The sequence below is a fragment of the Calliphora vicina genome, chromosome 2 (genome assembly GCF_958450345.1).
Source record: "Calliphora vicina chromosome 2, idCalVici1.1, whole genome shotgun sequence".
Taxonomy (NCBI): Eukaryota; Metazoa; Arthropoda; class Insecta; order Diptera; family Calliphoridae; genus Calliphora; species Calliphora vicina.
The window spans coordinates 7,210,097-7,282,185 of record NC_088781.1 but is presented as its reverse complement, the minus strand read 5'-3'; the positions used below and the strand labels follow the sequence as shown (position 1 = coordinate 7,282,185).

The window sequence follows — 72,089 nt, the reverse complement described above, 5'->3', positions numbered from 1 at the left end:
AAACCACCTGTTTGTCCAAAAAGTTGAGTCAAAACTAAAATGAATGAAATGCAAAACAATGCAATGAGATGATGAGTGATGCAGTTATGTTAAATGAGTGGAGAAGGGGGGGACATTGTTTGTGAAGAGTAAAAAAAGTGCGTAATTATTGTAATGCTAATAGAGAAGAGTGTTACATATAAAAAGAGTTTATACAAATTCAAGGTTATACAAAATCAAAGGTTATCTATCATACTCTTGCATTTGGTTTGTTCTTCTGTTATTTAGGAGCTGCATTGTTGTTGTTAATTTGGTTATATGAGAGTAATAATCTTGTTTGTTTACAAATGCATATGTATTTTGTTTTTATTTTTAATAAGCAAGTTTAAACATGCACTGTTTAGCTAAATAAAGTTATTTGTTTATTTTATTTTGAAACAGTGGAAAAGGCAGTCACAATTTGGTAATAAAAAAAACCAAACAATTTATTCATCTTTAAAATCTTTATCCAGTTTTATCATGACTAACCATTTTACACAGTTCACAGGATATTGTCAATATAAAATCAAAAAACACTTAATAAAAAAAATATATTTATTTAAGGCCATAAGTGCGTAAACGCCGATATTAACAATAAATTAGTATTAACTAATAAAGACAGGTAATTTTGTTGAGATTATTGTTTAATATTTTCCGTTGAAAAGAAAACACACACTCACGCTGGAAATGCAATTTATTTTATTATTTTTGTACAAGTCTTCTCGGTGGTCTTTTAATCTTTTAAATTATGAATATGTTTAAATTAGTTGTTAAATTTAATTCTGCCTAAATAATTATCGTTATAATTATAGAGATTTAAATTTAATTAAATTGTTAAACCATTCACAATCTATAATTTTATGCTTTTAAATAAATTAAAGCCGGAAATTATTGTAGAGTTGAATGGAAAAATAGCAGTTTAAGTATGAATGTAAATGTTATTGAAATGTTATAAAAGTTGAATGGAATTGTAAGAAGTTGTAAGAGATGAAGTTACTGATTTTAGCAACAGATTGAGAATAAATGAATGACAATATGATGGGGCCACAGATTTAGCAAATTAACTGGCAATTACGGTATAACTGTTTAAGTGATCTATACAAACTTTGAGACAACGATTCAAGCTATAATACAATAAAGTCAAGCGAATGTTGTAGAATATCGGATACCACATTCATAACCTGAGGTTGGCCACTGCTTTGAATCCTCGTTATCAATACTCTGCTGAGAAAACTTAATGACTGGGATTTACGGTGTAACGATATCGAAAATGATACAGCAGGTTTTGCATCCAATTTTAAAATGTTGCGAGAAAAAGAGTTGGTAAGAATATCGTTGTATCAGGCAGACCTCTGAGAGTTTTCAGACAATTGAAAATGAGACTCGACAATTGAGTTGTCTTTATTCTGGACCGTAATCTACATAAGCTATTGTTTGCCTGAAAACTGATCAGCAAGGAAAGATTTGAAATATAAAACGCCCAAACGCCGAATTTAACCTATTATTGAAATTTGTTCGTATATTTGCTTCCACTTTACATATTATATCCACTATAGCCACAGCTATTGTGTAAATCTATTCAGAGAATATTCTAAAAGTTAATTTTATTGGGTGCATGACATAAAAATGTAGGATTTACATTAGATGGCGTATTTTTTGAACGCAGTTTTTGTTTTTAATAAGTTATATGTCATTATAGTGTAAACAAACAAGTTTTTTTGCTTCGAAAATGTCGAATTTTGTACCAACGAATCGTCATATGTGGGACGTCTGGCTTTAATTTGAAAAAAGTACCGCTAAAGCACGCCAATTGCTCACCGCAGCTTATGGTGAATGAGTTTCATCGGTTTTAACTTGCGACAGATGGTTTGTTCGGTTCAGAAGTGGTGATTTTGATACGGAAGACATAGATGGACCAGGCCAGCCAAAAAAGTTTGAAGACCACGAATTGGAGGCATTATTCCAAACTCAACAGGTTTTTGCAAAATCATTGAGAGTTACTCAAGCAGCAATTTCAAAACGTTTGCGAGCAGCAGGATTCATCCGAAAGCAGGGGAATTGGGTACCGTACGAATTGAAGCTGAGATACCTTGAAAGACGAGATACCTTTTCGAAAGGATGTTCAAGCTATAAAACAAAATCAGTTTTGCACCGGGATGAAATCCATTACAATTACCCGAAGTGTAAGAGATCGTATATGAAGCCCGACCAACCAGCCAAATCGACACCAAAGCCAAATATCCACACACAGAGAAAAAATATAGTTGAGCATGGTTACTGTAACCGTTTCAATATTGTTACAAGTTTTTAACTATATTATAGTCACAGTAACCATTTACATGATTGTGGTAACCATAATATGGTTAATTTATGATTCACATGATTGTAGCAACCATATATGTATATGGTTACAATAAACAAATATATGTTTGTGGCCAGTACAAGCAAGTGTGTACAAGCAAGTGTGTACCACTCTACTTTCTTCTTGCCTCTCTCTCCTATAAACTCTAGACTTGCGCAAGAAAACTTGCCCTGTGTAAAAGCAGACTTACTATGTAAAGTTTTATGGTTGCGAAATTATAAATTCAAAATTCCTTAATCAACTCAAAATTAATGTTCCAGTGTTAACAATTTTCATTTGCTCGTTTTTATTAATTGTTTATTAAAGCAAATTGAAATTATAATTAAGTAAAAATAAATTAAAATTTAAATTTTTATTGAAATATAAACAAAACGGAAAACAAAATTTAATTATGACATAAATAAATTAAATTATGAAAAACTATTTCAACAAAATCATAAAAAAGAAACCTCAAAACAAAACATTAAATTCCCAATAATAAATCTTTCAAATTGTTTTTTTTTTTGTTTCCAACATCTCAAAATGAAGAGGGGGAAAACTAGTGAATAGATTCTTTGAAGTCCAGCTGTCAACACTGACAAACAAAACTACTAAAAAAGCTTATAAATTGAAGTAGCTTTTTGTTGGCGTTTAATGTGCGTTTGCTGGTATACCAGAGACCAGAGACCAGGGGTTCATGTGTCAGTTATTGGAAAGGGTTGTAAATCAAGCGAATATTTATGTAGAGCACAGAGAAGAAAAAAAACATTCAAAAATAAAAATGAAATAAAAAACACGGCAGGTATTAGTTGTTTTAATTGTTTAATAAAACAATGGGAGGTCGCTTACGGTGAAGACAGACAGACAGACCAGCAACAGAGCTGATGAGTTAGTTGTTGGTGGAGTGGAGATGGATGGTGGCTAATATTAAGATAGGTCATGTGATTGCTGCTCGATTTGTTGTTAGGTCGGGTGGTCGCTCAAATGTGGGAAACTTTTCATACATTCACCTTAAATACTGCAATTGTATTGCTGCTGAAAGGTATTAAAAGTATTCAATAAAATATAAATCAATTTTATTAGAGAAATAATAAAAACCACAGCAACAACAAGGTTGTGAAATTAAATCATTAAAATTCAGATACAACCAACCAACAAAATAAAACAAAATTCAAAGCCACAAAATGCGTAGAAGAAGATCATTAAAATTGTTAAGAAGTCATATTTTTTGGTTGTTTGGTTTGGTTGCTTCTTTCCATTAAATATTTATTAACAAAAAAAAAACAAAAAAAGCATTCTCCGGTGTATTTGTGTAATATTTCTTTCTACTTCGAGTATTTAAAATTGTTTGCTGAAAATTTATTAATAAAAAAAAGTTTTTTATGTCTTCATTTTTCATGAGAATAAACATCATAAAATTATGATAGTGAATAAATTGCGATTGCTGCGCTGTAAAATCTTTATCGTTTTAATAATTTTTCAATAGCAGGCGGCCAGGCCAGGTGGGGCAGCTGAGGAAGCCTCTAATACTTAAGAGAAAATTATTGATTTTAATTACAATTAAATTGTTATTGCCAGGTTTTTCTTCATTTATATGGTTCTTTATTTTCAAAAGTGATATAAAAATTTCATGGGAAACACATTGTAAACATTGCGACACTGTGAAAAAAATTTTGTTTTAGAGTTAAATATAGAAAAGTTAAGTTATTTTAGAGAAACTTCTAAAAAATTTAATTTCCCTTTTTGCTATACATAAATTCATTCTTCGCAAAAATACAGTTTTAAAGCTTTTTTTTTAAAAAAAAATCATCTTTTTGAAAATGCTTTGTAGTAGTAAAAACTTTTTAGTTAAATATTATTTTTAGTAGAATTTTTTTTTTTTAAAAAAAAATGTTTGTGAAAATCTTTTAAGTTTGCTAAAAGATTATTTGGAGAAAAACATGTGAAAAGCTTTTTTGAGAATTATTTTTTGAAAAAGCTTTTTTAAGAAAAGCATTATAAAAACTTTTTAGCATTTTGAGAAATGTTTATTTGTTCAGAAAATTTAGTTTAGAAATCAGTTAGAGAAAAGCTTTTTTTAAAAATTTTAAAAGTAATTTTAAACAAAAAATCTAAAAGGCCATTTTCTAAAGAAAGATTTATTTTTATACTAACGTAAAAAGAAACATTTAATGAAAAGCTGTTTTCTAAAAAAAATATATAAAAGGTTTTCTGAGAAAATAATCTTTTAGAAAAACTATGATTGCATTTTTGTAAAGAAATGAGTTCTTTGTAAAAAAATTAGTTTTTTAACCAAAAAATGTATTTAAAGGAAACTTTTGAAGAAAGATTATTTGTAAAAAAATTTTGAACAACTTTTTGTGAAAACAATTTTATTAAGAAAACTTTTTATGAAAAGCTTTTTTGTAAAATAACATATTGAGAAAATTTATTTGTAAAAATATTTTTTTTTGAAAAGTATTTTCTAAAAGGACTTTTACTGAAAAGCATTTCTAAAAAAGCTTTTTCTAAAAAGGTTTTTTTATATAAAAAACTTTTTATTATTTTATTTACTTTTTTGTGCAAAGCTTTTTGGCAAAAATAAAACATTTTGCGAAAATGTTTTTGTAAAAATATCTTGGAAAATTTTTTTCAGAAACATCTTTGAAAAGCAGTTAAAAATAATTGTACTGAAAAGCTTTTATTTTTAAAATTGTGATTTTTTTGCAAAAAAAATTTTGGAAAAAAGCTTTGAATGACTTAAAAATGCCGAATTTTTAAAATTGTCAGCTTTTATTTTGAGCTGGTTGGGCGGACTTCACTTTTTTGTTTTGAAATTTTTGATTGATGCCCTCATTTTGTGAAAATATTTTTTCTAAACAATTTTAAAAGCTTTTTTCGGAAACGAAACTTTTACTGAAAACCTTTATTTATAAAATTGTACTGGAATGCTAAAATCACTTTTAATAAAGAGCTTTTTGTAAAAAAATTGCACTGAAAGGCTTTTTAAAAAAACTTTCATTGGTTTTTAAAAGCTCTGATTTACAAAACTTTTTAGCGTTTTATTGATGTATGTTAGAGATCTTTTTGTAGAAATTTTTTTTTCTAAAATAAAATATGAAAAGCTTTTTTAGCGTTTTTTTTTTAAATTTACTGAAGATTTTTTTAAAAGAAATTATACTAAAAAGCTTTTTTTAAATTTTACTCAAAAGCTTTTTTTAAAAAAGTTTCAATGTTTTTTTAACAGCTTTGTCCGAAAAGCTCTTTTCTAAATTCTAACTTTTGTAAAAAAAAAATAGTTTTGAAAAAAGCTTTTTAGCATTTTACGTTTCAATTAAAACGAGAAAGAAATTTTTGGAGAAAAATTGCTATTTCAGAAAAAAAAAATTTGAAGAAAAGGAGAATTTTGGTGAAAAAGAAGAACAATGTACAAAGATCACAATCACAAAGATTGATTCTGGCGACTAAAATTATTATTTTATTTAAGTCCATCAAAATAAAAAAAAATAGTCAACTTCGAGTACCACAAATAATCTGAAAGTTTAAGCTCTTTCTTAAAACAGTTCTTGACAGATCGGTGCAATTTAAATCGGGAAGTTTTATTTACAGTGTATTCCAAAAGCAATTTAGCAACATTATTGTAGTTGAATGTTTGTTTCTATATTCTTTAATTTCTAAAAGCCAAAAAATCGTACCAAAATATTGAAAAAAACGAATAACATTTTCACCTTTTGTATCTTTCTATTTAAACGCAACCACAAAATTTCATAAAAAAAGCAAAAGTTACAAACCATGAATTATTTATTTTCCACTCATCATTTCATGTTTTTCGATGTTTTCCATTTAGTTTTATTCGTTTTGTTTTGTGTGTTAAAGTTCATTAAAAATAAAAGAAACTGCAGATTTTCAGCCAAGTGGCAGAAGCTGAAATATCTCTACACATGGTCGGTCTCCTTCATACTGGACCAGACACGCTAAGAAGCAGCGGTTTGCATTTACAACTTGCTTGTGGTCGTGGGCCTCATAAAAACTTTTATGAGCAATTGATAGTGTGAACAAACGTTTTCCTTGCATAATTTTTCCAAAGATGAAAAGAAACAAAATTTTTTTTTGTTAGTATTTCAATTTAATACACTTATTAAGTGAAATAAATTCCTCCCTATTTATGGCTACTGTGTGGATTTATTACATGGAAACAAGACTAATGAAAATAATGGAATTTTGTTTGGGAAATCTAACCATACTAAACAGCATCTAGTTTTGAAAATGATGTTAGACAAGGTTAAACACAATTTAGGCGTCAACTACAGAGGAGACAACAAGTTACTCAAAAGTGCTGTAGATAAATTCTTAAAGTAATACTTACATTTTCATGAAGAGACAGAGATATTTTCTTACATTTTTCAGTTAATTTAAAAACAATGGTTAGAAGGACCTACTAATTAAGAATTAATCAAAATTAAAGCTAAAAATCAATATAATTGACTTGGTTTAGGGTTTAAAACCTACTGGAACTTAAAATTTCTTTAATACAGGATTTCGTAAAATCGTCTTCCCATCTTTAGTCTGTCGCCTTCAATGTGTTCGAGCATTTCGTCCAACAAATCATACGTGTGCTAGTACTAACAAAAGTATCAAAAAAAAAGTTCAATGTTTTCAAACAGCAAACCAAAATATTTAAATTTTCAAGATAAAATCCATCATCTCACCTTTTTTGTGTCTGTTTGAAATCTTGACAACTTGTGAAAATTATAACATTTTCTAAACCAACATCTTCATCATCATCATCACGAACATCATAATGATGATGATGATCAAACCAACAAACCCCTGATTATCATTGAATAAATATTTAAATTATATCACACAACAGAACAGAACAGAAGAAAAAAAAAACACACTATACACTGTAGTGTTTCTTTAATTTTAAGTGTATATTGTAAAATATTCCGTCATAAAATGAAGAGTTTGTTTATTTCACATTAAAAGTCAATTAAATGCGATGATGTATTACTACTACAAAATAAAAAAAATTAAGAAAAGAAAAAAAAAACGAAGAAAAACATCTTAAACAAATAAACATTGAAACAACCAACACGCTGAAAACTCATTTCAAATCAAATAGAAACCAACTAAAAAAAGAAGCATTTTCCACTCAAAATTATTACAGACTAGAACATCTTCTTTCTATTAAGATTTGAGTTGATTTCTATCTTGAATTCAATTTCATCATGAAACTTCAAGCTGAAAAAGAAAAATAAACCATTTTATGCATTGAGTTTTTTGAGTGTAATCATTCAAACACAAAAAAAGTTTCCTCTAGAAGTTTGAACATTTAGGGAGTATGAGTAGAATGTTTGTTTGTTTGTTTATCTTGGTCTATCTCTGTAAGTAAATCATCTTAATAATGTTTACAGAGATTTCCTCTGATTCAGTGGAAAGAAACAAGTGATTGAATTAGAAAGAGAAAATTAAGTGAGTTTGAATGACAAGTTGCATATTTAGAAAATTTTAGCACTCAATCTAAAAAAAATCGACAAAATTATTAAATTTTAGAAACATAAAGGTTCCATATTCGTAAGCCGATATTGCTTTATACGTAAGGTTCTCCGCGGCCATCTGGTCCGTATAAATATTTGCTGGGGAGTCCCAGAAAAATAAGGAAAACATTTGGCTTAAACACTGTATTCTAAATTATTTCTCAATTTTTATTTAAATCTTTGATTTATATCTGGAAAAATAATTTACTTTGAAATTCTATTACTGGATGTATGACTTAAAAATGCGGGATTTACAATAGACGGCGTATCTTTTGCAAGCGGTTTTGTGTTTTTAATAACTTATCTGTCATTTATTCTCAGTTATTCATGGAACATTATAGTGTAAACAACAAAGTTTTTTTTTTGCCAATAAAGCGTCATATGCTGGAAGTTTTGCTTTACTTTTTTAATTTGAAAAAAGTGCCACTGAAGCACAACTATTGTTCACCAAAGCTTATGGTAAATATGTTCCATCGGTTTCAATGTGCTAGAGATGGTTTGAGCGGTACAGAAGTGGTGATTTAGACACGAAAGACAAAAATCGCCCAAGCCAGGAAAAATAGTTTGAATGCCAAGAATTGGAGGCATTACTCCATGAAGATTGTAGTCAAACTCAATAAGATCTTGACAATGATTTTGGCAGCTACTCATTAAGCAATTTCAAAACGTTTCCGAGCAGCAGGATTCATCCAAAAGCAGGGAAATTGGGTAGCACACAAATTGAAGCCGAGAGACTTTGAAAGACGATTTTGGATGTCTAAAATGTTGCTTGGACGCTATAAAAGACAGGCATTTTTACAGCAAATCATTACTGGCGATAAAAAATGGATACAGTACAATAATACGAAGCGCAAGAGATTGTATATTAAGTCCGACCAACTAGCCGAATCAACATCAAAGCCAATTATCAATGGCGCTAAGGTAATGCTCTGTATTTGGTGGGATCAAAAGTGTCTTATCTATTATAAGCTGCTAAAAATCTAACCGGATCATCACATGGATCCTGTACTGAACACAACTGATGCGTTTGAGGCAAGCATTGATCGAAAAACGCCCGGAATATGCGGCCAGATATGAAACTGTAATATTTCATCATGACAACACTTGGCCGCATGTTGGAATACCTGTTAAAAACTATTTAGAATGAAGTGGTTAGGAAGTTTTGCTTCACCCGCTTTATAGTCCAGACTTTGAACTGTCCGATCGATGCAGAACGCTCTCCCTGAGATACGCTTCACATTGGAACAGAGAATCCGATATTGACTAGATTAATTTTTGGCCTTAAAAGATGGCTTGAAAGACATAGTTTGCCAGAAAGATGGGAAATGGTCATAACTAACAATAGCCAATACTGATGATATTTCAAAATAAGAGCTAAAAATTTGAAAAATCCCTCATTTTTAAGTCATACACCCAATAATTTACTTTGAAATTCTTTTATTTTCTGTTAAGGAAATAGCTGAGATATTCCAAAAAGAAATAATTTAAATGAAATGTAAGTTATGTACTAAATTTTATTTGAAATCGAAAACTTTAGTCATAGACAACAATCTGAAGCGTTGAAGCTATTAAATAAAGGCTCTACCAATTAGGACTTCCGAACTTTGTAGGTGATAGCGGCCATACTGTTGAAGCTACATCTGTCGAATTTGCTGTAATTTATTCAGTTTGTTTTGCCAAAACTACATGGATGGATCAAAAAATTTTGGTATCAAAATTGATGATCTGCTCTTTTCAAAAAATCAACTTTAGCGATGAATGGGTACGTCAACAAACAAAATATGGGACAATGACATCGAAGAGCGTCCAAGGCATCCCTAAAAGGTCACGGTTTGGTGTGGATTTTCATATTTCTTTGATAATGACGTTGCCAAACAACTCATGCCAAACTGGACATTCAGTAGGAGTGATTTAAGAGCAAGGTCATATTTTTTTTCAACCAAAAATTTGGTTTTTCCACACAAAAAAAAATTTGTTTAAGCTTTTTTTTTCACCAAAATTTTTTTCAAACAAAATAATTTTTTCGGAAAAAAATTGTTTCACCCATGATACAACAACATAAGGTACACCCAGTATAAAATAAATTCTCAATTATACAATTCTTGTAACGTCAAACAAAAAAAATATAAAAAAATATGAAAAAAATCAAAATCAAAGTTTGCCGTTATAGGGCTAAATATTGAAAACTCTTCCTAGTGATTCTACCTTCTACAATTATTGTATCATGGTTTCACCTAAAATAAGTTATTTATTGTTATAGCACTATCCAGTGATATGTCATAAAAAGTGTATTTTCAGCAACAATTGTTTTCATCTAAAAATAAGTTATTTATTGTCATGATATGTGATATGTCATATAATGTCAATGGATGGTGCAACTGCTCACATAGTTCGCGTTTCGGGGCAGTTCTAACGATTTGCAGTGGTCGCTCGGACTTCTTTATTTGGAAGCTCTTAAAGAGAATATTCAACAAGTAAGAGAGCTATATGTTTTTATACCCTTTATCATGTGTGGCAAGAGTGGTTTGTAATTTCTACATTATTCATTAACGAAATATATATATTCAGGATCGTTATAGATAGCTAAGTCGATTTAGCCATGTCCGTCTCTATATTGAAATCCGTAGCCGCCATATAACTTACTGATTCATACATCTGAACCTGATTTTTTTTTTTCACCCAAAAAATTGTTTTATAAAATTTTTCACAAATAAATTAAAATTTTTTGTTTTTTAAATTAAAAATAAAATTTTGAAAAATGAATTATTAACAAACATTTTTTTCGCTAAGCCAATAAGCATTTTTACTGGAATTCAAGTTGAAAGCAAGTGTAAATCAAAACTTGAGTTATAGTCAAACAATTGAATTACAGTTGTATTACACTTTATTTCAATAGCATTCTCCAGTAAAAAGAAAACATAAATTCAAGCCATATGTTTTTTGTTTGAATAATATTCAATTTTTCAAATATTTTTCAAGTTTAAAACATAATTACATTTGCATTCAAGTCAAATTCCAACAAAATGTTCAAGTGCTTGAATTTTTGGGTGTTTGGTGCTTACTGGGAATATATTAAAAAAAAAACATTTTTTAAATTATGTTTACCTAAAAATATTTAAAATGTTTATTTTCAAGTATAATTAGGTTCGGCACAGTCGAATACAGCTTTCTTACTTGTTTTGTTTATATCTTAGCCATTTGTAGACCAATATTCCCGATTTTAAATAGCAGCCGAACCAGGACCATACCCGATATATTGATATATCAGTCAAGCATGTAAGTTATTTGGGGCTTCATAAAGTTGATTTCAACAGAGACCGTCCGACCGTCTATATCGACTCGTTATATATAATGATGCAGAATATATTTACTCATTTTTCATTTGCGAACCTATACTAGGGTTTTTAATTTCCCGACATTTTTTGATTCCCGGGAATAGGTAAAATTTTTCTCTACATTCCCGGGTAGCCGGTTATTCCCGAAATATATAATAATACTGTAAACTATGAATATTATAACAAAATTTCATATAAAAACTTAGTGTTATAATCATGGTGCCTCGATAGAACAGTCGATAGTGTGCTGAACTATTACTCTGAGGGTTGCGGTTCGAGACTCTGGGTGTAACTGCAGACAAGCAAAACGATTCGGTTTGTGTTTGTTTTTTTTTAAAAAAAAAAAAATTATATATAAAGCTTCGTATTAACTAATTCAATTTGAGCTTAATTCACTAAAATCTTAATCCGTAATTAAAAAATGTCAGCCATTCATTTCATAAATCCATTCCCAATATCTAATTCTTTAGCTTCCTTCATAAGCTTCATTTAAATTGAATTAATTTTGAAGTTAAATTAATAACAGAATTTGTTCAAACTTTGAATGATTAAATGTTTGTTGATTCAAATCTACTACAAATTGTGTTAAAATATTTTTTCTTCATTCAGTTTTATTTAGCATTTAATTTCAAAATTAATTGAAAAAAATGTCTTAAGCCTTTTAGTAAAAAAATTCTATGCATTTAACTGATTAGTTAAGAGATAAAATTTATGTTGATCTCGAAAATTTCCAAATTATTGGATTTAAACACACTCATTATAAAGCTGTCATTGTTAACAAAATCTCCAAAATCAATTCTATACTTGAAAACATAAAAAGTTGGGGCCTTTGATCTACTAGTGTTTTCTGGAATAATTCGCACCGGTCAATCTTGGCATTGAAGATTATTCACCTTTATTTCTAGATCGTGCAGACCGCTTATTATTATAGTAATAATAATAACCGGTCTATTATTGCCGAAATATAAAAGAAAAACTGTAAAAACACCAACTTCTAACTTGTTTTCTTTGCAGTTTCGTCAGTTTTTAATTCCCGGGAATCCCGACTAAAAATCCCGGGAATCGGGTAGTGAAAAATTGGCAAAATTCCCGGGAAATTTGTACCGGGAATTCCCGGGATAAAAACCCTACCCTATACGCAAATGACCTATACTAGGGACCAGACAATTTGATTTGATATTCATTTTGATTACTGTGTGCATTTATACCCTTTCATCCCACTGTTCTCTAATAAAAACGCTAATCTTATACAGATTCACTTATTTTTTTTTTTATTTACAACTTTAGCAAATAAACTTTAAACTAAAAATAACAAGGAAACACCAGAATTCGGTAGAGAAAACTAAATACACTCGGTAAATAAAATCCATCATAAAAAACTAAAAATTTTGAAATGTTGATGACAAAACAACAACAACAAAAACATTTCAAGATAAAAAAGACAAAAAAAAAACAACAACTAAAGATAACTTAATGTTTAAGCGTTAAAATTTCACAGATTTACACACGGATTTAAATGGGCTCACGTGCATTTGAAACGAAACCAAAATGAAATAAATTCAAATTAAAAATAAAAATAAAAAAAAGTTAAATAAACATTTTCATTATTATGCCTTATCAGACAGAGATCGGGAGGCAAAGATTTTTAAGATGTGAGAATGATGATGATGATGAACAAGAAAGCACTCAATTTGTATTTTTCTTTTTTTGAAAACAAAAATTATGAGGAAGTTGTGCTGGGTAAAAGTTTTCTTTTCCCAACGCCAAAGAATTAGTGAGATTTTAAAACTTAACTAGACAACACATAGCCACAGTCAGTCATCATGACTGTTTTAAATTCTAACACATCGAGCCGCTGCTGCTGTTACAGTGTGGCTTTTTTACTAGTGCTTGCAATTGCAATTTTTCTTGCCTTCAAAGATTTCTAAGATAAACGAGTGTAAATTCAAATAAATTCAAATTAATAAAGAAAAATATAAAATAAAATCAACAGTGAAACGTTGAAAATTGTCCGCTACAAAAAAACGGCTCATTTGAGATTAATTAACAACAGAGACACAACGAGTGAGTGTGTGCTAAAACAGATTTTTAACAAAAAAAAAATTAAACAAATTCGCAAAACAACCAAATACATTCATCCATACGTACGTCCAATCTTAGTACAATACATTTAGTACAGTACAGATCATTAAAATGATTACAGAGTGATTACATGTGTATGTATGTACAAGTATGTAGCCACGAGTGTGTAGTGATCAATAGTGTGTATAGTGGTGGTATCTATTAGATAATTATACAAAGAGCGTAATGAGATTGAAATGAAATGTGAAAAGAACACTACACTATGATAAAAAAAAAACATAGTATGTATTTGTTTGATCTAAATCCATGTACAGAAAAAAACAAGACTCTTTCTTTAACCGAGGAGAGTCCACCAGTCAGCCAGCCAGCCAGCCATTCATGTCTAATACGATCGAAATAGTGCGAGTATTAGTGCAAAAGTAGTTTGAGAATCGTAATGGGAATGTGTGGATTTTCACAAAATTTGTTTATGTGTGAAAAGTGTGTCTGATGAAAACGCTAAAATTCTTCATTCTAATGAATGAGATTCAACAAACGAAACGTGTACGTACAATTGCGCTGTGAAGTGGATCAATGTGAGCGATCGGTCGGTTGGTTAAATTGTTGAATGGATGGATCGTTGGTCGGTCGATCGTTTGTTCTGTGTGTGTTTTTTGTTTGTGTATTTTTTATTTTTTTTTGGCGATGGGCGAGTGTAGTTTTATTTGTTTTCGGCACAACAACAACAACATCATGATCATCGACATCAACATGATCATCACCATTATCATTTGTACAAACAAAGTTGACGGTGACGTTAACGGCGGTAAATATACAGTCAGTATTTGTGGCGGCGTTTCAGTGTTAACTTACCTGTAAGATTCGTTGATAGCGATGATGAAAGTCTCTTCTTCTACATCATATTTTAGTTTGCTGTTGTTGTTGTGTTTTTCCTTTTCTACTCATCGTTTATTCTATGTGCAACAAACAGCGGCCACAAATACGACCAACAGCCAACAAAGTTCAGTTCATCGTGGTTGATGATTGTGGTCAAGTGCACACACAACTACTAAAAAATACTACTAAATTCAATTCAATTTTTGAAAAAATATTATATTCAGAAAAGTTGTTGATATTTTTATTTTTTTTTGCTTTAAATTTATTTTCTGTGATGTATTGTTGATTTTGTTGAAATTTTATGAAAAGAAAAAAAATTATTTAAAATATTAAAATAATAAAAAAATCTTAAAAAACAGGTGGATTTAAATGAAAACAAATAAAACAAAGTTGTAAGAAATAGTTTTAAAACTACATGGAAAGATGATGTAGAAAAAAATAAAAACCAAAAAATCGAAAAAGTGAAATTATAAAAAAAAATATTTTATTTTTGAATTAACAAGTGCAACTAAACCAAAATTATTTTGAAATCCTTCTATTAATCTTAGTGGCACATTTCGTTTTCATGTTGACCTGCCTATATTGACATTTTGTTAAATGTTTGCATGACAAACTTAATTATTCTAAATTTAGTTCTATTCCGAAGTGTTATCATTCAGTAGGTTTGTGAAATTTCCTCAATTATCAGTTGATACTTTTTTAAAGTTTTGATTCGGTATTATTGTTTTAGAACTTTTTCGTTATTTGAAGTTATAACTCCGGAAATTTTTGGTGAAAATGTTTTTTTTTATAAAATAATGATTTTAATAATGATTTAATTAGCTTAAGAAAATTTAAACCAAAATAAAAAGTTACAAACTAAAAAAACTCGGATGCCGTTTTCTATTTTTTTATGATCGTGTTGGCAGATCAGTTTCTCGTATTTGGTAAATTCATTGTTCCCCTTGGCCTTCTTCAATACAAGTTATAAGCTTTATTCAATTGCGGTTATAATAGGGCAAGTAGTAAGTAAATGAAATGAAACTTGAAATAAATAAGAGTCTGAGGAATTTTAAATAATACAATAATTTCACTGTACAACAACACTGTACCTAAAATGTTCTTTAAAATAAAAATCTTAATAAATGCGAAATTAACCCTAGGCTCTCTTATGTTAAGTCTTATTTCTGACTTTCTGGTTGAATTTTCCGTTCAGGTGTATTCAGGGACTTATAGTAAAATTTCACGGATAATATTTTTGCGGAAGATTTTAACCCCTTAAATCCCTGTTTTATTGGTATTTTTGGCTCTTTTTTTAAAATAAGGAAAAAAGACCCACGCCTTGAGGATTTATAGGGTTAACATATTCTACAAAAAAGTTCTCCGTAACATTTTACATAAATTTGCTAAACACATTTTATACTTAAAATGTAAGGATCGCATGATTTCTTATGTCGATTAACAATAAGAATGTGCCAGAGTTGGGAAACATTAACCCCCCCCCCACAAATACCGATACACGTGTCTTTTTTTTGTCTCCTCTATCAAAATTTATTGGTCGGACTTTGTAATTTTGGAAAAAAATTGATTTTGTTGTATAGTGTTTTCAAAACGATTTTTTACTTTCATCTATTTTCTGAAAGACAGTTGTATATTACAAAGCCCTCCTTATCTATTTATATATATATAGTATATATATATATAAAAGAGTAACGTTACTAAGTGACCGACTGAATCAACATTACCCAGCCCAAACGCCAAAAGGTAGATACATAAAATTTGGACTATACATTCCCATCTCTTATGAAGATCCACTAACAAAGGTAAATTCAGTAACCTTACTTCTTCCAATCTATTACAGTTAGTTACAAACAAAATTTAAAATGCATCTTGATCTACTTAAAAAAAGTAGTAGACAAGTCGCACACCAGTTCAAAAGTGGCACAACTCAAAATTAATTTTTCGGTTTTATATGCATAATAAATGCACAATACACTTGTTTAAAATATCAATGTATTTTGTTGTTGTTAAAAAACTGTAATGTCATTCATTTTTTGCGATTTCTGAAAAATTAAAATTTTGTGTTATGACACTTTTGAACTGGGAATGCGAAGTTTTTGGTACTTTTTTGAAATTCAAACCTTTTAGGGGAGAAATCAGGTAAAAACTGTATTTTAGTAGTATTTTGTTACCCTATGTTTCATTTAAGCCAATAGACATATAAACAAATTTCCAATCGTATTCATTATTTTCGAACGCTTAAGGAGTAAAAATTGTATTTACTTTTGGTACTTTTTTTATACCCTTCACCATGAATGGCAAGGGTATATATAAGTTTGTCATTCCGTTTGTAATTTCTACATTTTTCATTTCCGACCCTATAAAGATATATATTGTGGATCCTTATAGATAGCGGAGTCGATTAAGCCATGTCCGTCTGTCTGTCTGTCTGTCTGTCCGTCTGTCTGTTGAAATCAATTTTCTGAAGACCCCAGATATCTTCAGGATCCAAATCTTCAATAATTCTGTCAGACATGCTTTCGAGAATTTTGCTATTTAAAATCTGCAAAATCGGTCCACAAATGGCTGAGATATGAGGAAAAAACCAAGACAACCTCGATTTTTGACCTATATCTGGATTACTAAGACATTAATATAGACAATATGGATATCTTATGATAGATATTTCGAAGACATTTGCATAGACGTATATAAAACCATAGTAAGTTGGACCTACAATGGGTCAAAATCGGAAAAAAAAATTTAACCCGAATTTTTTTTCACAAAAAAAAATTTAAAAAAAAAAAAAAAAAATTTTTAAAAAAAAAAAATTTTAAATTTTTAAAAAAATAAAAATTTTAAATTTAAAAATTCTAAAAAATTTTAAATAGAAAATTTTTTTTTCCAAAAAATGAAAAAAATTAAATTTTGTTTACCTAAAAATATTTAAAATTTTGAAGTATAATTTGGTGAAGGTATATAAGATTCGGCACAGACGAACATAGCACTCTTACTTGTTTAAAATAATGTTTTCCCATAAATTGTCATAGACTTATAAATATGTTATTGTGAGCTTCCACTACGATACTGAAATTTATTTAACCTTTGTGTCAACGGCAACATACCTGGGTATGTTTTTCATTTTCAAAATGCTGTATATCTGAATTGAATATTCGGATCTTGATATCCTAGCCCAATAAAGCCCATTTCTTTTATTGGACTAACAACAAACCTATATGTCTAACTAAAAAAGAGTTATTTAAAAATCGTGACTGACTCCAAAGTTATACGTATTTGAATTTAAAAAAAATTAAAAACGCGATTTTTCGCTAGTTTTTGGGAAAAAAGTACTTTTATTATTTTTAAGTTATCTAAAAAATTTCAAAGAAGATGTATTAGGATTTTTTTCTTTTTAAGAGCTATCCTTACACTCAATATTTTGAATGAAAATAAATTTAAAAATTGTTGATACGGAGGGGACCAGGTCCATTCTAATAACGCCTATTTCTTATGTAAAATTCAACTTTAGGGCAAAAATTCTCAAATCGCGTAGTCGATTTCAAATATTGCCAAATATGTTCTTAACAATTTTTTAAATGGGTTCCGATAACCCTGCTCCTTTTATAGCAAAAAAACTAAAAAATCCCATTTTTGGGATTTTCCAAATTTTTTTGGTTATAAATTTCAAAATTTGTTTTAATTTTTCTATATTTAATAGAAAAGTGTATATAACTGTGAAATTTCATTAAAAACATTAATAACTAAAAAATTAATTTTAATTTAAAAAATTTATATCTTTGCAAAAACTCAATAAAAAGCAGTTTTTGACATACATACACAACCACTTTTTTGAAAAAACAATGACTAAATCTTAGGGTAAAACTGGTTGCAGTATAATTTTTGAACCTTTTGTCTATTTCTAAGAAAATAAAAAAAAATGATACAGATATTCCAACAAACGAGTTAGATATTAGCATTTTTATGCTAACGGCATGCAATTCACCATACAAAACGTATGAACATACCCAGGTATGTTGCTGTTGACGCGCGTAAAGCAGTTCTGCTGTTGACATAAAGGTTAAAACGGGGTTAAACACGGGAAAACGCATTTTATTCGTAATTATCAAGCCTATTTTTACTAACAGGATGCTATTTGTTACTCGATACTATTTGGAACTGAAGTTGTGATCACTCATAGTTATTTCATACCAAAAATCGATTTTTAGTATAACTCAAATATCATGTAGACAAATCTGAATAAACAGATTGGTACTTTTGGTATTAAAATATTTGGTACTTCCCCATCTATAAAATGGGGAATTTTGAAAATTCACTTCAAGAGTAAAAAGGGAAATTGTTACTTTTTCTCCTAATATTTTAAATTATTAAGCTTATAGACGTAAAAGTTAGCTGTTGTGTACCTATAAATAGAGGATATATGGTTCTGAGTGAATGAGAATACAAAGGCGGTAACTATTGGTACTTTTTCTTTATTTATTATACAATGGATGTTTCGATGTCAATAATAAATTTTAGAGCAAATATTGCATGGATTTACATTATCAGATTATACTAAAATTTTTAAGAGTTGATGTGTCACAGTTATCAGAAATGGGTAGTTAACCATCTAGTTCTCAACAAATGTTGTTCTTTCTCTTTTAAAATTGCATTTATCGCTCATTTGCTGCAACAACGTCATAACTCAAAATTCGGTTGTTTTGAACTGTGTAATACAAAATATTCGCCGTTCTTTAGCCTTTCATATAGTTTTATCAGTTTTAAAAAAATTAATTTAATTTTTGGATGAGAGTGTTTCATTTTGACGTTTACAACAAAAAACGTCAAAATGAAAATTCATGTTTTCTCGTATATTTGACAAGTAAAAATTTGGGTTAAATACAGATAAGAAAGATATTAGTATCTACTATTTAAATCAGGTTTTATTTCAGAAATCGCATGATTTAAGAAATAGTAAAATGTCATAAAACATTCAAAGTCGTTTTTCTAGAAACGACTTTGTTGCAGCAAATGAGCGATATGTATATTTAGTGGATTCACAAGGTTATCATGTCGTATTGTCATAATGTTCTAATATTTCACAATTCATGACTCGGCTTATCTGGCTCTCTGCTGGCTGGTTACGACAGTAAAATAACCATATCATATTATTGAAATATCATACCATTATGACATGATAGGATACCTTGTGAATCCACTAATTGTTTAACAATCTTTAGCAGGTCGAAGGCTTACTACATTGTTTTAAATGGATTAAATAAAACTATAAATAAATAAAATTATTAATTAATTTCTACAAAATCAGTGTTTTAAAGGCGTTTACGTATTCACACCATTTCTAAAATTGTAATTTTCTCAATATTCTCAATAAAAAAAAGATACAAAATAGATTAAGACAATTAAAAATTGGCTCTAAAAAAACGTGATAAAATTCTTTTAAAATATGTACACTATAGACTACGGGTGGATATTAAATTTTACCAGGAATAGTAGAATTTAACCAAAATGTAAAAAGCATTATGCTACTAAGCACCTACGATAAATAATATGCGAGATACATGAGAATATGAATGAAAAGAATTTGTGTAACCTTTGACCTTTAATATGTTGAAACTACTATTTTCCTTTTGCTGTGATCTACTAAACACCTGAAAGTTGTATTTATATTTAGATCAAACTTTTTATTTCCTAACATTGGAAATGGTGTAGTTTAATAAAAATCATATTATATTGCATTTTTCACGCTTTTAACAATTTTGTTACTTTCATAAGCAACAAAGTAGTATCCAGCCCACAGTGTAACCCCAGAAAAACACCAGCTTACAAAACCAAGAAATAAAAAATAAAAAAAACTCAAAACTTCATAAATTCGAAACAAAAATCCCTTGTAGTCTACTCTCATACAAATTAAGCCAAAATAAAGAAAAGAAGCCAACAGTTTCAATCCAAAAGAAAAAAAAACTCAAACAAAATTAACGAAAATGAAATCCTTTAAACTTAGACACAAGAGCACTTAAATACAAAAAGAAGAAAACAAAAAAAAAAACAGTTCCCATCATTTCAAAGCGGCTTTTAAAACTATTTTTTATAAGATTTTGTTGTTTCATTTTTTGCACTTTTTGATTTTTTTTGTTTTCATTTTTTGTCCAACTCCACACCGTGTGTTGTATCCCTTTTTCGTATGACCGGCCGGGGTAAAAAACAGTCCATGAAATCGCCAAAACACAACAGCAACAGATACAAAATAAAAACGCAAAAAATAATAATACAAAACCGACAAAAAATCAACTCCTTCCAATGTATTAAAACAAAAAAAAAAAAACAAAAAATAAAGGCAGGCACATTAAACGTAATCGTATTTAATTTAAAGTTTCCAAAGAACGAATCAGTACGCGTGAGACTTTACAACAAAATTGACGCGTTTTATTTGTGGCTAAAAAAAACAAACAAAATATTTAACAAAAATACTTAAAATAAACAAATAAATAAATAAAATTTCTAATTTTTCTTTATAGCTTAAGTCCTTAGATTAAAATAAAGAAACAAAATGTTTAATTTAATATACGAATACAAAACGTGGTGAGCAGCTGTAAATAAATAAATTGTCAACTATTATTAGTTAAAAAAACAAAACAAAAATCAATTATTTAAAAGTGTCAATGTTTAAAAGAAATTTAGTTTGTAACCAATTGCTGGACTATTGTATGAAAACTTATAATAAATAATTTGCAAACGTTAAGATTGTGGCACCGTTGAGATATGCGGTTATTTATGGTGATTGCAATTGTTATATTTGCAATGCCAATAACTGGACTGGGTTGGTAAGTGTTTTTAATCTATTTATACTTCATAAGTACATACTTTCTATTCTGTAAGATTTGTATATTAAATTAACCTTAGACTAAATATGCAGCTGCAAGTTCACCATAGCGGTTTTATCTAAAAGCTAATGTCCAAATCCAAATTTCAAAATGAACTTGTACTTGCCCGTGCAGCCACTCAATCAACGCAAGTAACTTGTAACAGAAAGGTCCACCGGGACGTATTAAATTTTTCGAAATTGTATAATATAATAAAATTTCAGCTAATCTTAGTTGTTGCCACGAGAAAATTGGCTTGGAAATTGAAAGTAAAACAAAAAGAACCCAAAAAAAATCGATCAACGATAAATTTTTCATTGGATTTGTCGCGTTCTTGTACCGAAGTCATAGTATGTTATCAGTTCTAATCGTTTTAATAAAGTCATAATCAAGAAATTTAGTGGCTTTAACTAAAAAGAGGTTACAACATATAATTATCACACTTAAGATTTATAAAAGTGTGTCGCGTTTGCTATCGTAATTAAGTTTTCTTTTTAAACAGATATTTTAATTATTTTAACATTCAATTATTATTTATATTATTAAAAATTAAATGATTTACTAAAGTGATAAAGCAGCTGAGAAGAAGCCGTGAAGATTTATTGAAATTGACAAAAGCCAAAAGCAATCTGCTAAATGAAATGATTGCGATAGAAAGAAAATGATACATTTCAGCCTCATATCCACAAGCACACATTAGGAGAAGCGGTAAAGAAGGCAGAAAATACATTAACAGTTGGCTTAGGCCTAGTTAAAGAGTTAAAGTTATTGAAGCACTATAGCAAATAATATATACAAAGCTATAGATAGTTAATACAATTTAGCGAATCCATATTACAAACGAGGCGGCAAATTAATGTCGCATGCTAAATCCTACTAAAGGTTATAAAAATGAATTAAATTACAAATACAACCACATTATTCCATTTATGTTAAGAAGATTAACGGTCAATTTTTCATTTGATTTTGTTCATGTTCCATTGTCACGTTCTTGTACCTAAATCATCGTTTGTTATAAGTACTATGTCAATTAAGTCAAATCATAAAGGTTGTTTCTTTAACTAAAACAAAGGTTACCACATACAATTATCACACTTAGGATTTATAAATGTGTGTCGCGTTTGCTATCGTAATTTAGTTTTATTTTTAAACATATGTTTTTATTATTTTAACATGATATTGTTGTGAATTGTGATAAATTTAAAGAGATTCACTAAATTATAATGAATATTATGATAAAGAAGCTGAGAAAAGTCGCGTAGAGTTATCGAAATTGACAACAAACAATAGCAATCTGCAGTAAGGAATGAGTGCGATAGAATGAAAATGATACATTTCAGCCTCATATCTACAAGCAAACATTAAAAAAACCAGTAAAGAAGTCAGAAAAGACATTAACAGTGGGTTTAGTTAAAGAGTTAAAGTTATTGAAGCACTATAGCAAATATTATTTAAGCGAATCCATATTACAAACGTGGCGGAAAATGAATGTCGTGTGGTAAATCCTACTAAAGGTTATAAAAATTAATTAAAATACAAATACAGCTACATTATTCCATTTATGTTAAAAAGACAACTCGATTAACGTTAAATTTTTCATTTGATTTTGTTCACATTCCAATGTCGCGTTCTTGTAGCTTTATCAAGTCAAATACAAATTTCGTGGCTGTAACTAAAACAAAGGTTACTACATACACAGTTATGATTTATCAACGTGTGTCGCGTCGCGTTTGCTATCGTAATTTAGTTTTCTTTTTAAACATATGTTTTTATTATTTTAACATGATATTGTTTTGAATTGTGACAAATTAAAAGTGATTCACTAAAATAAATAAAGAATATTGTGATAAAGTAGCTGAGAACCAATAGCAATCTGATATTCATAGATGGAAAGAAAAATTAGAAAAATTAGATGGAAAGCCTAATAACCTCAGGCAAACATTGGGAATAGCTGCAAAGAAGCTGTTGGTGGTTAATGCAATTTTGAGTTGAAATTATTTGATCGCAGTCGTATTGCAAACGTGACGGAAAATTAATGTCGCATGCTAAATCATAGGTTGTAAAAATTAATTAAAATACATAATATGTATATTATTTCAATATTGAAATATTATTTCAATATGACAACTTCCAACAGAAAGCCACATTATTCCATTTAAGTTAAAAAGAAGTAAGAGAGCTATATTTGGCTGTGCCGAATCTTATACTTCAAAATAAAAAATCAGGTTTTTCAGGTTTTTTAATTTTTTGGAAAAAAAAATTTCGTATTGTTTCTTTTAATTTTTTTTTTTAAATTTTAAATTTTTTTTTAAATTTAAAAAAAAAAAATTTTTTTGGTGAAAAAAAAATTCGGGTTAAAAAATATTTTTTCCGATTTTGACCCATTGTAGGTCCAACTTACTATGGTCTTATATACTTCGTTGCAAAGGTCTTTGAAATATATATGTATTATTAGAAATCCATATTGTCTATATTAATGAATCAGTAATCCAGATATACATAGGTCAAAAATCGAGGTTGTCCTGGTTTTTTCCTCATATATCAGCCATTTGTGGACCGATTTTGCTGATTTTAAATAGAAACTTCTGGAAAGCATGTCTGACAGAATTATTGAAGATTTGGATCCCGAAGATATCAGGGGTCTTCAGAAAATTGATTTCAACAGACGGACATGGCTTAATCGACTCCGCTATCTATAAGGATCCAGATTATATATACTTTATAGGGTCGGAAATGAAAAATGTAGGAATTATAAACGGAATGACAAACTTATACATATATACCCTTCTCACGAAGGTGAAGGGTATAAAAATCACTTTATAAAAATTATGTTCCAAATTTATCCGATTTCACAAGCTTTTTGCCTGTCTGCAGCTAACCCAGGGTCTCTGGCGGGAATCGAACCCACAACCCTCATCACTCTATCGTCTAGTCTATCTGGGCATTTTTCTAGATGCATGTCTCATGTTTATTGCTAATATATAGGAAACGGCAAAACTAAATGTAGTGTCACTAAAATGCTATCGTAAAATGGAAAAATCAAAGGCGTACGAATGTCGCGTTCTTGATGCTGTCAATGTTTACATGTATATATATTTTAGTTAAGAGGAAATCGCTTTAAAAATATTATGCTCCAATTCGCTGATCTTTGCTTTTTCGAGATTCAGTCTATAACGATTTCTATGTTTTGTCACGTTCTTGATCCCATGTTTATTGCTAATATATTGGAAACATTAAAACCTACCTTTTCAACATAAAATAAAATGCTAACAAAAAATGGAAACAGGAAAAACCACTAAGAAAGTATTGTCGGTCAAGACCGGCTACATAATACCCTACACTGAGTATATATACAAAACATTTTTTTTTAAAAAAAAATTTCAATAATTTATTTTATATACCCTTCTCTGATCCAGGTCAACTCAGATCCAGGTCAACTGTTTGGGGGAGGAAATAAATTAAAATTTATTTTACATCTTTCTTTATTAATTTTTATATGAAAACATTTCGGTTTTGTGAGGGGGAAATTTCCTTTTTTCGCTCCCATGGATCCGCGTCTGGATAGGTAAATAAAAAGTTTTAACAATAATTAGTTGCAATAAAGTTAAAACACTTTTATATTTATATAATATATAATTAGTGCCATTCACTTAATATAAAAATCTAAAAAGAGGAAATTTGTATTTAAAAACTCTTCAGGTGTTTTTTCTTATATTAATTTACACTGATTAATTATATATTTAATTTAATGTTTGTAGCCATATCCATAATGTAGCTTATTGTATGGCTCTTTATAAATTAAATTAAATAATTTGCTGCAACCAACAAAAGTGGGTGGCAGTGATCGTCATGCAGTCTATCCTCAGATCATAAAAATCTTGATGTTGGCAACTTGTGCAGCTACGATGCTTTTTTGTGTTTGAATTTATTTATTTTTTTTATAGGAAAATGAAAAAAAAAAATAATATTAAATTAAAAATCATTTGCGTAAGTCTTTTTTTTGCCTTTTGCCAATTGATCGTATGTTGACAAGTTCATTTTTCAAAAACAAAAATTGTGCAATTTTTATTTTATGAAAATTTCATATTTAATTTTTATTTTCTTTTGGGGGCAATTCTTAGCCCCAATTCATTCATTAATTTCCACTGTTTCATTTTGACACTTTTTTTGTGTAAAAATATCTTTAACTTTTGATGTTTTAATCAGTCATATTTTTGCTCATTTTAAGTGTATTTTTTCCCCCGTTTGTAATTTATGTTTGAGGTGTGTGCAGCGCTCGCTCGCTTTTATGTGAAATTTTTTGTGGCCAAATTTCACTTTATTTTTGATTTCAATCATATTTTTTTTTTATATTTTGTTGCATTTCAGTGACAATTTCCTGTGTTTTGTTGGATGCCATGAAATTTTCTATTAATTTTCTTCATTTTATTATGTCAAGTTTATTTTGTATGGCTGCTGTTGAAAATAAATTTTCACATTTTTCTTTTTGAAATTATGGCCGAAAGGTTGGTTTGATTTTTAAGTAAATCAAGCGTATGATTGGCCAAGGTCAATGTGTGGTGTGTGACGTCGTTTATTGAGAATACGATTTATTTTTGTTTAAATTTTTAATTTTAAATAATTATGTTGCATCTGTGAGTTGTATGAGTTTTGAAAGGAAATAGGAAATGAAATCATAATGATGGTTAATGGATGAAATATTGTTAATGGATAAATATATTTAAATAGTAATATGTGAGAATCATTTTGCTTTTGGAAAAGGAATAGCTTCTTTTAGTGAAAAATTGGAAAAACATATAATTTTTTTAAGTTTATTAAAAAAGCTTTTAATATAAAACATTATTTTTTATATAAAAACAAATGTTTTTTAATTTAAGCTTTTTAAAATAGTTTTTTTTCGATTTTTTTTATAAAAATATTTTTTACAAAAGCTTTTTTGTACAAAAAGATTAAAATTTTTTCAAAACATGTTTTTCAATAAAGTTTTTAATAAAAATGCATTAAAAAAGTTATTTTAATAAAAAAATATCAAAAGCTTTTTATAATATATTAAAAAGCTTATTTAAAACTTTTTATATAAAAAAGCTTTCTCAAAACATGTTTAATAAGCAAAATTTCAGTGAATATTTTTTTTAATAAAAAAGCTTTTATTTTTTTTAAAAAGCTTTTAATAAAAATAGTTTTTAAATATTCTTAACATAAAAGCTTTTGTTTTTTTTTAATTGAAATAACTTTTTTAAGTCATTTTGATTAAGAACTTCTTTGAAAATCAATATTTACTAAAAAGCTTTTAAAAAAATCAAAAGCTTTTTTATTAAAAAAAATATTCACTGAAATTATGCTTGTTAAACATGTTTTGAGAAAGCTTTTTAATATAAACTAGTTTTAAAGTTGCTTTTTAATATAAACAGTTTTGAAAAGCTTTTTAATTAAATAAGTTATTTCTTTCTAAATTGTTTACTTTTTTTTAATAAGTAAGCTTTAATAAAAAAGCTTTAAAAATAATTTTTGATAAAAAAATTATATAAAAGATTTTTAGTACAAATGCTTATGACCTCAAAGATTACGATAAGGAAAACCCAGTTTAATTCCATGAAAAATATTTCAACAAAATCAATAATTTCAAATTTAGAACATTCACAAATTTAGGTTAGTAGCATAAAGTCATTAATTTGTTCAAAGCTTTTTTTCGTCGCAAAACAATTAATAACCATTTCAACAAGTATTGAACTAGAAAATAAGTACTGTGACTTTATTGCTTTTTTTTCATTTCAAGTTCAACTCAATACAAACAATTTTCAATACATTAATTTTGTATTTATTTAGGTTTTTTTTGTTGTTCAATATTCTAAATATGTCATCACATTTTATTTGTAAGTCGCAGGCAGCATTGATGGTGGATGCAGCCAGCGGAGGCAACAGCAAACCATATGGAAATTTATGTTTACAGAGAAGAAACAAATCATGATTGTTGTTAGCAGGCAGTACTCGTACTGTACTCATGCCACTACTAGTTTACGCTTCGTTTCTTGGCAAAACCTTGAATGACAGCGTTAGTATTTCAAAAAGCTAAAATAGAAGGCGTGGCTGGCTCGATCGTTCTAAGGCTTTTGTATGGGTATTTTTCGCATTTATTTAATTTTTTTTTCTCATTTTGTGTTGTGCAAATAATGAACTAATTTAATTAGTTTTCAATTAAGTGTGGAAATACGTTTTTCTAATTAAGTTATTATATGTTATGTATGTACTTTTGTACACTGCAAAATACATATTTGAATAAATAAATACATCAGTGATGATTAATTTTTGTTATTTTTTATTTTTTTTTTTCGTTTTTCAGTTTTCATTTGGAAATTTTCAAATGACATCATTTATTTTATTGATAATTATAGGATTGTATATGTTTTCTTGAGAATTGCTACAAAGTATGACAGAAATAAATCACATATAAATCAATTTGTAATTATTATTAGTTGTTAGATTTATAAATAATTTATAGGGTGGAGAAAAATGTATTTTTAAATGTTATTACTAAGCATTTATTTAGTAGTGATACATTTAGTTTATTAATAAATAAGGTATTTGTTAATAAGTAATAGAACGAATATATTACAAGTTCCTGACCTAACAATGAAATGCAATTAGTTTTTTTTTTATTTGATTTGAAAACGTTAATTCCATACAATCCAATCGATGCACTTAAAAAAATAATTAAAAAGAGACTCGAATAAAATATTTAAAATATACTTTTTTAATATTTATCGATTTTGTCGATTTCGTCTCTTTATTATTTGCGCGATACTTCCATCCTCTTAATTCCCAACTCTTCCCATTCCTTAATCAAAATCCGTTTAAACCGGATAAATATTCTTCCATTGCTTGCTATTCTGGGCAATAGAAGAATACAAGCATGATCCTGGGGCAGATCAAAGTAATGGTTTTCTGGTATGATATATCAGTTCTTAAAGATTTTTGTATATTCTTCAGTTATTGTACTAGTTCTAAGCAAAGGTTTTGATTTTCTGTGTAAGAAAATCATGATTTCCCAGCCTTTTCGGATATTTGGACTTAAATTCTTTGAAGCACTTTTGTTAATTTTTCTTTCCAAAGAGCGACTGCATAATCGATTTTATTTTGCAAGGCGAAAGGGAACTAACTCCTGACGTGAGTTTGTTGAATTAAATTTTAAGTGTTCAAAAACTGGTTTTCCCAAAAAATCCAAAAAAATATTTTTCAATACAAAGAAATTTTGCAATAAAAAGATTTTCACCAAATTTACTATTGAGCGTATAATTAAAAATTCGGGATGTACATGTAATTTATTCTCACATGTTGTTGTTATTGAACATTATAGTGTAAACAACAACGTTTTAGTTTTGCGTCGAAAATGTCGAATTTTGTTCCAACAAAGCGTCATCTGCAAGAAGTTTTGCTTTACTTCTTTAATTTGAAAATAAAAGCAGCTGAAGCACATTCAGTGCTCACTGAAGTTTATGGTGAGTGTGTTTTTAATAGGTATCATCGTACGAGAGATGGCTTGTGAAGTTGTGATTTTGACAAGTAAGACGATGTTTTCCCAGGCCAGATAAAAATGTTTGAAGACCAAGTATTGGTAGCATTATCCATGAAGATTGTTGTAAAACTCAGCAAGAGCTTACAAAATCATTGGGAGTTACTCAAGCAGCAATTTCAAAACGTTTGCGAGCAGCAGGATTCATCCAAAAGCGGGGAAATTTAGTACAATACGAATTGAAGTCAAGAGGCCTTGAAGGATTTTGCATGTCCGCAATGATGCTTGGAAGCTATAAAAGAAAATAATTTTTGAACCGAATCATTACTTGCGATGATAAATGAATCTATTACGATAACCCGAAGCGAAAGAGATTGTTTGTAAACACGGCCAACTAATCGAATCAACACCAACTCCAAATATCCATGGCGCTAAGGTAATTATCTGTATTTGGTGGCAGCAAAAGAGTCGTATCTATTATATGCTGCTAAAATCTGACCATACCAAAATATACATGAAACCGTAGTAGTCTATCATGATAACGGTAGGCAATACCTGTTCAAAAAGTATTTAGAATAAAGTTTTTGGGAAGTTCTCCACATCCAGATCGTGGCCCATCCGACTACTTTTTGTTTCGATCGATGCAGAAAGCTCTCTTTGGGATACACTTCCCTTTAGAACAGAGTATCCGAAATTGGGTTGATTCGTTCATGGCCTCAAAAGATGAGCTGTTCCTTTGGCTGGGAATCCATATGCTGCCAGAAAGATGGGAAACGATCATAGCTAACAATGACCCAATCTTTGAATAAATTTTTATTGTACAAATGTTTCAAAATAAAAGATAAAAATTTGAAAAATTCTCGAATTTTTAAGCCATAAAATGTTAAATAAAATAAAATTTCATTTAACATTTTCAGAATTGAGAACCGCCAATTTATTTGCGAATATGTTTAGCTAAGACACAATATGCAAGTAAGCGAAGACACAATACAGTGATACAATTCGCCGTGATTTTCAGCAAATCAAATATTTTGGAGTGTTTTTCTCATGTGGAAAATGTATGGGCAAATCGTGAGTCGTGATTTTTTTTTTTTGGATTTGATCATCTTTATTTGGGAAAATTTACGAAATTGTTGTGAAAATTTACGAATATTTGACTAACTCATAATGAAATCCGGAAGCATGAAATTTATTTTAGAGCAATGGTTTCTCGGGCAAAGTTTCTTGCAATGACTCTAGAACAAAAATCGAGATAAGCTTTTGTACATTTTTTCTGTCCCCTACAATTTAACCCACCCTAATGGGTTATCGTGTAGCAACTCAGTATAACACCGTACGATACTCAATATTAGACACGAACCTTCTATCTTAACTACTTAAGTGTTAAAAAATATTTTAAATTTGAATTATTTGATTTTTTATATTTTATTTTAATATTTTATTCGAAAAAAATATAACAAAATCCGTTGTGAATAGCAACGAAGAAGACTTTTTAATAAACAAGTAAAATGGTATAGTCGGGCAAGCCCGACCTTATGATACCCTACACCGGGTATATTATTATAAACAGTTTTCTTTTGATATGGAACTTATTTGTGTTGAATCTTATTTGAATTATTCTTATTTGAATAATGAAATTTTCAAGAATGTTGCTTATATGGGAGCTATGGAATATTGTTGACCGGTCGTCGCGAAATTAGGTCGTGAGAGTTCGGCTTACATAAAACTTAATTGTGCTGAATTTGGTTTGAATATGTTTATAATTAAGATATTTATGAGAGCTTAACTATTTTCAAATAGGCTAATTGTATGGGGGCTAGGATAAATAATGGGCTGATTCTAACCAATTTCAATAAATAGCCTTTGTCCCTGGGGCAATATAAAAGTTTGTGCCAGATTTTGTCGAATTATCTTTAAACCTACGATCTGTAGTTTGATTACAAGGTTTACATGGATGGACGGACAGACGGACATCGCTTAGTCGACTCAGAAAGTGATCCTGAACAGATTGGTATACTTTAAGGTGGGTGTTGGGATTTTATTTTTGCATGTTGCAAACAACAGCCCTAACCCATTATGGTGGTGTAGTTTATAAACATGGACTTTTCTTAACAAAACTTTTTTGTATACTAATAAATTTTTTTTGATATTTTAATTTGACCTTTATATAAGGATGAAATTTTGACATTTAGTATAGAATATTTGGGTCTTTAACGCACTATTTTTTTAAAAAAATAAGATAAACAATTTTTTTTGGTTAAAAAATATTTTTACCGATTTTGACCCATTGAAAGTTCAACTTACTATATATACATCGTTGCAGTGGACTTTGAAATATCTGTCATTAGATATCCATATCGTCTATAAACAAATAGCAACCGAGCCGGGAGAATTCCGATATATTGATGTATCAATCATGTTTGTAAGTTATTTGGGGACTAAGGAAAGTTGATTTCAACATAAAGATGGACGAACATGGATCTATCGACTTCGCTATCTAGTCCAGAATATATATACTTTGTGAAGGGTATAATAAAGTCATTATTTGAAAAACATCAATTTTTTTTAAGTCAAATTCGAATATATCAGTTTTAAAACATTGCCTGAAATTGGAAGTAACTAGTGCTTCTAGTTTTAATTTCTAATGATTCTCAAATTTGCCAACATTTTACAACCTTAATTGTAAAACAATTCATTAAATTCAAACCTAAAATAAATTCTGATCATGTCACTAAAAGCTGGCTGACCTACATATTCGTTAAACATTGAATACATTTTTGTTTTTTTTTTGTTAAAGATTTGCTAAAATGTTCATTACAAATTTTAATTTTTATCAATGAACTACTTAAGTGATCAAAATACAGTTTTTATTGTTTTTGGCTTTACCACATGCCAAGATTAAACTCATTAAATAAATGTTCTTGCTGGTTTATAATAATTTTTTTTTTGAAATGATTTTTTTTTGTGTTGTTAATAGCAATAGTTTTTACTTAAAAAAAACCTTTAGAAAAAAAATTAAATTAAAATAAAAACAAATGTATCTATAGATATTTGTATAAGTACAATATTATTTATTATCAACAATTAGATTTCTGCTTTTTTCTTTTGATTTTTAATTAAATGCGCACATTTCCGCAGGCGATCATCACAGGCATCAACCTCCTCATCAACATAAAGCTCAACATCATCAATATTGAGTATCATTGAATGAACGAACGAACGATCGAGCGTCCGAATCGATTGGTTGGCTGGCTGGCTGGCTGTTTACTTGATGGATTTCTATATGAGTGGAAACCACGAACCTGAACAATATATTTTTGTTTTTTTTCTTCTTAAAGAAAGGCACTTTTAATTATTTTGGCCTCAACCAAATAATGGCAGCAAGCACACTTTGTGATCTTTGATTTTAAATGGGCAGCCAACCAGCCGGCCACTGCGGCCTTAATAATAATCATCTGGTACATTTGGTTTTGTCAGTCAGTCAGTCTGTTTGTCTGTCTAGGTATCTTATGATCTTCTTTAATTCACAATAATTTCATTGATGCTAAATTTTCATTCAGAAAGAAAATACAGAAGACTACATCTGAAATCGAATTGAAAACAACAAAAAAAAAAAATACGGAAAAATTTCTTTAACACTACTAATTTGCGGCAATTCTTTTCATTCCTTTTTTTAATTTGTAAGAAATTTTCTTAATTTTTTTTATTATAAGTTTTTGTTGATATTATTTGTATTTGAAGCATGATGTAATGTTAAGAAAAAGTCTGCCAAAATATATGTAAAAGGGGCCAGGGGTTCGTTCGTTCTTAGCTGCATTAATTGTATGTAATTTTGTGCTTGCTTTGTTTTGGTTGCAGTCTAATTCTTTTCAAAATTCAGCTCATTTTTACAACAACAACAATAAAATTTTTTAAATAAAATTAAAGCAAAATATTGAAAAAAGTGGCCATATCTGTGGTGATGACATAAATCAGCATGAAAAATGCAATTAAGATGTTTTGTGTGCAACACACAACACAAAACCAACACGACGACGGACGACTACGATCTAAGGCCTGTTGATACAGCTATCGCACTTTTCTTAACTCAATTTCAATTGAAAATTGGGCCTTTGCTCTACAAAAAAAAAAAAAACAAACTGACCAACCAAACTACCAACTAACAGACAGACAAACTAAGTGACTGACTGACTGAATGTGTAACATTAAATTGAAAGATCTAACAGAGTGATCAAGATAATGACAACAAATAACGTCATTTACTCGCCAACTTTGAGCGCTGTTGTTTTTTTTTTGTTTTTCTTTCACTGTTTAGAATTTAAATGGAATATTAATTTTATAGCATTTAAAACAAATTACAAATGCACACACACTCACTCTTATAAACAGATACACAATGAATTGGATTTTTATCAATCATAATAATGTGAATTTGAAAACGTTGGATGAATACAAAATTTCGAAGAAAAAAAAACACTAACTTTATTTATATAAAATTTATATGAGCTTAACTGATTTGTGGCATTAAAATTTAATTTGTAAATATGTACAACGTATGCGAATGTAATAGATACATGATTTAAATTGATTTGATTGACATGCTGTTTGATATTGGAAGTTTAAATCCGAAATATTGTAAAAAAAAACTTGCATACAAACTAAAGTTCACTGTTAATGAGTTTGTCATGTCAGTGGGAAATAACAAATAAAAAAAAAGCAAATTATTTGCTAATAGAAAACACAACTCAATGAAATACGAAGCTGGATAACAACTTTATTTAAAAACAAGTAAGAGAGCTATATTCGGTTGTTCCGAATCTTATATACCCTTCACCAAATTATACTTCAAAATACAAATTCTAAATATTTTTAGGTGAAATTTTTTTTTTCATTTTTTGTTAAAAATGTTATTTTCATTTAATTTTTTAAAATTTCAAAATTTTTTAAATTTAAAATTTAAAAAAAAAAATTTGTTTTTAAAATTTTTTTTGGTTGAAAAAAAATTCGGGTTAAAAATTTTTCCGATTTTGAGCCATTGTAGGTCCAATTTACTATGGTCTTATATACGTCGTTGCAAAGGTCTTTGAAATATCTATCATTAGATATCCATATTTTGTCTATATTAATGACTTAGTAATCCAGATATAGGTCAAAAATAGGTCAAACATCGAGGTTGTCCTGGTTTTTTCCTCATATCTCAGCCATTTGTGGACCGATTTTGCTGATTTGAAACTTCTCGAAAGCATGTCTGACAGAATTATTGAAGATTTAGATCCCGAAGATATCTGGGGTCTTCAGAAAATTGATTTCAACAGACACACAGGCGGACAGACAGACGGACATGGCTTAATCGACTCCGCTATCTATAAGGATCCAGAATATATATTTATAGGGTCGGAAATGAAAAATGTAGAAATTACAAACGGAATGACAAACTTATATATACCCTTCTCACCAAGGTGATGGTGAATAAACAACTTATACAATAAGACAAGGTATTTTTCGTAGTTTTTTGCATATAAAATATAAAAATTAATTTTTCTTCATGACATAACATTTCAATATTTTTCGATTTAGTTTTAAAATATTTTTTTTTTGTAAAATTTTTTAAACCTAAACAATGTTATTTTTTAATTTATCTCAACAAAATTAAAATGTTATTTTTAAAAGTACTTTTTTGGTTACGGTACTTTTTATGTAACAAGATACTTTTCGTACTTTTATGAGATTTTACATATAAAAATAAAATTTCCTTCATTACATAACAGAATTTCAATATTTTTCTATTTAGTTTTGAAATAAATTTTATTTTTTTGGTAAATTTTCCAAAAAAATGTATTTTTTATTTAAACATGTACCAACTAAGAATATATTTTTATCTAAACAAAAATAAAAATTTCAAATAATTACTTAATTTAAAAAGTATTTTTTGGTTTAGGTACTTTTGATGTGACAAATAAAATTTCATTCATATCATAAAAAGAATTGCAATATTTTTTAATTTAATTTAGAAATAATTTTTAATTTGTTTCTTATTTTCCTCATAAGAATCTTAATCAGATGTTTTTGAAATTAACCAAATCATTTTTATAATTTTCCTCACAATAATAATATCAAGGCGTATTAACAAGGTGAGTGCGTCCCGGCAACAAATACAACAGGCATTTTGTTTTTTGTTAAAATGTAGGGTAAATGTCAAAATCAAGGCGAATTAAAATATTACTATGTTATTTACAATAACAAATGTAAACATAAACATAGTTTGACACAAGATGTACATTAAAACACAGCGAATTAAGAAACAGCTGATTTTATACACTCACCTTGTTAATACGTCTTTAATAATAATAATAATATTTTACTGAAACAACAGAAGAATTTAAAAAATGTTATTTGAAATTTCAAAAATATTATAAATTTTCATAAAAGTACTTTTGTTGGTTTAATTAATCGATGAAAATTCAATAAGAGATTAAAGAAATTCGAGAAAGTTTAAACTTTATTAAAAGAAATATTTTGCAAATTTTTTTTTAAAAGTCCCCTAACAAATTTAAAAACTTTACTTTTTTTAAATAAATTTTCAAATTTTTTTTGAAAATTTTCAAAATTAATCTATTGAAATTTTTTAAAATAATTTTGAAATTTTTGTAAATTTAAAAATAAAAAAATTCTTAACAAAAGTTCCTAAATCTTAAAGTACTCTTGTGTATTTTTTAAATAAAGAAGTAGTCTATTGTAATGTTGGAAAATAATTTTGAATTTTTCAAAAAATAACTTTTTTTAAAAAAGTACTCTATTGTCTTTTTTCAAGTATCGAAATAAATATTTTATTGTAATACCTGAAAATATAAAAATGTACCTAAATCAAAAAGTACTCTTTTGTAGATTTTAATGTAAATCAAAAAAGTACTCTTAAGTAATATTCGCCAGAGAAGTAACGAAAAAGTACCACAATTAAAAAAGTACTCATCCTTAGTAGAGTTTAGTAGAATTTCATAATAATTTTGAAAAGTGTCATTTATTTAAAGGTACCATTTGTTTGAAAGACCTTTTTTGAATTAAAAAGTGTTTTTCTCATACTTATTAGTAATTTTGAAAAGTACATACCATTTATAAAATGTTCTCTTTAGTAATATTCGCTAAATGAGTAACAAAAAAGTACCAAAATCAATAAAGTACTTTTCTGATATTTAGTAGAATTTCAAAATAATTTTGTTTTGTTTATAAATCCGTTTTGAAAAAAGTACCTCAATCAAAAAAGTACTTTTCTTACCAACTGATAACGACTTCTGTAAGTCTTTACGATCAATGAGTATTTATAGTCCCTATATGTAACTAGGTTTTTTATGACATCAAAGTATTTACTTAGTCTTTTACTTAAGTCTATTTATTGGAGTCGGTGGATAAGTTAGGTAACTACCAAGACATCATCGGTTTAAAATAATGACTTATGCTCGTCATTTCGACAAATAGATATCTATCAGTGCTTAGTTACTTGTGGAGTAAATATATTTGGTCATTTTTACCTGTAGATATTGATTTGAAATTAATGTCAAGTTACCTTATAGATAAATTTATCTGCAGGGTATTTTACACCGTAGATATCTAGTTTTTGAAATTACGGGCATTAAAATGACGTCATATAGACGCGGAGAAAAAATATAGTTGTACATGTTTATCATAACTATTTCAAAAATTTTAACAAGTCTGTTAACAATATTATGGTCACTGTAATTATATAGACTAGAATCGACCGGTGGCCGAAACTCGATCACTTTTAAAACGCTTTTTACCACATTAATGGAAATAATTTTTAAAAAAAATTTTATATTGTGCATATCTAGAGAAAATAACTTTTTAAACAATTTCATCAATATTGGTGGACAATAACATACTTAAAAGTGTACCACAAAAAAGGGGTGGCCTATTTATATATGTATAAGATTATTTCGGTAACTATAATATGTTTTAGTTACCATTCACATACTTGTAGCAATCATATATGTATATGGTTGTAGTAATTAAGTATATGTTTGTGGCAACCATTTTTATGATGTAATACTTCATAATATTGTGTTCTCGGATTATGGTTCTCATACAATATAATGATTCATCATGAACATGGTTGCCATAAACATATTTTATTACTACAATCATATATATGATTGCGACAATCATATTATGGTTACCGCAATCATATACATAATAACAGTGACCATAATATAGTTTAAAGCTTGTAAATATGTTGGAATTAACTATATTTTTTCTCTGGATGTATGTAAGTACTTAGTGTAGTTTTGCTGGGAAAAATTCTAAAGAATCAAACAGCAAGTTTTGTGCAAATTATTGCCAAACATTACACTTTTCTCGAAGTCTCTTAAAGAGTCACTACAACCCTAACAAATATGTAGTTTCTACAAAATTTCTCACCTGAGTCATACAGCAAAAAATCCTTGCGAAATGGTCCACGCGAATCAAAGTATTACAAAATCAACTGATTACCACTGATTTTAGCAAAAACACCCAAAAAAATAGCAACAAAATTAGAAAGAAAATAAAAGGTAAAATCAAAATAAATTAGAAATAAAAAAAACAACAAACCGGCAAAATAACACAAATTGCCAACGACACCAGACAAAGATACAGACAGACATAAATGTTGTTACAGACACAATGGGCCCAATGCCAATACAACGCAAACGGGATGTGTAATCAACAGCTAGAGGGAAAATAATAAAAAAAACAAGTAAGAAACTGACTGAATGAATGCATTTATTGTCAAAAAAATAAATAAATAGAAATCTAGTAAATAACAAGAGCTACATACAAAAGAACAAATATTAAAGGTCATTGAAAACAGAAATATGAAAGCACAGGAGAGAGAAAACACAAGATGTCGCCTTTAGAGCAAAAATAAACAAATTGGCGGTAGGTAAACTTGAACAAGATCAAGTTGAGGGGCACTTAAGTTAAACGTGCAGCATAAACCCCACCAACCCAAAATAACACACACATGTGCTTAGTTTCATTCAATTGCTCGTGCTTATGATCATGCAACATCTTGTTGTACAACAGCAGGATGTTACGTTTACGATTTATTTTCATATATTTGCAATATCTTTTGAGATTAAATATTATTTCTTGATTTTTCTTTCTTCTAATTTTTCAATTTTTATGCACAGATTTTAAATTAGAAGATGGTGGTTTATTTTTAATTCTTTAATTTTGTTTCTTATTTTTTGGTTTTTAATTTAATATGATGTGAAAATTTATGCATGTCTGTGCGATAAAGTTGAACATTTTTAATTAAGTATTATGAAGGCGTGTATTTATGTATAGATTGTATATTGTGTTCTGTTTTAAACAGTGAGAAGCAAAAAAGGCTGCGGTAAAGCATATGCAATTTGTGAGAATACGCATCTTTGGATGCAGATCACTTATAAACTTAAAGTTTTGATTTTCTAATACAACAAAATGGCCTATAATTCTTAATAACCCGAGATCTACTTACACATTTGCATCGTGCTCAAGCAATTTAGGTTGGATATGTCTCGTCTTGCTGATATCACACGATCATATAGTCAATTCGTTACCTGTCACGATCTTCGATAAATTGGAAAGCTTTTAAAAGAGTTGCTAGTTAAAAAACAAATTTAGAAATCTTTTAAAAGCTGTAATAAATTGACAATATTTAGCCAAGTTACCATGTTCGAAGTAAAGGCACTCACTTTTATCACACACTGTATAATTCTCGATGTATCTGAATAAGTGTCAGTATGTCTGTTTCTGTTTTTACAATTTGTTCATTTTGACATTAAAATTTCACCGTGATTATCATCATTAACATGATCACAAGCATAATTATCATCAACTTTATCATTATAAAATATATAAATAAATAAATATAAATCTAAACAAATAATAAAAATAATAATAATAAACTACAACGTGTCATTTTGAGTGATCGTGCCAAAGTGTGGACATTATAATTAACGCAAAATGCAGACAAGCGGAAATGTTTTTGTTAGTTTTTCATCAACAAATTTCTTTAGAAAATTTTCAGCAAGAAAAATATGGCAGAAAACAAAAACATAATCACATGAGGGCAACAACAACCAAACAAGATATGACAATAGTTTTGTACCTTTTGCAAATGATAAGTTTATCTAACTGAATGTTGTGTAAGCAAAACTACACAGAGAATATTGTAAATTTTGTGTGAAGTAAATTAGCTACACTTGTTAATCGAATGGCGCTTTGAAGTTCCTTCGTATTTTTTCTTCTTATTTTCGTTGTTAAAGTTCTATTTTTTTTTTCTTTAGGCTGTGGAATAGCTATTTATTTTGGTTAAGTTTTTATTTATTTTTCGTACAATATTTATTTATGTTCTTTTTTTTACAATGTTGTCATTTTACGCTTAAATTTACGTAATTATCCTCAAGAACATCAAACTTATTTTGAGGTAAACTTTGCCACAGTGGTCTGGGGGAGGATAAATAATGCAAACTTAAATTTGAAACATTTGTACAATATAAATTAATACAAAGTATTGGCCATTAGGTATGTATATAGCTATGACATTTTCCCATCATTCTGGCAACATATGTATTCCGAGCCAAAAGAACTGCTCATCTTTTGAAGAACGAATCAAGCCAATATCGGATACTCTGTTCCAAAGTGAAGCGTATCCCAGAGTTAACGTTCTGCATCGATCGAAACAATTAGTAGTCGGATGGAACGCGGTCTGGACTATAAAGCGGATGAGACAAAATTTCCCAACCACCTCATTCTAAATAAGTAGTTTTTAACAGGTATTGTAACATGTGGCCGAGCGAATATCAAGGTTTCATGCCTGGGCGTTTTTCGGCCAATGATCGCTTCAAACGAATCAGTTGTGTTCGGTACGAATTCTCTGTGATGGTCTGGTCACATTTCAGCAGCTCATAATAGACAGGACGCTTATGGTCCCACCAAATACAGAGCATTACCTTAGCGCCATGGAAATTGGGTTTTGGTGTCGATTCCATTGGTTGGTAGGGCTTCACATACGATCTCTTACGCTTCGGGTTATCGTAATGGATCAATTTTTCATCAGAAGTAATTATTCTGTGAAAAATGGTTTTCTTTTATAACGTTGAAGCAGAATTTCAGACAAACTCAACATTCAAGGATTCTCAGCTTCAATTCGTATGGTACCCAATTTACCTGGTTTTGGATGAATCCTACGTTTTGAAATTGCTTATTGAGTAGCTCCTAATGATTTTCCAAGCTCTTGTTGAATTTAACAACAGTCTTCATGGAATAATGCCTTCAATTCTTGATCTACAAACTTTTTAGGCTGGCCTGGGCGATCTTTGTCTTCCGTGTCAAAATCACCACTTCTGAACCGCACAAATCATCTCTCGAACATTAAAACCATAAGCTTAGTAGAGCAAAACTTCCCGTATATGACGATTCGTTGGTACAAAATTCGAAATTAAGGGTTAATTTCCATTTTTGTGCTGTTATTATAAATACTAGACTTCATGTTATATTTTTTTAAGTTTCATAAAAATCGTATCAAAAATCTTTAAATTAGAAATTCCAAATAATGAAAAATTTTACCTTTGACCTTCACAATTTTAATTTTAACGTTTTCCAATTTTAGTAAAACTTTCACAGTATATTTAGAATTATCTGGACTACAATATTCTAAACAGGTTTTATTTAAAATCCATAACAGTAAGGATATTGAGACCATTCCCCAAAATATGCTCAAATAATTTGTTTTTCTTGAAAATTTTAAAAATTTAAATCGCAGGTACCGAAAAACTGTACAAGATATTTTCATAATTTTATTCCCTATTATATTTTCAATAAATCCCAATGCGCTGATCAAAAAATTCTGAAATTTGTTTAACAAAATTTTTAAAAAATTGAAAAAGGAGCTTTGAAACCTACCTGCGAATAGGTAGGTTTTTTAGGCTTCGGAATTCAGCAGAAAGACTCTATCTATAAAAAGTAATGTTCATTTGATCATCATTTTGTACCACTGTTTGCCGATCATGTTTTTTTTACCGTAACGAAATATAAAATGTGAGTTTTTTGTTTTCTCTTTCCTTTAGTTTATGATTAATGTTGACGTTTTTCCATCAACGCCAGCAATTTCAACTCCACGAAACCATATTATCCTTTTTCCAAATTAACTGCAGCATCCAGTACAAGACAACAGCAGCAGCAGCAGCAAGAAAATGTTGCTGATGTTTGCCATTGTTATTGCAAATATTAGCTACACCTTATTTTATTCTTAACAGGAACGTGACTATACTGAAAATTATGAAATATTAAAACCGAATTGTTCATAAAGTTTTTATATTTTTTGTATTTTGTTTTATAATTTAGCATTCGTTTGTAACTTAAATAAATATAGAGTGTTTTTTTTTTTGATGTTGTTGGTTTGTTGCTGCATTGTTAATGAAAAATTCCCAATTAGACGCACTTATTTGAAGTCAAAGAGGCGTGAGAAAAGTAAATATAGCTTGTAACAGGCAAATAATTGTACAATGTCTAAAGAAGAAGATACAATTTTTAAGTAGTTTGTGGGTAAATTAATGAGAAATTTTAGTAAGGGAATTAAAAAGTGGTCGGAAAATATTTTAAAAATAAACTATTTTGTTGATTTCGGAGGGTTTTATTTAATTGAGCCTGACATTTTCTTAAGTTTCTTGTTGAAACATCTAAAACGAGCAAAATCTGACTTAAGAACTCATAGGAACTTCAATTGTAAGTGAATGGCTATTAAATTATTCTGCTGATTTAGTTTTTCATCTTTCTAGATCAGTGATCGTTATAGAGAGAACCATAAAGTGGATAACTTTCTTTCTCAGTTATATTCTGACCAGCTATTGGTTAGAATTTTTGTTTCTTATTTGATAATTTTTATTAACTTCGATAACTTCGGCTCCTGATGGCTGTGAGAGCCAAGTATGATTCAAGGCTTTAGAGAGCGATCAGCTCCCTGTTTCTCAAAGACTATTGCAAAAAAAAGGTATACATTGTTTTTTGCGTCCCATTGATCGTCGTATATGTGAAACTTTAATAAATTCACTTCACGTTTGAACGCTAACATTTTAAATGAAAACCATTTTGAATAAAACATTTTTTACATAGAAAATTTCGATTTTTGTTTCGCGGAAAGTTTTGGTTACAAAATTATTGGGAGCTTCTCAATCAGCAATTTCAAAATGTTTACAATCCGCAGGTTTCATCCAAAGGCAGGTAAATTGGGTATCATACGAATGGTAGCTGTTGCACCCTAAAAGACGAGTTTGTCTGAAATTCTGCTTCAACGTTATAAAAGAAAACCATTTTTACACAAAATAATTACTTGCGATGAAAAATGCATCCATTACGACAACCCGAAGCATAAGAGAACGTATGTGAAGCCCTACCAACCAGCCGAATCGACACCAAAACCAAATATCCATGGCGCTAAGGTAATGCTCTGTATTATGAGCTGCAGAGATCTGGTCAGTCAATTACAGGGAACCTGTACCGAATGCAACAGATTTTTTGAAGGGAGCAATGGCCGAGAAATGCCCTGAATAAAACTTTAATATTCCATCAGAACAATGCTCGGCCACATGTTGCAATACCTGCTAAAAACTAATTAGAAATAAGTGGTTGCGAAGTTTTGCCTCACCCTCTTAATAGTCCAGACCTTGCCCCATCCGAATACTATTTGTGTCGATCGATGTAGAACTATCTCTGGGATAAGCTTCACTTTTGAACATAGAATCCGAAATTGGATTGATTCGTTCTTGGCCTCAAAAGAAGATCATTTTTATTTTGGCTCGTAATCCATATATGAACAGAAAGATGGGAAAAGGTCATAGCTTAAATGGTCAATACTTTAAATAAATGTATATTGATAAAATGTTTCAAAATAAAAGTTACAAATTTGAAAAACTCCCGCATTTTTAAGTCATATACCCAATAAATCTTTCCCTGCAACATGCAATTACAAAAAGTTTACGTGGGTTGCTCTTCTATTAAGCCCAGCCCAATTTATTAAACACTCTTACTGTTTTGTTTTTTCATCAACTCTTTAACTAAACAGTACATCCACCGATTAGCGTCACTACAAACTTCTGAAATAAATAATAATAAAAAAAAAATTATCATAATTCCATAAATGATGAGGCACTTGTTGTTTGTCTATTTCAAATACATAAATCATACTTATGCAAATGATCACGCTAATGATGATGATGACGATCGTCATTATCACAATTCACTCTCTAAACAACAAGTGAGAAAAACAACAAAAATAAAAAAAAAGATGAAAAATGTTGTCATGGCGCTTAAATAGAATAAACAGCAGCAAAAACACAACGTATAACAAATAACACCTTTTAACATGTTAATTTGCTAATTTAACTGAAACATGACAATCTATTGTTTAAACTGTGGGGACCACCAACCAACTAACGAAGCAGCGAAATAACACCCAAGAGTCAGACAGACAAACAACCAACCAACCACTGTGGTCGGCCACAAGCTTATGAGCCACCTACTTGAAAACTACAAAATAAATGAGCAAAATGGATGTTAGGGGAGTAAAACAGAAAAAATCAAAATTTTTGGACAATGCAAACATTTCTCTAAAAAAACATAAATAATTTTCAAAAATGCTAATTAAATTGGCTAAAGTTTGTCTCAATTCCAAAACCTTCAAATGGTTTTCAATATATTTGAATATATCTTTTCGTTTTTAAAATCTATAACAAGTGTATTATTGAAAACAAATATTTATTTAAACAATAATGTGAAAATAAATAAATAAACAAACACACAATTCTTGTGACATATGCCTGACCATCTAAACGTTGAAAGAAAACAGGGAACTGACCAACCTCACGATAAATTTACTTAAGACATAATTTTCAAAGTGACACATCATGATCAGCACCTCCAGCCAGCCAACAAACACCTGCCTGCCTGGGCAGAGTTAGATGTTGCTGTGTGTGTCATTTCAGAGTAAACAAAGTCGCTTTTGGTATTCAGGAGATGAATTTATTTTGTTTTTTTATTTTTATTTTTTTTACTTTGAAGAGGTTTAAACTGAGTTTTATTTACTTAAAACTTATTGAACATACAAAATTGAATTTGATGGCACAACATCACACACTTTTGATTCTGAAGAGTCTGTGTGTGTTTGAATAAGTTTTCTAAGTAGGGGAATTCATAAGTCAGTGTGGGGAAATTACTGTATACAGATGTACAAAAACAATACTAGATTATTAAAAGTCTTAAACCGGCCTTAAAATGCTGCTGGCAATATGCACAGCATGAAGAAATCTAAGCATACAAAATAAAAAGTTGAAATTCAGGAAATATTTTAGTGATAAAACATAATAAATTTATTTCATTTAATAAGTCCGTGACTTTTTGAATTAAACACTGGTATTTGGATAAAAAATCAATTTATTTCCAACATTGAGCAAAGTTTCTCCAATTTGCTGATCCCCTCCAAAAAATAAGATTTGCCGAGGTCATCAAAATAGGTATTTTTTGTGAGATGCTTTCATCGTTGGAGTCAAATCCCTTTCCCCCGAGCTATTTCTTCAGATTTGGAAACAAGAAATAGTCACTCGGGGCTAAATCTGGAGAAGAGGGTGGATGAGGGAGCAATTCGTAGTATAATTCATTGAATTTTGCCATGGAAACTACACATGGGTGTACCGTTTTGTGCACCCGATTATGAGCAAACGCGATGGCCATTTTGTGGAAAGTGATCATTCAAAATTGAAATCACTGAGCCACTTTCAATCTTCGAAGGGTTAACACCATATCATGCATTTTTTCAATTGCCATGTGAGATCCCTATGACTTCCACAATTCCCACTATCAATCTCCGATCGGCCAACATTATATCTTGATTTCTTTTCAATTGTTTCTGATGTAGAGACTTCAACTGGGCGTCTAAAACGTTCGGCATTTTCCGTGCTTGTACGGCTACAACGAAATTCAGTAAACCACTTTTTTACCATTGAAATTGATGGTGCAGAGTATTCATAGCATTGAGTGGTGATTTTCACTAGGTAGTCTAGTATCAATGGCTGTCAAACACAAACTAGGAGTGAACTAACAGATGCCTGTTTACAGGAGCAGTGTTGCCCTTTCAGTTAAGATAAGGGAAATTCATAAATTCATCGGACTTCCAGTGATAAATTGTTAAGGCGTGAGAAACTTCTTTACAAGCCGTGTCTTCATGCTAAAGTTCTTAATAATTATCGGAGAATAAACGATTCTGGTCATTTGTCTGGCTAAATTGCCTGGCTCAATTGAGAAAGAGCCCACTAAATAAATTTCGATTAAAATCAAGGAAACCTCTTGGCATAATGACAATTGCACTATTTCAATACGACCCAAACAATATGAAACTGTCACGCTGCGTGTGTCAATGTGGTAAGACGTGATTCCTATTATTTTCAAGGATGGCCAAATATTCATTGACCTCGTTAAATGTATAATTTGCAATTATTTCAAATTTGTCAGGAAGCAATCACTCATACATAGCCTGAAGTGAATAGAGTATCTGTGTCAAATATTTGGAGACCAACCATTTACTTGGAAAGTATGACTTTCATAAGGGACGCTCTACAGCAGACTTCTGAGACTTCTTATTGCACCGATTCGGCGAAAGTAAAGTGGTGGCTTTAGATATTTCCAAGACGTTCGATTGAAACTTTCATGTGATATCAGAAATACTTTCTCTTAACTTATATCAAGCTTCTAGGTTGATTCCGAGGTACCGAATACATCTGTTATTTCTTCATCTTTATACATTAATATATAAGCTATAGACCCGGTTCCGTTGCTATTTAAAATCGAGAAAATCGGCACACAAAGATATAAGAAAAAAACGAAGACGACCTCTATTTTTGGCCTATTTTTTATTATATTTATGTATGTATATCTGGATTACTAAGTCATTAATATAGACAATATGGATATCTACTGATAGATATTTCAAAGGCCGTATATAAGTTGGACCTACAATGGGTCAAAATTGGAAAAAATATTTTATAACCCAAATTTTTTTTAACAAAAAAAATTCTTGTCATCAATTTGTTTTCACTATTAATTAAATAAATTTAAATAAAATATTGTTTATAAACCGTATAACCGGTTAACCGAAAAAACGGTTTTCTTCAAAATTTCGGTTTTTTGCGAACCGGTTAATTTAAAATGTTGATTTTCGATTAACCGGTTTTTAAAAAAGGGCAAATTGTCGGTTAAATGACAAACCGGTTTTTTTAGAAAGTCGATTCTTTATAAACACTAAAATAAAACAAATTTAAAAAACTAAAAAAAAAAGTTGAAACATATTTAACAAAAATAATTTTAAATTTTCTTTACTTAAATATTTTTCAAACTTTTATTTTAAAGTATAATTTGGTGAAGGGTTTATAAGATTCGGCACAGCCTTACTTGTTTATTATGCAAATATCGAGCTATGACCACTTATCAATTGCAACTCGTTATAAGTATTTTCAATCTATGAAGTGATTACTCATCTATTCATTCATACATTTCATAACACCAGCCACACTTGTAGAAAAACGGCCAGTTAAAGAAAAGCCCACTGAAGATTTTCTTTTGAAGTTTAGTTTTTTTCAGCCGTTTTTGCTATTTCTAAAAAAAAAACACGCCGACAATATGGAAGTTTTTTTTCTCTGTCATATTTGAATACGATAAATGTCAATTTATCGCCTGTTTAATCTTGTAGCATGTGTGTGATCTTTTTCAATTTCTGTTGATTTTTCTAATAAAAAAATGTTTTTTTTTTTTTTGAAAAAAGAAAAAGAAAACAAACTCGCCTTAGAGATACACAGCAAGCGTAATAAGAAGTATTGTATGTATGTATTTAGACATCAAAAGTGTTTGAATAAAAAATATTCATATATTTAATATTTCAATTCGGTATCTGAAAGTGTTAATGAAACATTTGTAATGTTGGGTAATAAAAGAAAGAAAAATAAATAAATAAATGAATGTAAATAGTATAAATTACGTCAGAAAGATTTTGTCAATTGAAAGAAAGAAATATTAAGTAATAAAATTGTTTAATCTGTTTAGAATTCCACTGATTCGTAAAGGTTAAAATACGGTAAATATAATTTTAATTATTTAAGTGTATGCCTAAATGTTAACAAGCTAAATTTAAGGTTGATGATATTTATACTTATATTTTTAATGTAAACATTTAGATAACCTTTAATTTACTTAACTTTTAATTATTTATTTATTTACTTAAGTTTGCCAAAACATCAACAAAAATAAATTATCTTTCTCTGCATGTAATAAATCTTGGCCGAAATTACACAAATCATTTTTATCTCACCTACATTTTTTTTAGTTTTGCTTTAAATTTTCCAAATACTTAATTTACATTTATGAAAAGTTTATTTTTCTTAAATTTTTATACTATTTCACTGTTAAACAAAAGAAAACAATTTAATAATTTTTAGCTATTTGTTGTTAAACAAATAAACATGCATTTAAGATGAATAACAAGAACATGAAGAACTCATTATATCTCTAGAATATTTAGGTTTGTTGGGTCTCAAGCAGTGTTGCAATATCTAGAATCTAGATGCCGCCACCCCTGGCCAATTCTTGAATTGTGTTTTTTTGTTTTTGCTGCTTAAGCATACAAATATTGGCCGAGGTGTCGAATCGTCTTGTGAAAATAAACTTTTCTATGTTAAGTAAATAGAAGCGTGGTAAAGAAAATATACAAATCAAAAAAAAATATTATTTTTTAATTGACTCTTACGGTGAATGAAATGTTGCAAACGCGTCGGCCAAATCTAAATGTAGACATGTAATATTTGTTGGTTGTGTCTAGTTGGCGTCAGCAATGTTGGAATGATTTTAAAAACTTTTATTTAACTTGCAATGCTTGTATGTTTGTTTAGGTCAAAATTTGTAACTGAAATTTGAACTAGTTCAAGCCGGAATAGGGTTAAATTTGACATTTCTACTTAGATCTGATGACAATGCAATAATATGTTCGAAAATTCGATATTATGTTTGAAAATTGTTTAAAGCTGTTAAAATATTCTCTATATCATTCATGAACCTGTTAGCAATGGAATATTATGTTCGAAAATTGGAAATTTAATTCGAAAACTCGAACTTATATTCGAAAAATGTTTAATGTTGTTAAAATAATCTTTTGATCATGCAGGAACCTGATGACAGTAGAATAGGATTCATAGAAAAACAATTTTAGTTTTATTTGTGGCCAATTTCTTACATTTTCAAATTTCGATTATCGAAATTTTGAAAATATTTTTAATGAATTTTAAAGAATTTTCCATGTAGTTTCAAAATATAAGCTTTTTAAAATTACAAAACTATCGCCAATGTGAATAATGTAGCGGTGGCAGTTTCAGAGCTTCATCTGGGCATGATATGGCAACGACTGGAGACGAAATACCAAATCTATGGAGCATCGATAGTGTTTTAAGTGGGTATCATAGCAAAACTGAACTTTAAGTTACCCCGACTGAGCGGAAGCGAATTGTTGCTCTTGGATAATGCAAAATACTTGGGCTTTATACTCGACAGGCAATTATCCTGGAAACTCAACACTGCGGCAAGGGCATCTAAGGCCATGACTGCTATGTATGTCTGCAAAAGGTCCGTAGGCATGAGATGGGGTATTAGATCCTGGAACGTGAACTGGCTAGTCTTTACGGTTACTAAACCGATATTATTCTAAGGGGCCTCTGTCTGGTGGAAGGCAATGGATAGAGCCTCTAACCGTATTCTCTTTGAAAGAGTATTGATAAGTATGGCAATCCTGATAACAGGGACATTACGTACTACCACGACAAAGACGCTCTTCACACTAACTAAGTGGTTACCATTAGATCTAATGGCCAGGAAGCTGGCACTAAATACGGCATTTAGGCTCAACGCTTGCATAATAGGAAGTACTCAAAATCATATTGATTACTGCACCCTTAAACTATTTTTTCTGAGGCAATTCGGTTCTTCAATCCCGTCCAATATGGAATCTATACAGATGGATCTAAAAAAGGGGATGGAGTGGGCGGAGGTGGGTGTCTACATTCATGAATTTGGGATAATAACGAACGCAATTGTATTGCTGATAACTTGGAGGGAATAGGAGCCTCGATGTCGAATGATGAAATAGACTTCCTATGTGGCATTTCGCTGTCGATATAAATAATGCATATTATGAACTTGCCCAATCAATGTAGGGCAATGAATCCACCTGTGCCATTATGAGGATGATATGGCCTGCGTTGGACTTTAAACACACGTCGTATCTACTTCGCTTACAACGAATTCAGCAATACGCTGACGATGATCACCGGATATTCCACTTTCGGTACCCAGGCTGCAAGACTTGGGCTGCCTCACTACGACTTATGCAGGACTTGTCAAAATTAAGAAGGCGAACGATTCTTTAACAATCTCTCCGAACTATCTGGGATAGAATTAAAGGATCATTAGCAAAATCAGGTGGATAATAAGACCGTAACTGTCGAATTCTTGAAATCTTCTCTCCTCCAACTCCTCTTACTGCCATCTATATTTTCTCTTACTAACTCTAGTCTCACTTACTTAAAGATTTCCCTCTTCTTTTACTTTTCTTTCTTCTCTCAATTATCTTCTCTTCCTCAGGTAATACAAAGGGAACAATCAATACCTACATACCTAATCTAAGCTTTTTAAGAAATGTTCCAAGATTTCCTTGACATTTCTTGACATTTGTATTGTATTTTTAGTATTGTCCAATATCTTTAAATTAATCATTCTAAAACTTTTTTTAACATTGAATTTTATGAGCTTAACATTAGATTTAACTGACCGTATATAGATTTTAAGATATTTTATACCGAGTCCTACTTTCGGCCCGAAAATGATAGGTTGAAGTCTCAAAATCTTCTTAACATTTTTGACTTTTTGAGTTTTATTTTCAATCATTAAGAAGAGTTTTTCTTTCAATCATTAAGACCTTATTGAACTCTCGCTTTGGAAGTCACACCTTAATTGAAATTTGTCGGATTCGGATTTTGAATATTTCGAATTTTGTTATTTCAATTCATGTCTTTCTCTTCATTGTGAAATAATGTATTTTGGAATATATTTTGAACCAGAAAACTGTGTTTTGATATTATTGACAAAATAAAAGTTTAGGTAAACTGTTTATTACACTTTTTATTGAGGCACTCCTTACTTTAGTTACAGTAGTACGTCAGTAGTCATGATTGTGTTTCCATTGTTGTTGATTTCATTTCATGAATGATAACTATAATTTCATCAAGTGTATCTTAATGGTTTGTCAAGTGTATCAATCAATTATTTTCAAAATCAATTTCAACGTTACAAATCGATTATGCAAATTTTTCATTTTTGTTTTACAGATTTCCAATGAATTTTGAGTGGGTTTTTTTTTAAAAGGAAAACAAAATAGAAATAATGAATGAATTAAATTTGTATCATTAACATTTATCTAATCTTGAGTTCTGTTTAAAACAAGTGCAAAGTACATATTGTATTGCATTTGGATTTGGATTTGCATTTGTTGTTATCGCTGTTAATAAAATCATTGAATTAATTTGAATTTCGGTGACACCTTATAATTTGTTGTGATGTCGATTTTATCACTAGAAGTCAGTTAGTTGTTTTAGTACATTAAACTGTATAGAATTTCAATTGCTTTTGGTTCAGTTTAGTTTTGTTCGTTTCGGTTGGTGGCAATATTTTCCAAGTTTTTATTGTTCTCAAGTGTTGTTTGTTCAATTAAGGTGTTAGGAAATGAACATGTTGCTGTTGCTGCTGTTGTTTGGTTTTAGAATTTTGGATTTGAATTTGAATTGTTATTTAAATTTAAATAAAACAGCTGGAGGTTTATTTTATGAGATTTTATTATCGACAAAATTATGGAGCATCAAAGTATTTTATTGATAGCATAAAATTATTGATTTAAATGGGGAGAAAAACAGTGATGACAGGGTTCTTCTGACTAATGGAATGAAAGGCAAATTTAATTTTTTAATACAAAGCCATCGCTAATGGAGTATTGTATAATTCAAATTTTATTAATATAATTTTCATTATATAAATTTATAATTCCTATATTTTTCTCTTAACTCTTTTCATGACTCAACCAACTTTGTTTTTACACCCACCAAAACTCAAAAAATCATGGTCATCCTACAAATATACCACAATGAAAATAACAAACGCACAGGGCTGAGGGCTCTAATATTTTACTTGATCCATATTTAATGTGTAAAAAGACACGTCGTCTACGTGGTAAAATGGCTGAAATTTGCCGACACGATTCTGCCCTGCTAAAAGAGATCATCAACGGCATTAATCTAGGCTTCCGAGAATGTGAATTTCAATTTCGAAATCGTCGCTGGAATTGCACAACTTTACGCAAAAGCATGAGGAAAATCTTAATGAGAGGTAAGAACTATATATTTACATTAAATTAAATTAAACACAAGTTGGTATATTCTTCATCGTCATCATCATCATCCTCATCACCATCTTCAGGTTCTTTGTCTACATTTTTCTTCTTTCTAAACGTGTAAATATCTGTGCGAGTTTGTTTTAATTTCTGCTCACATTTTAAGTACATATAAGCTTAAGAAACATCCTTTTTTTTTCTTGCTGGCATTTTTGTGCTGTTAGTTTTCATTTGTATGATGATGAGGCAGGCAGTCATACAGACTCGAACAGTTGACATAGACCCTGTTAACCCATTATTATTACAGATGGAGAAAACCGTTTGGTAATTTGCTTATGAAAGACAAACAAATTAAAGAAACTAGCCACACAATATAATATTCATTCAACTACTTGTAAGCCACTTGTAAGAACTTGCAGGGATTCAAGCGAATGTTTTCTTTATGTATTTTAAAGAAATTCATTTGTAAGTGATTCGATTTATATTAAGAGACTAATGGGTCTATTGTGGTTGGTAACCGAACTAAAGTTACCCACCATCAAAAAAGCTATAAAAGATAATTGATAGCTACGACGAGGTTTTATGTATTGTTCGGTGAGAAGATTCTATATATGTAAGTTTTTTGAAATCGGAACACAAACGAAGAAATAGGATAATTTTTAAAATTGAACATACCCTAGGTGTCCTACTTTAGGGACCCCTGGTCCCGCTCGTGGTGGGGTCATGAGGTCCAAATTAAAAACTTAAACTCGACAACACTTCCTCTTTGTGCATGTGAAATTTCATTCAAATTAGACTAAGGGTTTAGAAGTTACAGATTTATTTTCATCTTTTTTTTTTCTCATATCACTGTGCAGCGTTAATCCAATTGTTCTTTCCTTCCAAAAAATAAAATTTTTCCAGATCATCGAAATAGGTATTTTTGTGAGATGGTGTCAAATCACTTTCCGCCGAGACATTTCTTCATGTTTGGAAACATGAAGAAATGTCTCGGCCTATTCGGTGAATAGGTCGGAATATGGAACATTTCGTAACCTAATTCATGGATCAACTGACAGATGTCTGTTGACAGGAGCAGTGTTGCCCTTTCAGTTAAGAGCCGGAAAATTTAAAAAGCTACGGACTTATTGACCCACTCTTGAATTACATCATTGAAAATCAATCATATTGCCACATAATTTCCAGAGTCGTTTCATTTATATCCGTCGGTCTGTCCATCCATGTAAATCTTGTAATCAAACTCCAGTAGCCATTTTGAAGATAATACAATGGGCAAGTGACCTCCTATTGGTTCAGGAACGAACCCTATTGAAACTATTTTAAAGCGATGGAATGTCCAAATGTCCCGAAACAGGACTGTAATGAGCACTATCCTTTAATCTCGGTACAAATTGTATCATTATCTCATTTTGTGGAATGCTGATTGTAAATTTTGATTCTATTCTCTAATTTTAAAGATATTATTTGAATAAAACTAACCGTTCCGGCCCTATTGAATGGGTAGCGTCATCTGATTTACATACAATTCCTTTCCAAATTTATGAATGAACCTGTTTTCAGGATAGCATTGCCTAATATCCTTAGCTTGGCTGAAATAGTACCAGAAATAAATACTAAAAATTATTGCAGTAAATTTTGTTGAAATCATATGAAGCATTTCTGTGCAAACTTTATAAAAGCCAACTAAGAACAACATGGCTATAAACAAAATATAGAAATCATTATCAAAACCATTAAATTGCAAATTAATTAAAATAAACGATTTCAAAATTTAAATGTCTGCCAAATAGATAAAACTAAATAAATTTCAGTTTAGTTCAGTTAAGAATGGCAACTGAAACAACACAAACGTAAAATTTACTCACTATTTTACTGTAAGGAGTGAGGATCAGTTAAATTTGTTAAACTTTAATACATACGTAATATGTGAAAAATAAATAATGAATTCTTTGATCATTTAAAGATAATAATTTTTAAACAAGCTGAGATTTTCTAACTTAGTCAGACAGTGTAAGAGAAAGCTACCCAGGTTATGACTATTAAAGTAACTACCACAGTAATAAGCAGTCGATCGAGCTGGCCAAAGATGAATCTGCCTTGAATTTCTCAGATGCAGTATCTGTCGCAATAATGCTATTTGAATATTGGGGAAATTAATAGATGAATAATCAAACACTGTATTACAAATGCTGACAATATGTAAAATGGAAATGTGAAACGCACTATATATGTTTTGTTTAGGAACTGGAAGATCGTTTTAAGTCTAATGACAGTTTTAATGGGTGATTAGGTGATCGGTAAGCAGCTGTAGGGAATATCCAGCTCATTTATTTAGATATTTATTTCTGAACTAACTACCTGAGGTATCGGGAACCAGACTATGTAACCTTATTTGGACACCATAAATGAGTGTTGATCTAGTTCATCGATCACCTTGATTGGTGTGATCTTGTCAAAATGTTATCATATAGATTTCACTTGAATATTAGCGGCCAGCGAACTACTTCGTAAACAAATCAATCAGCCGATTATGTAAAGGAATATGAAAGTCCCTAATAAATAATTCCCTATATTTAAGAAACTGTATACAAGAATTTAGAAAGTATTTAAACGGAAAAGGTCTGTTCAATGCAATTAGGTCTCAGATAACCTAATAATACTAAATACTAAATATACTAAATTATAACCAGATGTTATAAGTTTTAGCATTTATCTTGCATTAGTGTAACTGAACTCAGTCCTTAACACAAAATCGTAGCTAAATCATGGTAATTGTTGATGTCGTGTATATTTTTATTGTTGTTTTTTTTTGTCGTTGTAGTTGATTTTTATTTAGTTTTATAAACATGTTACAAATTAACTTCATTATTATGCAGTGTTGACAACACTGTGCTACAACAAAATAACCAAAAAAAACTAAACTGAACCAAATCAAGATCAACATCAACTCAAAACTTAAACTCCAACAACCAACATCACATCACCACCAGCAACAGGAGAAGAGACATCATCATCAACAACAAAAACACATTGCACTTGTTTGTTTGTTGTTTGTATGCATTACAGCAGGCACGTTAATTTACATATAAACACACACTCACACATCTATATGTAAAAGTGCCCAGCAGTGCTGGAGGCTGTCTTCGAGGTCTGTCTGTTTAAAATGTCCATTAGGGTTGCCCTTATACATATTGCACTTTTGCGATTTTTGATGCTGCCAAGGCATAAATTGTTCTTTTTCATCATCTTTTTCATCAAATGCTGAAAAGAACTACTTACTACTACATTTTTTTTAAAAAAGTTGTATTTTTACTACAATTTTAAAAAGTAGAATTTCTGCAACTATTTAAAAAAGTAGTATTTCTACTACTATATTAAAAAACAGCATTTTCACCACTATTTTAAAAAAGTAGTTTTTCTACTACTATTTTAAAAAAAATGTATTTCTACTACTATTTTAAAAGATAGTATATCTACTACTATTATAAAAAGTAGTATTTCTACTACTATTTGATAAAGGTAGTATTTATACTACTGTTTTAAAAAGTAGTATTTCTATTACTATTTTAAAACGTATTTCTACTACTATTTAAAAATGTAGTATTTCTACTACTGTTTCAAAAAAGTAGTATTTCTACTACTATTTTAAAACCTATTTCTACTACTATTCAAAAATGTAGTATTTCTACTACTGTTTCCAAAAAGCAGTATTTCTACTACTATTTTAAAAAAAGTAGTATTCCTACTACTGTTTTAAAAAGTAGTATTTCTACTACTATTTTAAAAAGTAGTATTTCTACTACTGTTTTAAAAAAGTAACATTTCTACTACTATTTTAAAACAGTAGTAGGAATACTACTATTTTAAAACGTATTTCTACAACTATTTTAAAAAAGTAGTATTTCTACTATTTTTTAAAAAAGTAGTATTTTTACTACTGTTTTAAAAAAAGTAGTATTTCTACTACTATTTTAAAAAAAGTTGTAGTTTTACTACTATTTGAAAAGTATAGTATTTCTGCTACTATTTTAAAAGGAATCATTTCTACTACTTTTTTAAAAAGTAGAATTTCTACTACTGGTTTAGAAAAAGGTTTAGTAGTATGAATACTACTATTTTAAAACGTATTTCTACTAGTGTTTTAAAAAAAGTAGTATTTCTACTACCATTTAAAAATTTAGAATTTCTACTACTGTTTCAAAAAAGTAGTATTTCTACTACTATTTCAAAAAAGTAATATTTCTACTACTTTTTTAGAAGGTAGTATTTATGCTACTATTTTAATTATAGTTTTTAGATTACAAAACAGTTTACACTTTAGACTACTTAGGGACACTAAAGTGACAATTGACTCTAGAATACTTGGGATGTTTAAAGTAATCTATTGACTTATCTTTGCATTACAAAAAACTCATACGTTAGCCAAGTTACTAGACTTTAATGAAAATATACTATGTAAAAGGTATACATTGACCCCCATTAAAACTGTGGGGTGAGTATTTAAATTTTTCTTGTTGGTGTTTTAAAGTGCACGGCTGTATAAATGTGTATGTGTGTTTGTATATATGGAAATGTGATGTTGTAGATCGCTGGGTTTTGATCTTTTTCTTGTTGTTGTCTATTAGCGCGGCGCTTTGTATGAATTTTTACAGGAAAACGATTGTTGTCATGTAAAATGTGTGTGTAAAGCAAGTGTTGACATGTTTAGTTAAACAAAGTGAATTAAGTTGGTTGTTTTTTTCTCCATTCGTTGTTAAAATTGCATGGAAAATACGAAGGAAAAAAAATTAAGACAGTCTTACGAGTAACAAGAGCACAACAATAACTTAAATTAACACTGCATAAATTAATGTGTGTTTTATAAAACTATTAGTTTTAGTTTTTTTATTTTTCTTATAAAAAAAAATATACAATATATTTAAAGAGTTTTGTGTCGAATGAGTCAGAAGGTAATTGACGTTAAGTTGCAGGTACGAGTAAGTATGTATTTACATACAGACATAGATAAATTTAAAGATTAGCAACATTGGCTGCAAGGAAAGACTTTAATTTAAATGTAAACGTTATTTCTTAGTTTTGTAGAAATAATTTTTTTAAGGAATTTTATTTTGAATTTAAGTTAACGCAATCACAAATATTAGCCTAAATGCTAATATTATGAAATAAGACCGGAAAATTGTCGAATTTTGTGCCAACAAAGCTTCATATGGGGGAATTTTTGCTTTATCTCTTTAATTTCAAAAAATGCCGCTGAAGCACACCGATTGCTCACTAAAGCTTATGGTGAATGCGTTCCATTGTTCTCAACATCCGAGAGATGGTTTGTTCGGTTCAGAAGTGGGGATTTTGACACGGAAAACAAAGATCTCACAGGCCAGCCACAAATTTTGAAGACCATGAATTGGAATTACTCCATGAAGATTGTTGTAAAATTCAACGAGAGCTTTCAAAATCATTGGTAGCTAATCAGGCAGCAATTTCAAAATGTTTGGGAGCATCAGGATTCAGCAGGGAAATAGGCTACAATACGAATTGAAGCCGAGAGACATTGAAAGACGATTTTGCATGTCCGAAATGATAATTGAAGGCTATAAAAGAAAATCATTTTTGCACCAAATCACTTCTTGAGAATAAAAAAAATGGATCCATTACGAAATCCCGGAACGTAAGAGATCGTATGTGAAGCTCGGCCAATCAGCCGAATCAACACCAAAACCAAATATCCATGGCGCTAAGGTAATTCTCTGTATTTGGTGGGAACAATGAGTTACTTAAATCTGGCCATACCATAACAGGAACCTGTACCGAATGCAACTGATTCGTTTGAAGAGAGCATTGACCGAAAAACGTCCAGAATATGCGGCCAGATACGAAACCGTAATCATGACAAACTGTTAAAAACTATTTAGAATGAAGTGGTTGGGAAGTTTTGCCTCACCCGCTTTATAGTCCAGACTGTGCCTCATCGGACTACTATTTGTTTCGATCATTGCACAACGCTCTCTCTAAGAGACGCTTCACTTTGGAACAGAGTATCTGATATTGGCTTGATTCGTTCTTGGCCTCAAAAGATGAGCAGTTCCTTTAGTTCGGAATCAAAATAGTTGAGTTTCCAACCAATTGTTTAAAAACCGGATCGCACAGTGCTAAAGAATGTTTCCTTGATTCTCTTGTGCTCATGTTTTTGTACAATTGTTCTAACTCAGTGGTCGGTACAGAGAGACCATTGTTCATTGATGATGTGAGTTTGATGGTAAAATCTGACAAGTCTCTTTTTCGACTTCTGTTCTAAAAGTGCTTTTTGAATATAATCCTATTTCATTTCTCCAATTTCTTTAAAAGTTTCTCAAATCAATTATTAGCTAATTAAATAAAAATTATTGGCTTTTCTTCATCACACATAACAACACATATTGAAGAAATTCTTATATGTTTAGCAAAAATATTCCTTTGTTACTCTTAATTGCCAAATAATCAAATCACTACTCATCGTCGCTACTTTTGTCTGCTTTATAAATTTACGTTTTTGTGTGCAGTTTAAAATACAAAATGCAACACCATTATTAGCCATTAACCATTTACCATTTTTTTACGTATTCATACATTCATGCATGTATTCATTCATTCATTCAATGTAAGTTTAACTAATTATTGCAACAATTTGCAATACATACTGTCATTCAAAAGACAAAACCACATCATCCATCAAGTTGCATAATAAAACCTGATGAATAGCGCTTAAAATGAGCATCCATGCTGTCAATTTAAATAAATTATGGCCGGCCAAGCAGCCAGCCAGCTAGTCAGCCCAGAGTCAAGTCATCCACTCCAACAGGCCAACAACAACACAAGTTAACAAATGTGAAATGTGAATAAAAGAAGCAAAAGAATCACAAATTACTTGTATATGGCTGGTTGTTCTTGCTTAGCCAGAGATTTTGGTAAATCTTAAGTTAAAGCCAGAAAACAAGGGATTTTTTTAGGAAAACAAAAGCCGCTTTTTACTCAATACCCTGAAACTCAAGTATGTTTTACGAATTCCAAACAAAGAACTTTAGCTACTGATGTCTTAGGGACGTTACTGCAAGTAACCATCAACACCCTGATGATTACAAAAAAAACTTTGAGCAAATATTTGTTGATATATGGGAAACCTTTCCCCCCACTTGCTACTTTGTTACAGAAAATAAAAACAGTTTATGAAGAGAAGGTGTTAGTAGTTTAACACAAATTCATACATACATATGTTTTTGTATATACATTAACGACATGTTGCAATATTTAACGTGCCATAAACAGGGACAATCACTTGCATATAATTGCCGCCTGACACCAACAAAAAAAAGAAAGAAAACCTTCTCAAATCATCATCAGTAATAAATAACAAAGTTTAAACGTGGATTAAATTTCAGTTTCTCAGCCAGTGTTTGTAGTTTGTGTGAATTTCCCAGCAGACTTTGATGTTGGATATTCAGGCATTGGATCAAAATGTTATGTTTCAGTTCAGTCGACTTTTGCAATTTTAAGTGCTATACTTTCTTACCCTATATTGAAATGAACCGACAGCCAAATGGTCTGTGATTGTACCAATAACTTTAACATGACGTTGGCCTAAGAAGGATAAAATACTAGTCACAAAATTGGATACAAATTATTAGATACAAGGGTGGGTCAATAAATCGCGTCTGTTTGAATTACCTTGCTCTTAACTGAAAGGGCAACACTGCTCCTGTCAACAGGCATTTGTCAGTTGACACCTGACAAAATTTAGTTTGTGTTTGACTGCCATGAATAGCAGACTATCTCGTGACTTGAGGAGTAATTATTTTTTAGCATCAATTTCAATGTTAAAAGTGGTTTACTGAACTTCGTTGTGGACGTACAAGCACGGAAGATGCTCAACATTCTGGACGCCCAGTTGAGGTCTCTGCTCCCGAAACAATTGAAAAAATCACGATTTAATGTTGGGCGATCGAAGATTGAAAGTGCGAGAGAGTGTGGAAGGCATATGCATCACATATGGCTCTGTATCAAATGTTTAATGATCACTTGAGTATGAGAAAGCTTTCTGCAAGTTGGCTGCCGCATTTGCTTACAATCAGTGCAGTTCCCATGCTAAAAATCCATGAATTAGGCTACGAAATGCTCTCTCCAGCCATATTCTAAGTATTTGGCCCCGATTGACTCCTTTATTGTATCCAAACCTGAAGAAATGTCTCGGCGGAAAGAAATTTGACTCCAAACGTTGGACAAAGTGCATAGAGCTCAAAAAATAAATAAAATAATGCCCATCATAGTAAATACTCCGAGTTTGGAAGTATTTTCCACTAAACTTAAATGTAATGCTACTCAATCACTTTTTCATGATCTCCCAATTATCATAAAATCGTAAAATATTTTTTGTTTAATATCTTAAGAAAATCTGTACATCTCCATTGGCTTAAAATTTTCGTTGAGCTGAAGGCTTTAGTTTTGAAATTTTTATCTTTAAAATTTAGTGTAGGAAGTTCTTTTTCACAGAGCTGGTTCCTGGTATGCAAGTTGGTAGTTTGGAGGTTGCACGTTCAATTCTCGCCACAGTTCGGAGTCTGTTTCAAAAATGGGCTTATGGTTTAAGTTGTTGTTGTACCATCTAAAACTACACAATTGTCCGAACCGGGTTTCTGCATCGAAGTCAAGGCTAAGGAACTGTGCCATTTTTATCGGTATAATCCAGGAATAAATGATGCAGGGTTTGCTATGTCAAATATTTGCAGGGTCAAATATATAAGAGGTGTCATTAAGTCCAGGACTATGACCACAAGCTGGACATACATTGATTTCTAGACAGTTTTAAACAGGTGTTGCAATATGTGGTCGAGCGTTATCATGATGGAATATTACGGTTTCATGTCTTGCCAATGCTCACTTTAACCGAATCAGTTGTGTTCAGTGAAGCTACCCTTTGATGGTCTGCTTAGATTTCAGCACCTCATAATAGTTAGGACCATTATGGTCCTACCAAATACAGAGCATTACTATAGCGCCATGGATATTTGGCTTTGGTGTCGATCCGTCTGGTTGGCCGGGCTTCACATACGATCTCTAACGCTTCGGGTTATCGTAATATATAGATTTTTCTTCGCAATGATTTGGTGCAAAAAAGATTATATTTTATAGCGTTGAAGCAGCATTTCAGACATACAAAATCGTCTTTAAAGGTCTCTCAGCTTCAATTCGTATGGTATCTGTATCTACTCACTGAATCATTTTTGACATACCGCTGTGGAGACTCTCATTGCAAGACGTTGTAGTTTAGATGTAGAAATTTGATAACATGCCAGGATGAACTGTGTTGTCAATATGACATTTTGTTGCATTACTGGGAGTAGATTCCTCCAGTAGATGACGTTCCATTGTAACAATTCTTAAGGCCGCATTTGTGCAGCTTCCACACATTTCCACTTTAAAAAGCTCCCGGATAACTTACGCACATTCAGTGATCCTTCAGAAATATATCCTATTCTATTCCGCAAATTCTGATTTTCTTCAAAAACGATTAAACGCTTGTGGGCCGATTTGTAAGTTATTTGGGGGCTTCGGAAAGTTGATTTGAAAGAATTTTAAATTTTCCAAAACTTAAATTTCTGATTTGCTGGGTTACTATAGCAGCACCTACTACTACATACACTTACACCTTCTGAACAAATGTGAAGAAGTGCAATTGATTTAAAACAAAATCGTTTGTTTCAATATTCTTGATGAGGTTGGGATTTTGTTTTGTACATAACGTACAATTGCGTTACGTTTCATTGTATTTCGTTACGTTGTGTCAATCTATCAACTTGATGTTTTTGGTTGTATTTTAAACTCATTACAGATGTTGTCGTTGTTGTTGGAATTGTTGTTCGTTACACTTATTCTGTGTTTGATCTTCATCCATTTCAATTTAACCCAGCCAGCAGCAGGGAGGACGGACATGCAAACAAAATACCAAGTGTCATTGGGTAACAATTTAAATGTCCAACTTAGTTAACTAATGCGAAATTTATTACGAATATCAATTGCTTAAGAGCTTATAACTGTTTAGGAAGGGAGAAAGAGGCAAGAGTAAGAAACAAATGACCAAAATACTTAACAAAGTATACAGGGTTTTAGTCAAGTTTATTGCGTGTATATCAGCTAAATTCAACATCTTTTCCCCTTAAGTTACAATTGCCTGCTTTTTAGTTTTTGTTTTTAGCTGAATTATTGTGTTTTATTGCTGGCAACAGACTACAAACATTATTCTTTCTTAGAAGTTGAGTTTTTTTGTTTTTTTTTGTTCCAAATTACTTGTTGTTTTAAGCTTTCCCTCTTGTGTTCTGGCTTATTTTCTTTGGCACTTTGTGTAAATTGTGGTTTATTTAGTGAAATTGTCTTTAGATTTTCGCTAAAGTTGCCTAAACGGTTCGCTTTTAAGTGAATCAATGTCACTGGGTATTAAAGTGATTAATTTAGGGTCTTAAGAATTATGAAACATCTTTTTGGCCAAGACTTCTCTTAGGGGATTAAGTGTTATTGTTACTAGTTGAATGGTGGTTAAAGTGTAATTTTTTGTAAGCTGTATACAGACACAATTAATGCAGTTTAAAGCTAATTATATTTAAAATTCAAAAGCGTTAAGAAGATAAATCAAAATTATGGCTATTAAAATGTGAATTAAAATATTGAGCTGAATATATACTTTTTGTTGCCATGAAATAAATGATTTGCCATGTTCACTAATCCAAAGCAAAATAACAATGATATGCTAGAAATTATACTAAATCAATGTGTGTGGAAATTCAAGAAAAAAGCAAATCGTTTTCCGCACCATAAAACTGCTAATGATTGTTTAACTCTTTGAGGTTTGGTGTTTAGTTTACTAACCACATTTTCTATAGTCTTTAAAACATAGTTTATTGACATCTATTGCCATTTTGCTAAACAATTATACTTTTTGAAGTCATCGCTAATGATTTTTTGCAAAACTTTGCCGTGAGGGTGCTCTGGTTAGATAAATATATAAATTTGAAAATATTGTAAAAATCTGTTTTTAAGAGACTTTGACGCATTCAATAAAAAAAAGCACTGAGTCTTTATTTTTCATCGAATTCAGTGTTACTTTGATATTTCAGTTGTTTGGTCAGAAAATTTAGTCAAAAATATTCGATTTCAACAAAATTTATACGAAACTAAATTTTTATCATAGATATTTAATGCCAACCGCCACTGTGGTTAGTAAACTAACCACTTCACTCCACAAAAACCTTGGAATGGGGTGGTTTTTTCATGTTTTGATTAATTTTTTCTTACTATTTATAATAAACTAACCTTGATTAAAGTCAAAATGCAATTGTTTTGATTTTAAACTTATACACAAAAAAGCGTGACTGAAAGAGTTAAAACTATTTTATCAGAACTTTTACTTTAAAATTCAGATAAAACTTTAATCAGCCCTATTCAATAAATCCAGCATTTCGTTATTAAAAGACATAATAATTCTTAAAATAAGTTTGCAAAGATACTTTCTGAATTATTTTCTTAGAATTTTCAAGTAAAATGCATAATTTGAAAACAGGAGTATTGAAGGAAAGAGTGAATGGAAATGATCCTGAATATAAATCTCTGTTTAACTTAATTAGTTGTAATATAATTTAAATTAAAGTATAAAAATCATATAAAATCATTGGCATCTATAAAGCAAACTAATAAACTAATGATTACAGTTGTTTGATATTGGGTGTATGACTTAAAAATGCAGGATTTACAATGTGGTATAATAACTTATATGTATATAATTTTGAAGGGTACACATCTGCTATTTATTATCACTTACTTATTGAACATTATAGTGTAAACAACAAAGTTTTTTTTTGAATCGAAAATGTTGAATTTTGTAGCAACAAAGCGTCATATTCGCGAAGTTTTGCTTTACTTCATTAATTTGAAAAAAAGTGCCGCTAAAGCACACCAATTGCTCACCAAAACTTATGGTGAATGTGTTGCATCGGTTTCAAAGAAATGGTGATTTTGACACGGAAAACAAAGATCACCCAGGTCAGCCAAAACAGTTTGAAGACCAAGAATTGAAGGCATTGGGATCTACTCAAGCAGCAATTTAAAAACGTTTGCAAGCAGCAGGATCCATCCAAAAGCAGGGAAATTGGGCACCATACGAATTGAAACCGAGAGAATAAGCGGTCAGACAAGAAACCGTAATAGTCTATCTTGACAACGCTTGGCCATATGTTGCACTACATGTTAAAAAGTATTTATAATGAAGTGTTTGGGAAGTTTTGCTTCACACGCTTCTACACCAAGGGAAAAACTGCAACTTAAAAACAAGAACGCGTCATATTAATTCAATAATGTTCTTTATAATAGCAAAATCATATAAAACCCATATTGAAATACAATAAATCAATAATTTTCAACTTTAAATTAATATTGTTTCATATTGAAATAAAAAATTTCAATATTACGACACCATTTCCAATTGTATTTCAGAAACTTCCAATTGAAGTTCAGAAATTTCCAATTATATTTCAGAATTTTCCATTTATATTTCAGAACTTTCTATTTGTATTTCAGAGTTTTCCAGTTGTATTTTAGAAATTTCGATTTGTATTTGAGAAGTTTTAATTTATACTTAAAAAGGTTCTAATTGTATTTCAGAATTTTCCAAATGTATTTCAGATATTTCCATTTATATTTCAGAAAATTCTAATAACAATACCAATGGAAAATTCTGAAATACAATTAGAAAGTTCTGAAATATAAATGGAAACTTCTGAAATAAAATTGGAATATTCTAAAATATAATTAGAAAATTCTGAAATATAATTGGAAATTTCTGAAATTCAATTGCAATTTTCTGAAACATAATTAGAAACTTCTGAAATACAATTGGAAATGGTGTCGACTTTCGTTGTTTTTTCTCTGGGTGTAGTACTATTTGTTTCAATCGATGCAGAACCTTCATCAGAAGATGAACAATTCTAATTAGGCATTGAAAATTAGCTAAATTGGTTAAGTAGAATTCGAATAGAAAATCGAATTCTTTTTGGGAATTAACTTATAATAAGGTTATTCCATTTGATGATAATATTTCTAAAAAAAAAATAATGCAATTACTTCAAATAACTCTAATCAGTAAATTTTAAAGCAAATAGATATTTCAGAAAGTGTCGGTGACTGTCAAAATTCCAAATGGTGGGTGGAGTCATATGTAGTCATCATCATCGATTTGGACAACAAAAAAAATCCCCACAATATTTATTAATTAACAACAAATATTATTTACAACTTTCAGAAATTAACACAAATAAATAAAACAAAACAAATAATAAAACAAGTCAGAGTGTCATATTCGGCTATGCCGAATCTTGTATACCCATCATCAATATGTGATAATAAAATACTTTTCTGATATATGGGTTATAAGGGGGTTGGGTCAATTATGGACCGTTCTTCACAAAAGTTGGTACAAAGATTAAGGTTCATATAAAACTGATTTATGGCCTATTCATCACGATATTAATTAATGTCAACCAATTATGAATGTTCAAATCATTTTCTGAGGGAGACCTTGTGAAGGGACTAGGGAATGTTGGACGATTTTCGTCATAATTTACAGTATAATTTCAAATTACTTATAACTAATTTGTGCACAATTGCTTTCAACAGACAGACAGACATAGCTAGATCGTCTTAGAAACTTATGAGGACCCAGAATATATATCGTTACCTTTATATAGAAAGGCTCTAACTCGTATTTTTTTGTAGTCCCAGATTTCGATAACTGGTCCACTCAAATATCATATTTAGCCAAAAAAAATTCGACTTAAAAAAACTCGAGTTAAAGCTTTTCTATATTAAGGTAACGATATGCCTTTTGGTTCTACGACCAATATTTCGATATGTTACCAACGGAATGACAAAATCAATATATCTCCCATCTTTTTAAAAAAAAAACCTTAAAACAAAAGAAGTCATGTTTCACTTCACTACCGACTGCTGGCTGGTGACGATGACAGACAGCTCATACTCTAAAACGTGTGTGAAAAAATATAAATTTATTTATTTCTGTTAAATTTGACAACTGACATAAGAAGTGTCAAAATGATAAAAAAAAAACACAGTACGTAAAACACGTCAAAAGTGTGTAAATATGTAAATAAATAATAAAACTCTTGCAAATGCAAATAAATACAAACTTGCTAAATAATGCTAATTACTCATTGAGTCGTTTAACATTATTTACATGACAGACATACATACATAGAGATACAGCCGATCATACTACTTTAAGTAAATTAAGATAAAGAAACATACATTTAGACAGCAATAAATATAATAAAATAGACAATTGTCAAAAGTGCTAGTATTTAAGTCAATGTGTCATCTAGAATTGCATGACAGCTACTCACCACACACATACTCACACTACTCACACCCATAGTAGAACACTCATGCTGTCAGGCATGATCAGAGATCGATGACTCTGTCTGTCAGTTTTGTTTATATTTGTTGCTGTAGTTCGGGAGTTATGCAGTATTTACAAAATTTCTCACGATTATTATTCGCATTTATTACTATGTGTTTACATACATACATTTTAAATGCAATTTACTTATTAACGTTTACTTCGCTTCGCTTCTCTTTTATTTCATTTAATTCTATTTATGTATGAACTTACGGATGTTGTACTACGCCTGAGATAAATACTAAATATTGGTTTATACTTGTCACTTAAATACTATACCTACCTCTAGTATAGCATTCATGTAGTCGTAGTATCGTTTTATATTTACCCCATGTATAGAGGTGGTTGGTGAGCAAATATGCAAATGAGAACGTGACAAATGTCAAATAGTTGTCACTTTAGAAGTGTGTTTATTTAGCATAACATGAATTTTTAAGTAGCCATTTAATAAAACTGGCACACAAACTTTACAAATAAATACAATAAACAATTATTAGTTTTATTTGTTATAAATTCTATAAATGTTGTAATTACCAGATAATTTTGTATTTAATTTCAGACACTCGAGAAACTGGCTTTGTTAATGCCATCACCTCGGCTGGTGTCACTTATGCTGTGACCAAGGCCTGTACTTTGGGCAATTTGGTAGAATGTTCTTGTGACAAAAGCCACTCACGGCGCAATGGTGGCCAACCACAAATGGTGAATGCTGTAACCGCTGTGGCGGCTTTGGAAAAACAACAGGCGGCCTATGAGAGAAATACATCGAGACCGCGTAATAATGCAAATAATAGCCGGCGGGGCGGCAATGGCAATAGAAGACGAAAACTTTTGAAAAATATCAAATTTCCCGAGGGCGAATGGGAGTGGGGCGGCTGTAGTGATAATGTGAATTTTGGTTTTCGTCATTCGAGAATATTTTTGGATTCAAAATATCGTCGTCGAAGTGATTTGAGGACGTTGGTGAAGTTGCACAATAATATGGCGGGGAGAATGGTAAGTTTAGGGAAACTACTAATCAACTAACATAGATTGAGAACTGCCTGACCTCACAACTAGAGGACAGCACTATTATAAATTTATATACTCTTCACCATGAGTGGCAAGAGTAACAATATTGAAATTTGTCCTTTTAAACTATATTGGATATTCTGGATTCTTATGGATAGGACAGTCGATTTAACAATGCTCGTAACTTTCTCAAGACGCTGAGGAAAAATGTATATATATTATACAGTAGTTGACAAAACAATGTAACTTTTCCAAATATTCCATATGTAGCCCAAAATTTAAAGTATTTGTTTAAAATAAAAATTTTATTTTTTTAGTATTTTACTTGTATAGTTTTATTTAGCTAAATTAACTGAAAAACAAACAACATAATTAATTATATGTATTCTGAAAAATGGGAACAAAATTAAAAATATTCACTATTTCGCTACTGACAAAACAATGGAAACTTTTAAACTTCTGCAAGAAAGAAGTGTAAAACGAAAATAATATTTAAAAGAACGATGTAAAAAGCATCCTGTTTACAGTTATTTTATTTTATTTTTAAATTCTGGTAATTTTTCACTATTTTTTTTTTGCGCATAATTGCTTTTTTCAAAGTTAACGAAAATGGCTAAAGTTAAGATTTGTGAAGACTTAAAAAATAAAATAATTAATGATTTTAAAGCTGGTTTAAAACAAAAAAGTATCTGTGACAAATATTCAATAAATAAATCAGCAGTTTCAAAAATTATAAAGAAATTTCGTGAGACCGGTTCTGTAAGAACTCAACATTCTGTTCTGTAAAAACAACATGATAATTTAATAGCGAGAGAGTTCAAGAAATTCCCAAAAATAACTCCTCGAGAAGTTGTTAACAGCCTACAATTAGAAATAAGTACCCGAACAGTTAGTCGCAGGGCAAATGAGGCTGGTCTTTGTTGCTATCGTCCTGTGAAAAAACCACTCATTTCTAAAAAGAACCGTTCTGCTCGTCTACAATTTGCCAGGGATCATTTAAACTGGTCGATACAGAAATGGAATACTGTCCTCTTTTCCGACGAATCCAAATACAATTTAAGAGGCAGTGATGGGAGAACATTTGTAAGACGACCAAAGGGAAAAAGATTAGATCCAAAGTACACAAATAAGACTGTAAAGTTTGGCGGTGGCAATATTATGGTATGGGGATGTTTTTCAGGGCAAGGTATGAGCCCAATTCATATTATAAAATATACCATGACAGGTATAGGATACAGAACCATATTAAACTATGTTATGTATCCATACGCTGAGGAAAATATGGCCCTAGTTTGGAGATTCCAACACGACAAAGACCCGAAAAACACTTCTAGGGTTGTAACCGAGTAGTTACAATCCAACGAGGTAAGTGTTTTGAAGTGGCCTGCCCAATCGCCAGATCTCAATCCCTTGGAAAATCTATGGGAAATTGTAGATCGTAAAATAAGGACCCAAAATTACACCAGAAAGGAAGATTTATCGGAGGCGGTTATAAGGGAATGGCAAAATATTTCAAAGGAGACCATTGACTTTTTCATTGGTTCAATGGATCGTCGATGTGTAGCAGTTATAAAAAATAAGGATTACCCCACAAAATATTGAGTTATTGCAAAGTTTAGATCATATTTGTTAAAATAATACCTAAATTTAGAATTTAATTAATTATGTCCTTTGTTTTTTGTTAAATTAAGTTAATAAAAGTATACAAATAAAATACTACAAAAATTTTAAAAAAATATTTCAGATTTTAGGCCACTAATGAAATATTTGGAAAAGTTTCCATTGTTTTGTCAACCACTGTATATCAATAAAACCTGCATAATCTGCACGCAGAGAAAAAATATAGTTGGGCATGGTTACTGTAACCATTTCAATATTGTTACAAGTTTTTTAACTATATTATAGTCACAGTAACCATTTACATGATTGTGGTAACCATAATATGGTTAACTTACGATTCACATGATTGTGTCAACCATATATATGGTTACAGTAAACATATATATGTTTGTGACAACCATTTATATGATGAAGGACTTATCATATTATGGTGCTCTCGGCTTAAGGCTTATCATAATCTGAGAACAACATATTATGATAAAATTATTCATCATAAATATGGTTGCCACAAACATATATATGTTTACTGTAACCATATATATGGTTGAGACAATCATGTGAATCGTAAGATAACCATATTATGGTTACCACAATCATGTAAATAGTTACTGTGACTATAATATAGTTAAAAAACTTGTAACACTATATAAATGGTTACAGTAACCATGCCCAATTATATTTTTTCTCTGCGTGTGGTTAAGTTTTTCCCAAAATTCAAATTTTACAGGCTCAGTTCTGTCTGAAATTTAAGGTGGCCCAGAAACACTCAACCGATGTTGTTTTAATATAACTAAATTGGGATTTTTATAAACAATTTTGAAAAAAAAAAAATTTCTTTTATTTTCAAAAAAAAAAAAATAATTTTCATTTCAAAATTTTTTTTAATTTCTTAGTGAATTTACTGACAAACATTTTTTTTGATGAAAAACAATATTTTTCCCGATTATGACTCATTCTAGGTCCGACATACATATATAGCCTTATACACGCCGTTGCAGAGGTCTTTGAAATATTTATCATTAGATATCCACATTGTCTATATAAATTACTTAGTTATCCAGATATAGATAAAAAGTTGGTCAAAAATCTAGGTTGTCCTGGGTTTTTCTGGGTTTGTGGGCCGATTTTCTCTATTTTAAATAGCAACCTTTCCGGGTCTATAGCGTATATTTCGATGTTTGAATCATATATGTCTGTTATTTGGGGGCTGTAGAAAATTGATTTCATTTCCACTATCTATAACGATCAGGAATATATATACTATGTGGGGTCGCAAATTAAAAATGTAGAAATTACAAACCCCGTTTGGTAGAAAATCGGGCCACAAATGGCTGAGATATATGGAAAAAAACATGTCAACTTCGATTTTTGACCTATTATTGATCTATATCTGGATTACTAAGTCATTAATATAGACAATATGGATATCAATGATAGATATTTCAAAGGCCATTTCAACGGCGTATATAAGGCTGTCTTACCTAGAATCAGGAAAAATATTTTTTAACCCGAACTTTTTTTATAAAAATAATTTTTTTTGTCATAAAATTTATTTCACTAATTTAAAAAAATTAAAAAAAAAAACAAATAAAAAAAATTTTTTGCCATACAATTTTTTCACTAAATAAAAAGGGTTTATGTATAATTTTGTGAAGGGTATATAATATTTGCTCTATTATATAGCTCTATTACTTGTTTCTCACTAAAAATTGTTTTTTCAAACACAAAAAAGCTTTTTCACAAAAATCTCGATTATTTTATTTAAAACCGAACTAAACGAAGGACAAAATCCTCAAAGTTATGGACGTAATTCCCCCAAAGAATTTATCTTTTTACTGTAAAAGCATTTGACTGATTTGTCCCTAAATTTGAAAACGATTTTATAACTTAAACATTTTTAAATTAAAAACTTGTTCTTCATTTACTTCCAGGCCATTCGAGATTCCATACGTTTGGAGTGCAAATGTCATGGCCTGTCCGGTTCGTGTACCGTCAAAACTTGCTGGCTAAAAATGCCCTCCTTTCGCGAGGTTTCCACACGCCTACGAGAGAAATTCGATGGTGCCTACAAAGTGGTGCTGCGCAACGATGGCAATAGTTTTATGCCCGAAAGTGAAAATGTCAAACAACCCTCGAAATACGATCTAGTATACTCGGATGATTCGTCAGATTTTTGTGCACCCAACATACGAACCGGTTCGCTGGGCACACAACATCGTGAGTGCAATGCCACCTCCATGGGTGTGGATGGCTGTGATCTGTTGTGCTGCAGTCGGGGTCACAAACATCATGTGGTCTCGGAATGGGTTAATTGTAAGTGTGTGTTTAAGTGGTGCTGTGAGGTGACCTGTGAAAAGTGTCTCGAAAAGCGGGAAGTCAATACATGTCTTTAGTTGGTGTTGAATCATAATAAGGTGACACGAGTATACTTAATAAATAAATAGTACATAGTTTTGTAATGAAAAAAAATATATAAAAAAGAAGCTTTCCATTACACGTGATAAATTTTAATTATTTATTATAACAATCAACAAACAAATCTGTTTTAGTGATTAAGTTAACGCTATAGTATTCATTTTACCTTGGATTGTATTGTATTCTTTTCTTAAATTAATTAATTTTAGTTTTGTTTTATATATTGTATATTTAAATGTATTAACGTGATAATATTTGTAATATTTTATTTTTATTTGTATTATTAATTAATTAATTGTTTTTATTTGATTTACATATTTACTACTTGTATTTGTAAAATAAAGTAGGCTAGAATCTCTTTATATTTATAGACAAATACTTATTAAATACACTACGGAAATGTTAAAGGCATACGTTGCTAACGATGTAACTTTTTCTATTTATATTTTGTAAATAATTTAGTTAATTAGAAGTAAACGATTAAAAGTAATAGATGTGAAGTGTAGTTTGATATTTAAATTCTCAAATATGTAAGTATTAATCTTTTTCCATATCTATTTAACTTTCCATATACAATTTACAATTTACACCATGAGTGGCATGTGACATTTTTCATTTGCGACCCCACAAAGTATTCTGGATCGTTATTGATAGCGTAATCGATATAGCCATGTCCGTCTGTATGTTGAAATCATAGCTGTAAATTGTGAATATTTTTATTCGAAATATTTCCAAAAACTTAATTATTTTTGAATTTTAGTTATATTTGAAAAAATAAATTTATATTTACATCATTCTATATTTTTCAAAATAGGATACTAATTAACATATATCTATTTAGAATATAAAGCATTAAATATTATTCGATTTCAATAGAATACGATATTAAATAAATTATACTTAAAAGTTTTGAATAAACATTTATAAAATTATACTAATAGTATTTGTATTATAGTAATAATAAGTTGTATTTTATTTATTATGTAATGAATAGATTTTAAAATATTCTAATCAATATGAAAACATGCAATTATTTTCAAATTGTATGTTTATAGTTAAAATTAAATATTAATTTAGTTTATTCAACTAGTTATGAATAAAATATTATTTTACTTATTCGAAAATTTGTTGATAGATTTTATTTAAAGCAATTTTCTTTGAATAATTTTATTTCTCCAAAAAAAAGAAAGATATTTAAATATTCAACAAAAAATGTTTGAATACTTTTATTCATAGAAATTTTCTTTGAATAATTTTATTTGTGAAAATAAAGTCAAATATTTAACAACAAATTTTTGAACAATTTTATAGAAAAATATTTTTGTGTGTGAAAATGAGATCGGACGAAGATTTTTCTTCCGATGATTATGAAAAAGATCTCTCGTTTGCTATGGAAAAACAATGCTCAAAAATAAGTCAACCATATTTTGAACGTCTATTTTCACTTGCGGGGTTATTAAATAGCCCTAGGATTAATGACATGTCAGAGGATAATTTTTAACAACAACTAGTT

General features: G+C 29.9%; 1 protein-coding gene across 1 annotated transcript; it reads left to right on the top strand.

Moving 5' to 3' along the window:
• The first annotated feature begins 20,734 nt into the window (after nucleotides 1-20,734).
• On the top strand, nucleotides 20,735-70,595 carry Wnt6 (Wnt oncogene analog 6). The gene is made up of 4 exons (XM_065500680.1): nucleotides 20,735-20,989; nucleotides 50,818-51,038; nucleotides 66,090-66,526; nucleotides 70,093-70,595. Exons 1-4 carry the CDS (start codon nucleotides 20,928-20,930, stop codon nucleotides 70,552-70,554), a joined length of 1,182 nt encoding a protein of 393 aa, XP_065356752.1. The 5' UTR covers nucleotides 20,735-20,927; the 3' UTR covers nucleotides 70,555-70,595.
• Nucleotides 70,596-72,089: the final 1,494 nt, after the last annotated feature.

Bases quoted from the DNA above. Each gene is read 5' to 3' on its own strand.
- Wnt6 (XM_065500680.1), top strand. From the start codon at position 20,928: ATGCGGTTATTTATGGTGATTGCAATTGTTATATTTGCAATGCCAATA. The intron at 20,990-50,817 runs GTAAGTGTTTTT...ACAAACGCACAG, and splicing joins CCAATAACTGGACTGGGTTG to GGCTGAGGGCTCTAATATTT. The intron at 51,039-66,089 runs GTAAGAACTATA...ATTTAATTTCAG, and splicing joins GAGGAAAATCTTAATGAGAG to ACACTCGAGAAACTGGCTTT.